This window comes from Ostrea edulis, chromosome 7 (genome assembly GCF_947568905.1).
Source record: "Ostrea edulis chromosome 7, xbOstEdul1.1, whole genome shotgun sequence".
Taxonomy (NCBI): Eukaryota; Metazoa; Mollusca; class Bivalvia; order Ostreida; family Ostreidae; genus Ostrea; species Ostrea edulis.
The window spans coordinates 13865262-13937350 of NC_079170.1; the positions used below are offsets into that span (position 1 = coordinate 13865262).

Genomic DNA, 72089 nt, shown 5'->3' on the forward strand with positions numbered 1-72089 from the left:
TTTGAAATATTTTATGCCTGACAATTTGTTTTAAATAACTATTGAAAAAGACTCCAAATAAATTTATGTTCCAGTCATTAAATCATTGACTTTGCAAAATCTTATGACGTCAAAGGAGTGTGGAACTACGTTAATTGCATCCATTCTCAATTATTCGGAATTAGATATATATTATCGTCTATATCATTAATGCAGGTTTTCCTATTTGAAAATATGAGACTTTTAATCAATAGAGATGTTTGCAGTTTTTTCATAGAGTGTGCGAAATTCAGAAATTCTCTTCGTGTTTTCCTCATTCGAAAAATTAATCGACTCGGTGGCCATATAGCATACCAACTTCTGCCCATCGACGTTGAAAGTCGGAGACTACCTGTGAGAAACGATGGGATTCCCCGATGTGATTATAAAATATGCTAACGAAAGTTGTGGATTTCAACCATGGATGCTTTATGTAGCTACGGTGACTGTTACCTTTAGTGGTACATGCATTTCTTCATGTGCATCACCATGCCAACCAGGTGCCTTAAAGTTCAACCATTTTCCACTATTAGGAATTCTATCATCGTTTATTGCAGTCCTATTTTAAATATTTCGCTCTTTAGATAATCACAAATCTCTGGTGTCTTTTTTTCATAAAGCATACGGCATTCTTAATTGTTTCGTCGACTATTTCTGTAACATATGAACATCAAAGTTGATAGTCTGAGACTACCTATAAAAAACGATGGAATTCCCCGGTATGATTATGAAATTTGCCACGAGAATTTGTGGATCCAAACCATGAATGCTTTAGGAAGCTACGATGATTATTACTTTTAGTGGTGAATGGATTTTGAACGACACTGGGCAAGTGTTTCTCGGTGGGTTTGACATGTTTATAGAGAGTAGGAAACATTGTTCTGTTATAATATCCAGTAGGGGTATTTTTGAAGGAAATGCTAATTTTGCTTGAGGTATACAAGACAATTTTGTCATCCATCAGAAAGATTTACAACAAAAAATAAGGAAATCACCAGGTGAACGTTAGATGGAGGTCCTGAACCCAAGCACTTGTAATACAAATAGGATGATTAAACGAGACATTTAAAACATTGCGTGGGCGTGCACACCTTCATGTTGAACGCAAGCACAGCACAAAAGTAACAGAATAATATGGCTAACATTTGATGCAGATCATCCATTTATACAAAGTTAAACCTGAAATGGAACCGGCATTACATGGAATTGAAATGCATGCATAATTGCATAATCACATTACCTCTCTAGCTTTGGTCATGGCATGATCTAAGAAATCATTGACTTAGGTACTGAGGTCTAAATGTAAAACATCTGTAAAAAGTACCGTCTCCAAAGAAGAAGAGCTTCACTTAGGACAAAAATGTACACATTACCAAGAAAATTCATTATCTTTGTCACGATTGACGATTGATTGATTGATATTGTTTAACGTCCCTCTCGAGAATATTTCACTCAGAGGGAGACGTCGCCATTACCGGTGAAGGGCTGCAACATTTAGGACTATGCTTGGTGCTTATGGCATTTGAGCAAGGAGATACCTACATCGTGCCACAACTGTTGTGAGACTGGACCTCAGTTTTTGCGTTCTCACCTGAAGGACCGGCGCATTTAGTCGCCTCTTACGACATACAAAGGGGTACTGAGGATCCATTCTAACCCGGATACCCACGGGATGTCACGATTGAAATTGTCATTAACTGAGATAGCATAATTAAACATGCTTATAAGATTGACATAAGTTGGTGTAAAAATGAACTCGATGAAGTTCAAAAATAATAAAACCTTAACATTCTCTCTATCCTTTTCTTCAATAATTTATAATTACCACGAGGTAAAAACTCAGCGAAGTAATATACACTGCGTAACGCATTTGATTTTAATAAAACATCAATTGAAATGCAGGATAAAAGGTAGATGTATCTCTCGGTAATTATAATTTATCAAAGAAAAAGACATAAAAATGTTTAGGTTTTTAAAATTTTGATATGTGTAAACACTTCATTGAATCCATTTTCGTTGAAATGTTGATCCCATGTTGAATATATGATATGTATGAATATGGTATGTGTATGTTTAATGATCCAATCAAAGTTGATAGCAATATAGATAATACATTTTTCGTAAGATGTAAATTTCCGTACCATGTGAAGCTCTTGTTGTATAGAGATGACATTTATTACAGGTAAAAGGTATCATGCATTTAGACCTCACTGTATACGTCAATGCGTTCCGTAATTATGACATGAATACAGCTAGAGGAAAATTGTGATCCTGCAATCATTCATGTACGTGTATTACAATATCATATAATTCCGGTTCCATTTCGGGCATTAACTTTGTTTATACATGTATATATACTCTACATCAAATGCTAATCTTGTTATTCTGATACTTTTGTGCTGGACCTGCGGTCAAAATGAAAATGTGCAAGCCCACCCCTGATTTAAACTCCTCGTTATACCAGCCGATAATTTTCATAGGTGTTTGGGTTTAGGACCCACCACCAACCCACCCCGATAACTTACAGTGTACAAGAGTTGATTTAATTATTTTTTGTTGAAAATTTCTGATGAATGACAACAATGTTTTGCATGTCCTAAACAAAATAAGTCCTTTTTCAAAAATACTCGCATTGGATATAATACCAGAAGACAGTTTCTAACTCGCATTTTGTTGTCGGCAAAAATGTCAAACTCGATCGGAAACCCTTGCCCAGAGTCGTCGAAAATGGATAGTTGAAAGTATGAGCTAAGTACTGTAGTTGTCTTATTATATTGTGACATTAAAATTGCCCCTAATGTATATAGGCATTTGGAATAAAGCCGGGTGGGCATATACAACGATTTAGCGCAAGTGTAAAATATTAGAAATTCTACCAGTGCTTGACAATGCAGATACTGTTTGGGGTGGTTGTAGTTAAGGGATCTGAAAGTCTTGGAAAACAGGAATGAGTTGCGACTCATTTATGAATAAACTTTATGGTGAACGTGGATGGGAGCCATTATACATGTACATTATACGTGTCTACTTCTGTTAGAAAGTTTTGACTGTTTGGACTTGTAGAAAGCGGGTTGAAATTTGAGAAACCCAGTAATTTTTATAGTTTGTATTGGAGATTTGCAGTAAGTGTAAGTGACTTGCAGTTTTGTTTTGTTAACTAGTATATGTTAACATCCTCGTGGGTTGAATCATTGGTACAGTAATTTTGTGCACTCGGTCAGCAGACGCGTCGCGTCAGTGACGATGGCGGATCAAACGTGCAAGGCGATGGTGATAGGACATTCATATGTGCGCCGTTTGGATGTTTATTTGCAACGCCACAACATAATGAACTTACCTTTGGACAACGACAAATTCCAAGTTTCATTACGGGGAAAGGGAGGTTTATGTCTTAGACATATTCGTTTCAATGCAAAAATTCTGCACTTTGACACAACCCCCGATATATGTTTCATGCAGATCGGTGAAAATGACATATCGCCCCGTAGCGAACCAGGGAAAATCTCAGAGGACATTTTTTCGCTGGCTTGTTAGTTGGCGTAAAAAAAAAAGTTATCGTTGGCCAGTTGTTGCGTCGGCTGCCATATGCGTCCTGTCCACAGTTTAACGAGATGGTACAGTCCGTGAACCACTTGCTGAAAGAAAAGTTATCGGACGTACAAGGGATTGTGTTTTGGCCACACCGTGGATTCTGGGAGTCCCTGTCATACATTGGCCCAGATGGAGTACACCTGCTATGTACTCAAGCCTATGATCATCCCATGAGGAAGTTTCTGCGGAGTATATGCAACGCCATAATTATTAACGCCAAAGATCTCAGGCCAGTATAAACACATCAAAAATTAAATGCAAATTTGAGAGTTATTTTAGGCCTTGCCTATGTAGGCCATGGATGTTATTGGTGTCTGAAACACTTTAAGAAAGCATTCTTCAATATCTTCAAAGAAACATTGGGTATAATGTTTATTTACATAATTACAAAGAAGTCGGTATACTGTCGCATTATTATTAGGAAACATTCCGTATAATGTTTACATATTACCAAGAAGCATTCACTATAATGTTTCATTATTGCAAGGAAACATTCAGTATAATGTTTTCAGAATTACCAAGAAGCATTCAGTATACGGTTTATATAATTACCAGGAAGCATTCAGTATAATGTTTCATTATTGCAAGGAAACATTCAGTATAATGTTTACATAATTACCAGGAAGCATTCAGTATAATGTTTCATTATCATGATTATTGCAAGGAAACATTCAGTATAATGTTTACATACTTACCAAGAAGCATTCACTATAATGTTGCATTATTGCAAGGAAACATTCAGTATAATGTTTACACACTTACCAAGAAGCACTCACTATAATGTTGCATTATTGCAAGGAAACATTCAGTATAATGTTTTCATAATTACCAAGAAGCATTCAGTATAGGTTTACATAATTACCAGGAAGCATTCAGTATAATGTTTCATTATTGCAAGGAAACGTTTAGTATAATGTTTACATACTTACCAAGAAGCATTCATATAATGTTGCATTATTGCAAGGAAACATTCAGTATAATGTTTACATACTTACCAAGAAGCATTCACTATAATGTTGCATTATTGCAAGGAAACATTCAGTATAATGTTTACACACTTACCAAGAAGCATTCACTATAATGTTGCATTATTGCAAGGAAACATTCAGTATAATGTTTACACACTTACCAAGAAGCACTCACTATAATGTTGCATTATTGCAAGGAAACATTCAGTATAATGTTTTCATAATTACCAAGAAGCATTCAGTATAGGTTTACATAATTACCAGGAAGCATTCAGTATAATGTTTCATTATTGCAAGGAAACGTTTAGTATAATGTTTACATACTTACCAAGAAGCATTCATATAATGTTGCATTATTGCAAGGAAACATTCAGTATGTTTTCATAATTACCAAGAAGCATTCAGTATAGGTTTACATAATTACCAGGAAGCATTCAGTATAATGTTTCATTATTGCAAGGAAACATTCAGTATAATGTTTTCATAATTACCAAGAAGCATTAAGTATAATGTTTCATTATTGCAAGGAAACATTCAGTATAATGTTTACATACTTACCAAGAAGCATTCACTATAATGTTGCATTATTGCAAGGAAACATTCAGTATAGTCTTTTCATAATTACCAAGAAGCATTCAGTATAATGTTTACATAATTACCAGGAACCATTCAGTATAATGTGTCATTATTGCACGGAAACATTTAGTGTGTGGTTGCAGAGTTATATATAACTTTATATCTGTCTATATTTTAAAGTAGCAGCGAGGCAGAGTGCAAGACCTGTGCTATAGAGATACATTAAATGCAATGTCGATTACACTGAGAGGCATTTTAGTATGATATTCCATTGTTATCAATTAACATGAGTATGATTTAAAATTAGGGAAAGGTTAGCGGTATGCCACTACTATTATGAAACAGGTTAGAAAAGTGTTGCATATTTCCCTGACACCTACTTATGGTACTATATTTATATTCTTTGATAACTAAAAACAGCCTCCAGATTTGGCATTTAGTTTCTTTCTATTTAAAGTTATATTATCTATATATTATTGTGCCTAGAGGTGTTCTTTGGGCTATTGAATTTCAGTCAAATTCAGTTATCATGAACAATAGCCCTTGTTGCGATGTACAAGTCCATTTATTATACAGGCGAACTGTTTATATCTATGCTGGATGTCTTGTGGTATACTGTTTGGTGTTTACAGTAGTATTAGTTTGCCAACTTTCTCACTCATCAAGTTTGTTGGAAGTTGACAAGCCCCCTTTTTCCTTGATGCCCAGATTTACTGTGGTTATTCATGTTTTAGCAAACATGCCAAATGGCAAAGCCACTTCAAGGAAGCGACCAGCTTCACCCCGGCCCGCTCCAAAGAAGTCCAGCCGTCACAGTGTAGCACCACACAACCCGTCTGTGGAACAAGAAGCTGCAGAGTTGACACCCACCATAGACTACGAAAAACTGGCGAGACACATCGTCCAGGAGCAGGCACGGGCCCAAAATGCAAACGTTCCCCCAGAACAGACGTCTCCCAATTCACGGCACCAAATGGATGGGACTTGCGAGGACATACCCACCACTTCCAACCAAGTCATTTCGAGTGACAATGTCACCACCATCCTTGACGCAGTATTTCAGGGTGAGTCGGCACGCAATCCCGCACCCATTACAATCAGTGATAACATACCCTTAGGGGCTACAGTCCCTATGAAAACCAAGTGCAAAATCTGGGACAATGAATTTATTGACCTCAGAACACTACTGCCCAATTATACAGATGATCCCCTTTCAATCACCATAAAGGCAGGGAAAATTGATGTAGAGCAGAGCCACAAATAAAAATCTCCGCTCTCCATCAATCAGTGGATTGATGCTTTTATAACATGTATGTCCACATACCTTCAGAGATATCCAGCGGAGGCATGTAATCTCCTAAAATACTGTGCATACATCAGGGAGATTGGCAGATTGCATGTTGACGAGGCATGGCGGGGATATGACGAACCTTTTCGCAAGTTAAGAGAATCCTCCGTACTTCCATGGCAACAGCCAGTACCGGAACTGAGGCTGCGGGTTGCTGCCATGGGACCAAAATTCTCAGATAAGTCCCATCCCCCATATGCTAAGAAGTCTAATTTTCGTCCCCAAAAGGTGTGTTTCGCCTACAACCGGGGTGATAAATGTTCAGTCTCCCCATGTAAATATGCCCATGTGTGTCAGGAATGTGGCAATAGACATCCCCGAACAAAGTGTTTTGCTAAACCCAAGCCCCAGCCACACCAACCATCCCGTACCTCTTCCAACCCCAGTAAAACCAGCAATACTACGTAAGGAGCTACTAGGTTATGATTCAAATAAATCACAATACTTAGCTGAGGGATTTTGTAGAGGGTTTAGGTTAGGTTGTGTAAGCGCACCCTTGGGATCTTCACCACAGAATCATAAGTCAACTAGGGACCACGTGGAGGCCATTAATGAGTACATATTGAAAGGAATACAAGCACAACGAATAGCAGGCCCCTTTGATGATCCACCTTTAACAAATTTTGTTACATCACCATTAGGCATTGTTCCCAAATCAGAAGCAGGTAAATATAGAGTCATTCATGACTTATCATTCCCCGAAGGTCAGTCAGTTTATACATACATTCCTCGTGAAAATTCCGGAGTTCAATATGATACGATAGACAAAGTTATTTCACTAGAACAATATTTTGGGCGGGGGGGGGGATTTATGGCAAAATCTGACATTAAGGATGCTTTCCGCATAGTGCCCATACATCCATCAGATATCATCTTCTTGGGTTTACCTGGAAAAGTAAATATTATTAAGACCCGCTGCCTCCCCATGGGAGCCAGTAGCTCATGTAAAATATTTGAGGAGTTAAGTCACGCTCTGGTTTGGATCATGCTCAACAAATATCATGCATCCGGGATATCCCATATCCTTGATGATTTCTTTTTCATTTCATCCAATGTCGAAAAATGTCGGGAGGACTTATCACGGTTCCTTTTTTTGTGTAACCAGGTTAATATACCTATCAATATGGCCAAAACTGTTGCCCCTACAACACAGTTAATTATATATGGCATCGAAGTTGATTCTCTCGCCATGGAGTGTAGGTTGCCCCAGGTGAAAATTATAAAAATTAGCAACAAGCTCAGTGATTTCTGTCATCGGAAGAAGGTACACCTATGTGAATTACAATCCCTTATAGGCCTGTTAAATTTTGCTTGTACAGTGATAGTGCCAGGTAGGGCTTTCTTCCGACGCCTTATCGATTTAACTTGCAATATCTCATAACCCTTCCATTTTCTTCATCTCACCAAAGGGGCGCGTGCTGACCTAAGTATGTGGTTCCAGTTCATCTCACACTTCAATGGAAAATCAGTTTTCCTCCCTCAACAATGGGACTCCTCTGATTACATAAGTCTGTACACGGATGCGTCAGGGTCAATTGGCTTTGCGGCAGTGCTGGGAGTACACTGGTTTGCGCAATCTTGGTTGAAAGAACTTGATCATTTCCAGATTGCAATTAAGGAACTCTTTCCCATTGTCTTGGCTTTATAAATATGGGGAGGACAACTACAAAATAGAAGGATTATTTTTCTAACCGACAACATGGCAATAGTACAAATCATTTACAAACAATCTAGCAAAGACGAAACTATCATGAGACTTATCAGGAGGCTTGTGCTTGCTTGCCTTTACAACAATATTCACTTCAAAGCCAAACATATTAAGGGAAAATTGAATGTAATTGCAGACAAGCTATCTCGTTTTCAATTCCAGGCAGCTCGGCAGCTAGCACCGTATCTGGAGGAATGTCAGACACCCATTCCACACTCTCTTCTACACATTTAGCACATGGGGCACGGATGCTTTTATCTGCATCCTTATGATAGCTCACTATATTCGCATCCCTACACCCTCTCTTTGATCACTTCACCTCTCCTGAATCAGCTCATTCGTTGGTGAAGTTCAAATACTTTATGCAGGTCAGTGTTTAACTGCTGCATCAAGTTGTTGGCTTATTTCACTCATTGGCTGTACCCGGTATCTTTCTATGCAGGCCCATTTTTCACCATATTATAACTTTTACCAAAAATGCCAGTGTTCTACTTCCCAAAAAATGGGGTTTACCATGCAAGTCAGTGTTTAAATGTCACAATTATGAGGTCATTATGCAGGTCAGTGTTTAACCGCTACAACAACGGGGGTTACCATGCAGGTCAGTGTTTAACTGCTGCAACAATGGGGTCACCATGCAGGTCAGTGTTAACTGCTGCAACAATGGGGTCACCATGCAGGTCAGTGTTAACTGCTGCAACAATGGGGTCACCATGCAGGTCAATGTTTAACTGTTACAATGATGTAGTCATCATCTAGGTCAGTTTTTAATTGCTGCAACAACGTGGTTACCATGCAGGTCAGTGTTTAACTGCTGCAACAACGGGGTTACCATGCAGGTCAGTGTTTAACTGCTGCGGAAAACCCCCAATCCATTTCCCTTCCCACTTTAAAGTACCTGTTTTAGGCATATTTGCGTGCTGACTCACCAACAGGGTCCAACCGAAATATCCATTAATTACCTCCGTTATGGTTGAATTGTAGTTATGTTTTTCAGAACTTATGTATAAATGTTTTGAATTTGTTACACAATTTACAAGACAGCTCACCTTGGATGGCTCTGAATATGATTAGTTAATCATATCTTTCGCCCCTTTTTGTTCGCCATCTTTTTGCTTGTTGTACACTTTGGAACAAGTTTCCAAGGTCTGTATTTTAACTAGTCATTGTTTGTTATTTGTGATAATCATGTATGGGGAACATCAGGACAGATGTGTTGAAATCCTATGTAATTACATTATATGTATCTACTGATTTTCCCCTGTTTGAACTGGTTAGTACCATATTTATTTGTGAAATTATCTATATGGGGGAAATCAGAAATGATGGGTTGACATATTGTGCAAGAATATGACAGTGTTCGTGGATCGCTGATTTCCCCCCTTTTTTGTATGAACCTTTATCTTCGTCATTTGTTGTCTAAAATAAATGACATATTTCATTCTCATACAGTTTTACAGTGTTGATTTTTAAAGCAAAAACAAGCTTCGGTGAGCTGTCCTCTTGAAAAGGAAATAGTATGAGACATACATGTATATTATTTGGACAGATAACCATTGCAATGCTGTATAACATGTTTCATAGTTACACTCTATTTTTAAGATTGGTTATTATATTTTCTATCAGTTTTCAAATTCATCTTGGTATTCCCTTGTCACAATTATGGACGTTATTCAAAAGTATTTAGAAGAAAACAGTTCTCTTTCTTTTTTTTCATGAAACTTATAATATTTTCTAGATGCATGTATCAAAGGATAAATTGGACGGAAAACTTCATCAATGCGCGTACAAAAGAATGATAAGTTTCATCTCCTATCATTGAAATATGTATTTTAAGTAGAAAAAACAAGTGGTATCTCTCATCAAAAAGTCTTAATTAAAGTTTTTGAAATGGTGCGTAGGAATACATGTACGTACCATTGAAAACAACAAAACTGGCTGTCCATTCAGGCTATGTAGAGTTATTGTGCAAACTTGAATGGTTTAACGGCTTAATTAAAGATACAATGGTTGAAAGTTGTATTAGATATTAGATATAAAGGAAGATAATATGCGGTGACTGAATGTATGCTGCATTGTGTTGGACCCAGTTCCATTTCAATAATTAAGAACATTAAAAGCATATTTTTACACTCATTCTAAAAATCGCTTCAATAATGGTAAATTCTTTATGTACATTTCTTTTTTTCATTGATGACCAGGACAATGGAAATGGAGAAAATCGTAAGTAGCACTATCAGGATATAGTCGGTCCGCGAATTCATTTATGTCGAAGCATTATGATCTTAAATTTAACGAATATCACGTCAAAATGATAATGTAAAGATGAAGATTAATAAAAATTCTTGACTTTTGGTAACTGCTTAATTGATTAAGGATACTAAATTCTATTAATTTTATTTATAAGAATAAAAATTTAGTTTTTCTTTCCGTCATTTTCTAAGAATTGTTGTTTGTACACTGTAGCAAGTGTTATTGATACAGAGAATAAGCTGTGTCTGACGTATCGCTATAAACTTTTATCACTGAATTACTGTATTAAGAAATGTAATTAGTTCGCTCTTTTTTTCAACAATAATTGTTTAAGGTGTGAATGATGGAACTTATATAAGTATAGGAAAACTGTCCCAGCTTGTATAATGAAAAGGGGAAGATAATGCGTATTTATCAAACTCATAAATCCTATGTAGGATACAAATTTAAGAGTAGGGTTAACACGGATACCTTAACACATTTGAGGCGAGATCAGGTGCCTATAAGAAGTACATATCCCCTGTTGACCGGTTTCCACACTCCGTGAGTGCTAACATTTGGTTAGATAAGCGGATTGATCCGCAGTAAACATTAGTATGTAAAGAATGACCCCACAACAGGTATGAAACACATAGTGTAACATTCGACCCTGTGACACTCGGTATTTGTAAATTAAATCGTTATAACGACCATTGATTTTGCGAATAAGACTGATGACCCCTGTAAAATCAACCTATTTATCTGTAGCTTGTCTCCATTTAAAACCTCACCATACACAAAACGTATTGTTGCATATCGAATCAATTATAAAATGGTTTGCAAAAATCACTCCCACTATTCCCTTTTATCCATCATATTCTAAACAAATTAGGTAGTTCATATATATTTCCTATATTTCTATCAAAGCTCGAAATAAAGGACACCACAGAGTCGTCCACTTCTGCTTCATACTTTGATATTTTATTGAAAGTAGACATTAACGGCAAACTGACAACTCAACTGTATGACAAACGGGATGATTTCAGCTTCTCCATCGTCAACTTTCCAGGTTTATGTAGCAATATTCCATTATCACCTGCATATGGTGTTTATATATCTCAACTGATTCGATATGCAAGAGGTTGTTCTGCGTATAGTTAGTTTTTGAATCGAGGTAAGCTGCTGAAAACAAGTTGATGGTACAGGGGTTTCAACAGTTCCGATTGAAGTCAGCATTTCGCAAATTCTATGGTCGTTATAACGATCTAGTTCGTCAATACAACCTATCATTAGGTCAAATGCTGTCTGACGTGTTTCATACCGATTGTTAAGCCGTTCTTGGCACACTGATTTTGACTGCGGATAACTCCGTTTACCTAAACAGGATATAGGGCTCACGGCGGGTATGACTGGTCGACAAGGGATACTTACCTATCCTAGGCACCTGATCCCACCTCTGGTATGTCCAGGGGTCCGTGGTTGCCCAACTATCTATTTTGTATTGCTTGAAGGAGTTATGAGATTGATCACTGTTCGTTATCTTCACCTTTCATTAGTGACAAAGGTTTCATGAATACATGTTTTTGTGTCAAGTTAACTAGTCACCTGCCTAACACAGTCTTTCTATCAAGAAAGCAATACTATGAAGGGGTATATTGATTGACTGGTTGTTTTACGTCCCGCCGAGAAATTTTCATTTATATTGAGCAGTAACCAGCTGTAGACGAAGTACAAATATCAGAATTGTATACCTATTCTTAGCCTTTGGTGTCGTATCAGTAATAGTTCGTTAATATGTCAACGCCTGCCACGACACGAACCTCCGTTTTTATGGTCATATCCGAAAGTCTCGTGATTTTTACTTCTAAATACCGAGCGTTTGGCAAGGGAGTAATAATTACCTATGTTAACGTCTTAGGTTTGGCACGAGTCGAGCTCGAACTCGCTGTTTCCGGCTACGAAGCGAAAAATTTACCACTGCGCTACCGCGATTGGTTGAAGCAGAAAAAGTTCATGATTGATAAGACTTTGGTTAATGTAAATAAAATATTTGTTTATCAAACTACGTTGAGTAGTGAACGTCACAAAGAAATTTGATTTGTTGTTTTTTATCAGTTCTTCTATGAGTTTAAGCTATTGATATAAGACTGATATTCTATACTACTAAAGGAATAAGATTAATTCTCCGATTTTTCTTCTAAATTAGTTACTTCCCTTAATGATCATCATATTATAAGTTACATGACAATATCCTTTTTTCGAATGATTATCTGAAAAATTCATAAGATTAACAAATAATTAATTCAAACCGCATACCCTCCTCCAATTTCGGCTGTGAAATGGTAAAAAAATACAGTGCAGACGCGGATCAAAGAAAAAGTTTTATTTCAACAAGCAAATTTAGAATAATATGACATCGTAATATCTTTACCTTATCCAAGATATTCAAATTCCCAAGAAAGCATGGAATGCTATTTTCTTGTTCTAGGGACAGGGGTGGTTGCGTTTGTACAAAGTTAAAGACCAATTTGAAATGTGTGTTTTTCTCTTTAATTAACTTACATGTATAATGGATTTTTTTGACATACTGGGTATACTTCAACGAGAGAGAGAGAGAGAGAGAGAGAGAGAGAGAGAGGGTGGGGGGAGAAAGAGAGAGAGAGATGACGAGCTGTGATCAATCGAAAAACTCAATATCTGTTCTTGATTTTTGCAATATCCATGCTTTTCTGTAAATATGATTATAAAATATCTCTCTCAAAACAAGTTATGGTACCATTGTACGTAAAATTATTTGATTTAGTATTTGATACTGGAACTGTGCAAGGAGCATGGTTAGTAAGGAATATAAAAACCAATTTTTAAGAAAAAGGATATTGATACTGATCCACAAAATGATCGCCCTATCACACTATTCAGTTGTCTAGGAAAAGTTTTTACATCTGTTTTGTGTAGAAAATTGACGTACAGGTGTGCTGATAATATTATTCTCATCAAGGAAAATCAGACTGATTTAAGGGCACAATACTTTACTGCTGATAACATGTTTGTACTATTCTCCCTGATTGAATTGTCATTACTTAAGAAAAAGAAATGATCATATTGTGCTTTTATTGACTTTAAGGTTGCATTTGATAACGTATGGCGGATGGGATTATGGCAAAAAAACTTGTGAATTATAACTTAACAGTAAAATGCCTGAATGGCATCGTTAACTTGAATAATGGTTGTAAAGCTACAATTTTACACAATAATATTTCTTAAAAATATTTTCCTTGTCAAAATGGGGTTCGATAGAGTGAAAATTTGTCTCCCCTTTTTTGCATTAGATCTTAACGCTTTAGAAGGATTTTTTGATATCATTGGTTTTAGCAACTAATCTGTTGAAATTGAACAAAAATTGGACTGTTTTTAAGGCTTATAATAGTGTTGTGTGCAGATGATACAGTAATGATGTCTGAAACTAAAGATGACCTCCAATACCAACTGAATTGTTTTGAAAAATACTGCGAAGAGTGGAAGTTGCAAGTGAATGTGTATCAGACTAAAATTATCATTTTCGGCAAAGGTAGACAATCCTCAAATATAATATTTCTGTACAATAATAATGAAATCGAAATTGTCTAAGAATTCAAATACTTACGAGTTATTTTTTCAAGAACTGGTTCTTTTTTACAACACCAGAAAATATGTTGAGCGAAGAGCAACCAGAGTTATGTATGTCATCATTAAAAAAAAACCAAGAGCATTGAATTTATATGTCGATTGTCAACTTAATATGTTTGATAAAATGGTTGTTCCAATACTTCTTTATAGGTGTGAATTATGGGTTTTGAAAATATAGACATCATTGAGAGACTGCATCTAAAATTGTGTAAACTTATATTGAATCTTAGGAAAACTACCCCGAATTATATGATTTATGGTGAACTTACCAGATTTCCCATTGTGTACACATGTTGAAATTAGAATGATTAAGTTCTGGGTAAAAATGTTGAATGATAGAGACACAAAGTCGTCTAATATTTTGCACAGTTGTTTATATAACTCAACAATAGACAATGTTGATTTCAAATGGGTTAGATACATACAGACAATTTTACAAGAATATGGTTTGAATTATATCTGGATTTTATAATTTAAAAAAATAATGCTGATTAGTGTTATTAAACAAACTCTGAATGATCAATCTCAACAGAAATGGGTTTCTGAATGTAATACATGAAAAAAAAGACGTGCTTTATAATTTATTTACAAATAGTATTTTACGTCGAGGTGTTATCTACAAGGCAATGTACCGAGAAATATTATTCTTACATTAGCAAGATTGAGAACAAGTAATCAGAGATTACCTATTGAGACAGGAATATTGAGTGGTGTGTCCAGAAATCATAGAATTTGTACTTTATTTGAAAATGATGTTGGGGATGAGTTTCATTACATCATACCGCCGTAAAATGGCTGAAATACTGCCAACACGGCGTAAAACCATAATCAATCAATCATTACATCATGACTTGTTCAGCTCTTATTGGTAGTAGAAAATTTTATTTACCTTCTAAATATACAAACAGACCAAATATCATGACATTCTTTAACTTGTTTTCATGTAAAAAAAAAAAAAAAAAAAAAAGGTATCTTTTATGAGTAATCTCTTCAAATCCATGAATGTAATTCACTGATGCAATGAATGAAAGAATATGCAGTTTATACTTTATACACTCTTTCATTCATTGAATTCTTTGTTTAACATTGTGTGTATATGTTCATCTTCTCTATGTAATTTTGTTCAGCATGAGAATAAATTGAATTGAATTGCATTGAGCAAGTGATTCGTCATATGAATTAGTTAATTGGTTAGATGAGTTCAGGAAGCATCTTTCAGTTTTACTGATATTCTTGTTTATTGTAACAAAAAAAAATTTAAAAAAGAGAAATCGGAGACAATTTCTAAAACTTAGACCGCTCTCTCCCATATACATAGGAATAATATAAATACATGTATTTCATGATATGTATCGCGATTATATAAGATCAAAATTGATTACCAATACACTAGGAATTATTCATTATGGGACAAAATATCTAGTAACATTTTAAATATTACATGACACATGTACTTCGATGTGCATTACTAGATTCTACATTAAATCAATATCCAGAACAAATTATCTCACTTACTTTATTCAGTTTATTACTAATGAATTTAGACGGTTGTTCCATAACATATTGCAGAAATGATGACAGTTATCTCCTTCTGAAACTTTTGATATCGATCTCTAAAAATTGAGACGTTTACATTTAGTTTTAAGTGACTATCTGTGTATCGGTCATATATTACACAAACAAGAACAAGCAAACAATGACATATGTATGTGTACATGTCCCAGAACGCAGATGTAAATATCAACAACGACATCCCATACAAAAGGAATTTGAGTAAATTCAAATAAATGTTCTTACATTGCTTTTGAAACATAGACATATAATGAAATCCCTTATTACTTTCTCCACAGTGTTTACCCGTCTGTCTGGTTCGCCATTTATTATCACCTTGAAAACAGATGTCGGCAAGCACGTTTATACAGCAATGAGCGTTGCCAATGACGTCACACTTTGAGTGAAAAATTCTGGAAAGGACGTCAAACAAACAATAACTACCAGAGAAACACTAGAACTCTGACGAAGTTGTGTAAGAATTTGGCCTGCTAACCATGACAAATGGCTTAGAATCACATTTCATAATTTGCCTGAAAATGATCTCTAGATTGTATGTGTTCTGCAACTGCATTCTATCTTCAAAATGTGTATTACTTTTCTCATAGGGAGTCGTTGAAGTTTGACGTACACAAATGTGAAACGTTAATCCTCAGTAACCAGTATCACCAGACAAAAGAGAGTCAATAATCAATTATCCAATTTTGTGTCTGCTGTGTATTAATGAATAAAAGAAATTAAGCCCAAGTGTTTTGAAGATAAAATGAAATGCATCATTAGACTAAAGTCTAGCTACAGTCTATACTTCGGATATATTAAAATTCAAGGGAAAGGCCGGACTCCTTCATTATATCTAAAGTTTAATATAACAAATGTAGAACTACATATATAACATAACTGCAGGATTTATTTTTACTTCAATATAACAGATTGTTCAATATAAGCAACTTCAATAATTGCGGAGTGGACAGCTATCTATGTATCTATTGCATGTATACTAAGTCATCATTTATAAGGCATTTTGAAAAGAACAAATTTAAACATAACGAAAACAAATGATAAGAAAAAAGATTAAAATTAATAAGGTAAAGTGGTTATAAAGATTTCCGTTTTTATATGTCATGCTTTCATACCCTAGTAATTACATGTACCTGTGTGAGACAGTAGGTAGAGGGACATACCGACATGTTGAGATTTCCGTTCACACATGCGCATTGGACACCAGCCGTAAAGCTGTATCCTTAAATACAACTGATCCTTAGAGGAATTAGACTCCAGTCTTTGGCACTCTGATTTTCCTTTTAGTTCTTACAGGTTTATTGTTATTTCGGATTTCCAATATGTCAGCTTGTGCACTACTGAAGAGACATTATTAGTCGAAATGCACATCTGGTGCATCAAACTTGGTACCATATAAGGTTTACATACTTTGTTACAGGTAAAAGTCTATAATAAGGAAGACCTTGTACGGGCGATATTGATATGTTAAATCACAATTTTAAACATTCGATTTTATTCACGGGGAGAATGTTGATATTAGTTCATGTAAAACATATATTCAGGTGTCTATGTTCGCCCAATTCTCTATTTTGTATTGCTAATACGAGTTAATAGATTGACTACAGTTCGTTATCTGAGACAGAAAGAAAGAGATTCATCTTCTAAGGTGACTTTTTAAACAAATAGAAATAGTGGGTCATCTACAGACTCAAACTCCTAATTTACAACTTTCAACTCTAAATATACTGACTGGGTGATATGAGTTAAATATGATTTACTGGTAATGAGATGGCTATGGACGTCAATTTAATTTCTCATCAGCTTCCCACACCACATTAGGTTGATAGAGAACAGTTGAATAAAGCATAAAGTTCAAAAAGATATTCTATGATATTGAAAACATGATGGTGAAAGAAAATAAGTTATTTAAGACAATTTGATATTATGGATATCATAAATTTAGAATTGAAATCGAACAACATGAACAAGATGCATGTAAAATAAATTATTTCCGTTTTTTTTTTAATTAATAAACAGTTACAAAACGGAAAGTAATTAATCTCGCACCCCCTCTCACCCGCCCCTCCCCTGCCCCCCCCCCCCCCCCCCCGCTCCCCTGCCCCTGCCCCCTCCATTATAGATCGGCCTCCCGAATGTCAATTACCTTTCGACACCGTTGACCCATGTACATATCACATTACCGTTTGTACTATGAATTTCCAAAATGTATACCAAGTTTTGTATTAAAGCAGCTGTATCTAGAAAACTGCTCAGAGTTGTCTTTACTTCACAAACAATGGGGGATTAAAAGCCCAATAAGTGTATGTATATCAAGTGTAATGAATATGTATCCATATAAGATGTCATTTTATGCGTATTTCTTTAGGTACTATGAGCATAATTTATTTTTGTATCGTATATAAATTTAATTATTGACTGAAATTTTATATATCTCTGACTGTACAAGCTTAAACGTAGAAACTAATTAAAAATCAACAACACAAGTTTACATTCGATACATATTGCGACAAAATATCAACCGTTTCTATGAGAGACGAATAAATCCTTCCATACATAAAATTTAGATCTAATGTTGTGCACATGTGTTTGTGAGTTTCATGGGACATTAGGAGTACTGTACTCTCTTTTTAACATTACTAGTTATCGTTCTTAGTAGTGGTAGCCTGAAAAATGAAAGTCGGTCATGGGGAAATAAATACAGCGGGTTGTATTGATCGTTTCAACAGAAATGTTAAACAAGATCTTTAAGATGGCGACATATCTTCCTCTCTACCATGAATTCTGTCGAAGATTATGACAGACGCTGAACAAAATGCGAAGAGCTTTGCAGCGTGTCGGAATGGATGAAAGCTAGAATGAGTATTAAAATCCCGCATCAAACACATCAAACCAAGAGTGTGTACAATCTACCAGTCTGTGTTTAATAAAGCAGACGTGATAACGAAATTGGATAGGTAGCATGATGAATGTGTGTTGGTTTTAGCTGACAAAGCATATAACAAAAGTGTCTTTATAAAGCTTATATTTACAACTGTATTCTAACACTTACTTGGCTTTAATTAGGAAATCTTACTTCGACTGCAAGTTTCCTTTTGAAGAGAATTGAAGTAATGTCAATTTTTGAGTATTTTTGATTTCTACAAAGGGAGAAGTAGGAAATTATTAAGCTACAGTGTTCTAAACATTACATTTTTGCACGTAAAATTTATTCAATTAAACTAGATCTGTCTGTTGGCGTTAACATAACAGCATTAATCAATTACATAAAATAGATATATTATCATGTCTTCTAACACTACAGATAAACAAAGTTCAATACTAGTAATGGAATAAATTATTACCTTTCTGCGCTTAATACACGAAAAATTTCAGGATGTCAACATTGAGAATTTAAAAGGACACATTAGGAGTAATGTCTATTTCTAAAATTTTACATAATTTTCAAGGTCTGGTCCTACCATTTAAAATAGATTTAGAAAAAAAAGGGGAGTTGGAGATCAAATTTTTGAATTAGTGGTAAAAATACTGAATTTTTATATATAAATTCGAGTAAATTAATAAGAGCTTTTTCAAGAATTGGTGTTTTGTTTGGAAAAAAAATATATCAACCAAGTTGATAGATTGCAACATTTGAACTAGTTCGAAGTTTCATCTACATGTATCATGAATTATAAAGCTGAAATATATGTAGGGAGTATAAGAATAAATGGTACATCGAAACAAAAACTGGGATTTTATTCAAATTTAGAACTTTTTGATTAAAGAGTCCTTCCGCCACAAAATATAGTCCCTGACAAAACCTTGAAAATTTTGAACTGACACCAAATTTTTCAACTGGATAAGGTTCAGCAATAGATGTGTAATATGTCTGCACCAATGGGATCAGTATTGAACCAGTGAATACTTATTTGTAGCATCCTGCGCAGTTGTTCTCAAAAGCTTCAGGAGCTGACTTCTTTAAAAGATTCATTTTTAAAAAAGTAATCCTTAATTTTTAAAAGCATTTAATATTAATAGAAAAATGAATATGAGTTAACGTAACTAGACTGGATTCCAAAACTTCAGAAATACCTTCCAAACATATGTATCTTGCTGGATCCAGTAAGTATTCGAGCAAGACCCTACCTTTTCTTTTCAGGGAAATATTAGTAAGACCATCTAATTTTTTTTCAATAACCACAGGGTTAATATCGCTCATTAGTATGCATTTTGTTGAAATCGTGGTCCTGGGGTTAGGGGGGGGGCGCAATAGTGGATCTAGTTTTTACATGGAAATAACCATGAAAAATCGTTAAAGATCTTTTCAATAACACCTGGGTCATAAACACTCGTATTGATATACAACAGTTCCAATGTAATTCAGACTGAAGGTTGAACAAACCATTAACCCGGATGGTTTAAAAACAGAAGTTCAAACGTCAAATGAGATTACACATACAAATTGTTAGAAATAAAGAATAACGTCACATTAAACAGTAAAAATACATCTAAAGGTCCTAAATACAGAGAACCTCGATCTTTCAAATGTGGCCAGAATTTCATATCTATCATAAAGTATGTCGTAAACTTTGACAGACGACGGGTTGAATATGAAAAAGAACTTGACTTTTTGACATCATATATTTGTCGAAATGCGCATCTGGTGCATCAAAATTGGTACCGTATAAGTTTTACATTATGACCCCTGGGTCGAGGCCTCTGCTGGTGGACTGATAGTCCGCGAGGGTCTTTACAGCCCAGTAGCTAAGTACTTGTTATTAGCTTGGAAATACGGATGTATATTTAATTGCTGTTATAAAATTTAGAAATTCATTTCAAAATTAAGGATTATCTCCCTCATGCATAGCTCTTATCCTTAGAGGAATTTGACTCCACTTTTTTTGGCACACTGTTTTTCTCTTTAATAGCTCTAAAACTTCATTGTCATTTCGGATTTCAAACATTTCGGTTGAGCATCACTGAAGAGACATTATTTGTCGAAATGAGCATCTGGTGCATCAAAATTGGTACCGTATAAATTTTACATATAGCTGCTTCTTCAACAAAATGAAAAAAAGAAATATTGGTATCTATTGATCAGTCATCAAAAATCATTTTGTTAAGCACCACTCTGGTTCCAAGCACAAAGACTCTGAAGTGGAAATACTATTCTCGAACTAAAAGACACCACAGAGTCGTCCATGTCTGTTTCATACTTGGATACTTTATTTGAAGTAGATATTAATAGCAAATTAACAATTCAACTTTATGACGAACAGGGTGATTTCAGTTTCTTCATCGTCAACTTCTCATATTTATGTAGCAATATTCCATTATTACCTGCATATGACATTTATATATCTCAACTGATTCGATACCGAAGAGCTTGTTCTGCGTATAGTTAGTTTTTAAATCGAAGCAAGCTATGGACAAACAAATTGTTGGTGCAGGGTTTCCAACTGACAAACAAGTTTATGTTACACGAGTTTAATAAATAGCATTTAAAGTCGTCATTTTGGAAATTGTATGATCGTTACAATGAATACCAGTACAACCAAGCAATGGGTCAAATGCCGTCTTGTTTCATGCCAATTGTTAGGTCGTTCTTAGCACACTGATTCTCATTACAGATTGCTCGATTTACCTGATAATGGTATAGGTCTCACGGCAGGTGTGACTGATCGACAGGGATGTTTTCTCTTCCTAGGCACCAGATCAAACTTCTGGTATATAGATGAGTCCGTGTTTGCCTAACTATATTCTGTATTCCTTATTGAAGTTAAGAGATTGATCAGTATTCGTTACATTCTCTGTTCATCAAGTTTATCTAAGTAAAATGCAGTCATTTTGTTTTTGGTAGGTAGCCATTTGTAACAGGAACTACTGCCATCTAATCCGACCACTTCTCCACTTATCATAATATCAGCGTTGGAAGTTAAACTGATAATAAGTCGGTAATACTATATTTTAGTTAAGTATTGAGATAAATTCCATATAGTACTTTTTATATACAATCCCTTTTCGTTGCTTCTAGGAGATCGAACAAAAATGGTACATAACGTAAATCTGTATGACAGATTACATACATGCATCAGCTGGATATGAAAATGAAATACGGCAGTTACATGTATGCATGCATACATAAAGTGCCTTCAATTTATTTAAAACCAAAAGTACCACAATGAGAGTTGTCACTCAGTGACTCTCTGACTTGGTAGAGGTCATAAGAGTTGTCATTGATTTGCATAAAACTAGGTGAACACATAAAATGTGTTTGTAGTTTTTTTTCCCTGGTTATATTTGGAAAGGTTATACATAGACGGCATGAACATTGTTAAAAAGTTTTTGTGTAAATACTTTTAACTATACTGCATTTCAGGAGCATTCTATTTTAAGAACACATTTATTTCTATACTGTTACTAAATATAATATACAGAACAGGATAATTATTATACATTGTGCACCCTGTGGAGGTATTTATCTTTTAAACTAATACTGATAAAGCCTCTACGCCTCTTATTTCTGACGCAAAAGGAATTTAAAACATGATATACTGCTGACGTTTTGAAATGATAGTCCTTTCCTGTAGTTGAAAACGAAAGGATCATTGTACTTAAGCTATACGATTTGGAAACTTTTAAGGCATCATGTTTAACTTGAAATTGTAATTAATAGATTAACTACATTATGAGTTTTGTAGAATAATGTATTCATAATAATATTCTAAGTACTTCGTTACTAGCTTCAAAATAGGGATGTGTATTTAATTGCTGTGATAAATTTTAGAAATTCATTTCAAAATTAAGGATTATCTCCTTCATGTATAGCTCGTATCCTTAGACAAATTTGACTCCACCTTTTGCCACTCCGTTTTTCCCTTAAATAGCTCTTACAAGTTTATTGTTATTTCGGATTTTTAAACTTTCGGTTGAGCATCACTAAAGAGACATTATTTGTCGAAATGCGCATCTGGTGCATGAAAATTGGTACCGTAAAGCAAAACTTATACGGTACCAATTTTGATGCACCAGATGCTCATTTCGACAAACAATGTCTCTTCAGTGATGCTCAACCGAAATGTTTGAAATACGAAATAACTATGAAGTTTTAGAGCTAAATATAGCCAAAAACAGCGCGCCAAAAAAGTGGAGCCAAATTCGTCCAAGGATAAGAGCTATGCATGAAGGAGATAATCCTTAATTTTGAAATGAATTTCTAAATTTTATAACAGCAATTAAATATACATCCGTATTTTCAAGCTAGTAACGAAGTACTTAGCTACTGGGCTGTAGATACCCTCGGGGACTAACAGTCCACCAGCAGAGGCCTCGACCCAGGGGTCATAATGTAAAACTTATATGGTACCAATTTTGATGCACCAGATGCTCATTTCGACAAATAATGTCTCTTCAGTGATGCTCAACCGAAATGTTTGAAATCCTAAATAACTATGAAGTTTTAGAGCTAAATATAGCCAAAATCAGCGCGCCAAAAAAGTGGAGCCAAATTCGTCCAAGGATAAGAGCTATGCATGAAGGAGATAATCCTTAATTTTGAAATGAATTTCTAAATTTTATAACAGCAATCAAATATACATCTGTATTTTCAAACTAGTAACGAAGTACTTAGCTACTGGACTGTAGAGACCCTCGGGGACTAACAGTCCACCAGCAGAGGCCTCGACCCAGGGGTCATAATGTAAAACTTATACGGTACCAATTTTGATGCACCAGATGCTCATTTCGACAAATAATGTCTCTTCAATGATGCTCAACCGAAATGTTTGAAATCCTAAATAACTATGAAGTTTTAGAGCTAAAATAGCCAAAAACAGCGTGCCAAAAAAGTGGAGCCAAATTCGTTCTAAGATAAGAGCTATGCATGAGGGAAATAATCCTTAATTTTGGAATGTATTTCTAAATTTTATAACAGCAAAAATACCGTATAAGTTTTACATTATGATTGGGTCAAGTATTGGCTAATGTGTTTAATACCGATTGTAAGGCCGTTCTTGGGACACTGATTTTGACAACGGATTACTCAGTTTACCCGATCAAGATATAAGGCTCACGGCGGATGTGCAGGTCGACAAGGTATGCTTTCTCCTCCTAGGCACCTCGTTCCACCTCTGGTATATCCAGGGGTATATGTTTGCCTAGCTATCTATTCTGTATTGCTTATAGGAGTTAAGGGATTGATCATTCTTATCTTTACCTTTCATTCAAACGTCTGTAAGTTTTCTCATAGGTACCTGAGATCAGATCTCCACCAATAAGCTAGATGAGTTGAGGTCAGCAATGTATTAGTATATTCAAAGTGTCCAAATCACTCAATGTAATTTCTATTTCAAAAACACTTTCACTTGATATCATAACAGAACAAGGTTTCCAACTTCCGTATTAACATGGCGTCTGCAAAAATGTCAAAATCCTGCCTGTTGTTGTTTAAAGTGTATTCACCACTAAACGTAACAGTCATTATATCTTCCTAAAATGCCCATGGTTTAAATGCATAATCATTTTGTGGGACATATGACAATCTAGATTTTCAACAAGAGGTTGGTATGCTAGAGCAACAATCGCCGAGTCAATGAATTTTAAGAAAGTGGAAATACCGACAAGAATTTATGGATGTTGCATGCTGTATGAAGAACTAGAGAATAGCGATGATTAAAAGGGCCCAGATTTTCAAATAGGAAAAACTGTAATAACTAGTGATCCTAATTGTTCGCGAACAATTAGAGGGATTCCAACCTTTACCTGTTTTCAGTAGTTTTCAATAGTTCAATCGTCGCTAAAAGGAAAAAAAAAATATTTGGATAGAAAAGAAATTCAAATTTGCCGCCTTGGGTTATTGAGCGTTGGAGATTGAGGCATTGGTAACACACGATAGTACCGGTGAAATATTTGAAATAAAGGGTGTGGATGTTGGATAGCCGTCATATATCGGATAAAAGTGTATTAGGACTTGTCCAGGTGTTTGGGGTGACTTTGGACATGTTAGGTATGATATTTGGAGATGGAAAGAAACCGGCAGTGACATTTTCAGGGATTACACATGTATTGATGACACTCTGCTCATGCATCCTGTGCATGAGAGCCTGATTAGAAGATGGTATGACTTGCCCTCGATTTTACCGTGTGTGTTGTGGATTTTGGAATTTAATATACAGTTTGTGTTCTAATTCACGGAGACAATGTATTTCAGTCATTTCACCCAAGGTGGCATGCATATGGATTTAGACAGTGAACAAAATGGCGACCGGTGAAAGAAACAGTTTCTGAGTATAGGATCTGAACGGAGAATAGGACTACTGCATCCCATCTGACCATGCAGGTAAGTGTTTATTTGTTTACAATTACAGTCAGAATGGATTGTCAATGAGTTCAACTGTCGAGTAAAGTTGCATCCTCATTATCATAAAAAACAACAACAACCGAACTTAGTCTTTATGTTGATGCAGGCAGACAATATGATCTGACATATGTCTTTTCATGAATGCAAATGGAATTAATGTTTGATTTACAAAACAATCAAGAAATGGAGAAAATTGGTGTAGGTCAGATGTGTATGTGTAAGTCAGATTAAATAGAATCATGTTGTTGGGCATGAGACCTGTCAAAATAGTGTCAACAGCTGATAACAGACACTTGAAGGGTGGGGGATTTCTTCTTGTGGGACGACAGGCGTGATATGTGGGTTTGCCTTACTCGTGGAGAATCACCCCTTGCTCTGTGACCTTGCCCTTTGACTTTGACCCACTTTCAAGGTCAAACCTCCAAAACCCCATGCGAGAAAAAATGCTACCTTAAACTTTGACCTTGACCTCATGTTGATGGTAAGAGAGGTCATAGGCTCCATGCAAGTGGCCCTGTGTCTCTATCTACATCCATGGAAAGTTGTGGGCTCGAAATACGACGTCGGAGACTTTCGGGGGCGAAAACTGTGCTTAATGGTTTTGGGTTTCCTTCGGTCAACTTCTCGATGCAAGAGGGTTTTATCGTGAATTCGCCGGCGAAGGTCTCGCCTCTCCACGGCCTTCGGTCTAGTAGGAGTAGCGATAACGGGGTTTTCGACGTTAGTCGCCGACATTCACGGAATGGTCAAAGTTTTAGATTTGTAACTCATAAGATCGAGACCAATCCAGAAGTCCATGCTGACCCATATGATATTTCGATGCTATCTGAAACAGGAAAGAGTATACAAAGTGCCATTTTCTCGCCATTCTGGATGACCTTGACCTTTGACCTTGATTTATTGTTTCAAGGTCAAGGTCACCCAATCCGTTCCAGTGGGTTCGGTCTCTCTATGACGGATATTTGAGGAGTCATAGATTTTTAACGTAGAAATTGTAAAACATGAGGGGCATTAACTCCTATTAGAGCTCACTGAATCCCTTTGTTTAAGGTATGTATTGATTCTACTAATTGACTTCTATGCTTCAGCAAATGTTTCATTCTCCTATCATTTACGGTTAAAAAGTAGTTGGCGATAACACTGATTTCTGTGAAAGGTCCGATAACTCCGTAAGGGTTCAAAGTCCAATGACACAGGCTGAAATGTATTCGTTTCTCAAGAAGTCCTATATCATGAACTATAAAGTTTTCGATAAGTCTCAAGACGATTTCTTTTTGACGGCAGGAAAATAATAATAAACAGAACAAGAACAATAGGACTTTCCACAGAAAGGTGGAAAGCCCTAATTACACAAACAATAAGAACTATCATGTTCCAAATGGTTGAAAATGGATGAAATTGAAGACAAAGAGATTTTTTCTTGGACTGCCTGATTGACAAACTCTTCCTTTAAAAATGACGATGAAAAGGATGAAATAGGTTAAATTGAAATAACTGAGAACTTAGACGTACCAATTCATAATGCATAATGAAACGTTTTCAAAACATTCCAATTTCAAGAGTATACTGTAAAGGTAAATGGGCATAAAGAACTCTGGGATATCATGGGATAACTTGGAATAGATCTGCATTAATTGCTGACAAGACTTGTATTAACATTCGTGAAAATATATGATATTTTCGTTGCATTTCATATACCGATATAGAATCTAGATTAAATGTAAAACTGGTATACAAGACACCAAACACCGTGAATGGAAATCGGGCTTTGCTTGAAAGTATTTCTAAGAAGGAGTGTGGTCAAGGAATGATAAGAACATTGAAAATATTGGATTGGTGCAAAAGTTGCAATTCACAATATTTCATGAATTTAAATTGTCATGAATAAAAAAAGTAAAGCAACTGCAATAACTGGAATGAATATACATAACAGCTAATCAATATATTCTGATAATACTATGGGTATTGAGCATGTTGTTGTATATTGCTGACTCAGACTTTTCATTGAATATACAATTTACTTTCAAACAACGTGCATCGATACGCATTACATACCAACCAGTTAGTCAAAGGAAAAATCCCTTTGTCTTCATTTTTATCCTTTCTCCATTTGCAATTCTATTATCGTTCATAGCAGTCTTTCCTATTTGAATATTTATGCGCTTTTTAAGTCGTGATAATGAATTTATCTTTTAAAGAGTAAACAATATTCGGAAGTTTGCTACGGTTTCCCCTTTCTAAAACATCATCGACTTGACAATAATTTCCGTAGCATACCTACTCCCAGCAACTAAAGTTTAAAATCTACAAATACCTGTAAGAGACGATGAAATCTATGGATGGATTATCTTTGCCATAATAAACTGTGTATCAAACTAACAACTCAACTTTATGATAAACAGTATGTTTTGATACGTAAGAGCTTGTTCTGCGTTTGATCGGTTTTTAAATCGAGCCAGGCTACTGTCAAACATGTTGATGATGCAGGGCTTTCAACAGTCTTACTTGAAGTCAACATTTCGCAAATCATATGGTCGGTATAAAAATCTAGTTTGCCAATACAGCCTATCAATGGGTCAAATGCCGTCCAAGTTGTTTCACACCAATTGTGAGGCTGATCTTGGCACTCGAATTTTGACTAGGGATAACGTTTACCTGATCACAATGTAGGGTTAACTGTGAGTGTTAACGGTCGACAGGGAATACTTACTCTTCCTAGACACCTGATTCCACCTCCGGTATATTTAGGGGTCAGTGTTTGTCCAACGCTTTATTTTGCATTGCTTATAGGAGTCATGAGATTGATCACTGTTCGTTATCTTCTCCTTTAATCTAAATCACGGATGTTTCAGGAAGATTTTGTGATTGTTATTGTTAGGGGCAAGTGTATTCTAAATTACTCTGAACAGTGCTTCTTTGCGAGTATGACATATTTTTTTTCAGAAACAACATGTGAGAGTCACTCAGTTAAAAGACGTGTTCTGTTATTATATACAATGAGGGTATTTTTTAATAGGTTTAGCTTGTTTAGGATATCATGACATTGTTGTCATCAATCAGAAAGATTTTCAAAAAAAATAATTTAATCATATCGTGTAAGTTAATGGAGTGGATGGGTCCTGAACCTGATACATATAGTCTAGTAAAATGAGATATTCAAAACAGGAGGTAGGAATACACACTTCATTTTGAACGCAAGTACAGCACAAAAGTAACACCATAATAAGACTAAACTTTTACGTATATCATCCATTTATACAAAATTAATAGAACCAGAATTACATGAAATTGAAAAACATGCATACTTTCTTCCCAGCTTTGGCCATGACATGATAAAAGAACTAATTGAATTAGGTACTGGGGTCTAAGTGCACCACACCTGTTACCTGAAGTAAGTGTTGTCTCCATAAACAAAATGTACAAGTGGGACAAAAATGTACACCTTACAAAGAAAAAAGTATTATCTTTATAGCGACTGAAATTGCAATTAACTTTGAAAGCATCATTAAACAAATACATAAAATGCACATAAATTATATATATTCATCATGAGATCATCATTTCAAAGAAAAATGAATTCGATGAAGTGTTTTGATGTATCAAAATTACAAAACTTGAACGTTTTGAGAAGTACTTTAACAGTATGCAATCAATCAACAATATATCCTTTATTCAATAATTTATGATTACCATTAGGTACAGATAATATTTATTTTGTATTTCAATAAATATCTATCGATAAAAGGTGCACGTGAAGATAACGACATGTCACCTGTAATAAAGAACGGCAAGTGGGAGAAAAAGATACACCTTAAAAAGACAATATCTCATCTTTATTACGATTGAAATTGCAATCAACTTTGAAATCGCAATTAAACACACACATAAATTTTATATATTCATTATAAGACCAACATCTGGAGTAGAATGAATTCGATGAAATGTTTATACGTATCAAAAATAACAAAATCCAAACATGTTGTATATCCTTGTCTTTAATAATGCATAATTACCAAAGGTACAAATAAAATGGCTGAAATGTTACCAAATCGGCGTAAAACCGAAAACAATCAAATGAAAGTTGAAGATAACGAACAGTGATCAATTTCATAAATCCCAAATAGCATTCCTATTGCATTTCAATAGATAGTTATCAAGGTAAAGCGTCTTGCATAGTGACCATTGTTGTCTTGTATTTTAATGGACGTAATTAAATAATGTAGAGAATGTTCAGGTTTTATAATTTTTGATACGTATAAACATGGAATTCATTTTACTCCAAATATTGTTGTCATGATGAATACGCCCTTGTTTGAATGATTCATTTCCTCAGTCTAAATGTATCACAGACGCTTGAGTTCAGAATCCTCCAGATTAACCTACATGAGTTGATTAAAATATATCTGATGCATGTCAACAATGCCCTGCATACCCTAAAGGTCCAAAGAAAGTATTGTGCAAATTTTACAAATCTGTTTTGCACATGAGTCACAGGATTTCGCTATAACCGAATATAATACTAGCCTATGTTCTCAACTGTTGCTTTGAAGTTTTAGGTGTCTCACTATTGTTTTTATACATGTCCTTATCCCAGATTACATAATTACATGAATTTGTGTGAAAGAACTATTCATTATACATAATTATGATAGGCAAAGATAACGAAGAGTGATGAATCTCATAACTCCTATCAGAAATGAAAATAGATAGTTTGCCAAACACTGACCCCTGGACATACCAGAGGTGAGATCAGGTGCCTAGAAGGAGTAAGTATCTCCTGCCGACCGGTCACACCCATCGTGGGTCTTATATTCTCTGATTCCCTTTCGACTGGTTAAACTCACCGTGATCCCTATATCTTGACCAGGTAAACGGAGTCATCCGTAGTCAAAACTACTATGCCAAGAACGGACTAATGATTGATTAAATATTGTTAACGTCCCTGTCGAGAATATTTCATTCATATGGAGACGTCACCACTACCGATGAAGGGCTGCAAAATGTCGGCCTATGCTCGGCGCTTATGACCTTTGAGCAAGGAGGGATCTTTATCGTGCCACACCTGCTGTAACACGGGATCTCGGTTTTTGCGGTCTCATCCGAATGACCGTCCCATTTAGTTGCCTTCTACGACAAGTAATGGGTACTGAGGACCTATTGTAACCCGGATCGCCACGGGAACCAAGAACAGACTAACAATCAGTATGAAACATGTCAGACAGCATGTGACCGAGTGATAGTTTGTGTTGGCAAGCTAGATGGTTGTAATGACCTAAGAATTTGGGAAATGCTGACTTTCAACGAAACTGTTGGAACCCATGCGAGATAGGTGATAATGAAGTATTGTTACATAAATATAGGAAGTTGATGATGGAAAAGCTGAAATCATAAAGTTAAGTTGTTAGTTTGCCGTTAACATCTACTTTCAATAAAATATCTAAGTATGAAGCAGAAGTGAACGACTCTGTGGTGTCTTTTATTTCGAGTTCATGGGGATATATCCAATCAACATATGAATGAACGTTAGTATTGTTAATAGAGAAAACGTCGTCGATATATCTAAATGTGGGATCAGGTAACTAGGAGCCGTAAGCCCAATATCTTGATCAGGTAAACGGAGTTAAGCGTAATGTAACCTGTAATTAGCTGTTTTCAAACTTTTGTGTTGATGATGACGAGACGAGGATGACGATGATAATGATGAATTCAAAGAGCAAGCCAATATCCCAAACATTGAAAAAGAGATAAATCGGAAACAGACACCTTAGGTATTTGAAGAAAGAGAGAAGAAGGGTGAAAAAAGTTCTATTGTTTGAATTTTATAAGAAAAACTTAAGAAAAAGGAATACCTCTTTATGCATTGAGAATTGAAGATAAGCAAGGTTTTCATCTGGCAGTATTAGATGTGTGAAATAAGAAACATACTGCTACATTTGTTTAGAAAAAAAATGATTCCAGATTTCATAACTATGTAATGCTATCTGACCCATTTCATACTGATTGCTAAGGCGTACTTGGCAGGATGATTGTGGCTGCGAATTGCTTCGTTTTTCGGATCAGGATATAGGGCTCACGGGGGTTTGATCGGTCGACAGCGAATGCGTACTCCTCCTAGGCACCTGACCCCACCTCTGGTGTGTCCAGGGATCCGTGTTTGCTCAACTCTCTACTTTGTATTTCTATACGAAAGGCATAACTGTTTGTTATTTTCATCTTTTATTGATTGAAATTATATTTTTTTATATGGATTTAATAAAAATGACTTGAAGAATACTGGTCAATGAAATATACTTTGACATCTTAGGGAAAAGCACATATTTTCATAAATCCTAGAAATTTTATTTTCAAAAACAGAAGAAATGTGCACTGGATAATTTTCATAAACACAGTAAAAATCATTAAGATCTTTTTAAAAGTCACTAAATAAGCAGAGATGGATCATTTATTTCCAAAACAAATAATATTTTAGAAGTTTTTTTTAAAACAAATCAATTATTGTATCAGAGACTGCGATTAGTATACAAAGTGTGTGTTCTATAGATGCCGTGGACATTTCTCTTTTTTTTTTTTTTTTTTTTTTTTTTTTTTTTTGAAATTGGTAAAACACAAATGTTTGTTGATTTATTTGCTATCAAGGATAAAACATCATCACTTTTAAAACAGATACATTATTGAGTACAATTTAACATGTTCAATGTCAAAACAGAACATGTACATTCAATTTATTGAACTTAGTTTAAAAGATATCAATACGAAAGTGGACCTTTTGGGTTTTAATCTAATCGGGGTTTTTTAACATAAAAGAGTGTGAGCAGTTCAACACGTTAAACATCAGGTACCTTTCTTGAAAGGTTCATAATTTAGCATTTTTATTTCGTTTTTATTGTTGGTGTTGGGGAAATGCATTTTGTCGCACAGATATATGTTGTCCTTAGATTCAGTGTATTTGTTTCATGCAATAGTGAATTACTAGTGACGATTTTTCTGAGTTCCTTTTTTTTTTTTTTTTTTGGTATTTTCCTTAATGTCTGGTAGATCATACAATGGACAATCCTTCAATAAACCGACGGCAATATCCGACAAAACTAGGGTATCCGGATTGATAAATGGCATGCCTCCGTGTATAAATGTGCTCTGATGACGAACACGGAGATCTATGGATGTACACGTATTATCCCGGGAAACTACAAGCATAGGCACGATAAACGCTTGGAAGAAAGACCGTGATAATCATTGGGGATTCCTCTGTGAAACAACCGTGGAAAGACCGGCTAAAACCGTGATATTCTGTACGCTCCGTGATAACGACGGCACCGACCCGGATATTTTTCGGAAATTCACGGGTAGGTACATGTGCCATGCTTATCCCTAGAAAACCCGGTGTTTTACGTGTCTCTATCGTCATAAGATCGTGTTGACACCCGCATTACTACGTCACAAAACCCAAAGACGAAGACTTTTGCATCATGGTGGATGTGACTGGTCGATAGGGGATGCGTAGTCCTCCTCTGCACCTCATCACTGTTCGTTACCCTAGCCTTTCGTTTATCATTGTTTTTTTTTTTATCATAGTAATATCAAACCAGCACAAGTATTCAACATTTTATCGAACGCATGTATTTTTTGCTTAGAGTTTCTAGAAAATGGCATAGATACCGTGAGGCAAGAACCAAAAAATCATCAAAGATTAGAAAAATTCCATATCATGCAAAAATGCTTCTATCGTAATCCAAAATTGAAATCAAATTGTTTAAGCATGTCCGAAAATTGGTATTGAAATGTAATTATAAACTTTGACGAAATAGTTTCTCCATTGTTCAATCACACATACATTTGTGTTCAAGCAGATATTTTGATACACTCCCAGAGGGAATTCGATGTCCAATATGATGAATATATCGGGTGTTTTAAAGCAAATTAGGCACTACAAACGTTTATTCTAGTCGTTCTCAAACGTTTATAAAATACGACTAATCCTAGGCATACTAATCAAATGGGGTATTCAAACTACGTGTACAAAAACGAACCAATGTCCAAAGTTATCTGAACATCATGACCATGCATTTAGTTCCTCATATGTCGGAGAGTAGGAAAGATTGTTCTAACATTTCATACATTTTCATTAGAAATGAATATTAGCCTTTTCCTAGGGACTTTCACTTATTCAGTAACCGTTCAATAAAAATAACCACAATCATTAGTAATTGCTTGGGTGGCCTGGGCAACCAACAGAAACAGGGGATCAGATATTGATGCTGAAAGAGTGATGTAAATCCGTATTCGACTTAGGAAAGTTACTCTCTCTCTCTCTCTCTCTCTCTCTCTCTCCCTTTCTCTCTCAGAACAACATACAATCAGAACTCACCATCTTGTTTTCGGGTTTCGTTCACAAAGCGACACTAAATTGTCATTTGATATCAATTTAAGAAAAAAAGCCCGTATATGTTGCTATTTTAGCATTTTTCTGTTGGTCGCCCTGGTCATTCAAATATATCAAATTCAGAAATATCTAGAAAAAACATGTTATTTTCAACCATTCCCGAAAACAAAGCTACAATAATTTCCAAACGGTTACTATTTGGAAGGGTTGACTTATATCATGACAGGATACATGGCTTGGAAAATGAAGACAGTTTGAATGTGTCGAAAAAAATATAAATATGCTTGAAATTTACTTACCGTATTCCATCATCTATTGAACACAAGTAAAATTCCTTTGGGGTACTAATCATCAAAACCAGCCAGTATAAAATAGCTCCCACTGGATGAAAACGCTAGTTTCCGCAAAACTGAAACCATATGGAAACCTTGCGGAAACCTGACGTTGAGGTTTCCCATATGGTTTCCGCAGTGCGTAAACGATTATATAGTTTCCGCAAGTTTCCGTCAAGTTTCAGTCTGCGGAAACCTGAAGTTGAGGTTTCCCGTATGGTTTACGCCGTGCGTAAACGATTATATAGTTTCCGTCAAGTTTCAGTCTGCGGAAACTGTAGGCTTTGATTCCTAATGGTTTCCGCAATGCTGAAACTTAACAAAAATTCGGAGGTTTTTAAAGTAATAATTAAATATGCAATAAATAATTCAAATGCGAATTTAAAAAGCACACAAAAAACTTTAAAATGTAAGTGAGAGAAGAATAGTAAGCACTTTATATACATCATATTGTTATAAGAATTTTTTTCAGTTAAACAAAACAGATATGAAATGAGATACAGAAAACAAAGTATATTCCGTGTGTTGTTACGTTTGACAAGCTAGCATGCCTGTGTACTTCAGTTAATCCCTCCGTGTATTTCTTGTTAGTTCCATGTTAATTGCAAGGATTTTCCTCCGTCATGGGAACAATAGAGATAAATACACAAGGTAATATAAACTGGAAGAATAATGTCCAGCTTTGTCACCGCATATAAACAAAGATCGAAGTTCATTGTAATTAAAAATAAGTGCATATGTGGGGTTGGGGTTGAATTGAACATAAACCTTCAACTGGGACATTTATATACAGCCATGTATTTACGCAGATTTTACGTTGCATGTGCATTGCTAAGAATGTAGATTTTTTTATTTTCATAATTTCAAAACTATGAATACTATAAATTAAGATTTCAAACACTAATACTATAGTCAGGTGGTAGAATTAGACACATATGTCTGCGTGTGAAATACGTTAATTCGCACATGCAAGTAAGTACATGAAATATGCCAACTGGAATTTTTTTCGAATATGCTCAATTTATTGATTTAGCAATCAATATGTAATTTGCATACATGTATAATTATGCATGCATGTCAATGGGTGTTTTGATTTTATCATATGTTATAATAGTATCAAGGATATACAATGTGATTATAGGCATATGTTCTGAAAACTTATGTTGCCCTCTCTCTACATACAGTGTACATGTAGATTATGACATGTGTACATACATTATTAGTCACACTACATTTTAGGACATTATACATGTGTAATAATATTAATATTATTTGTTTAAAAACATTTCAATTCAAAGCTTAACTGAATCTGTCAGGTTTTCTAATATATCTTTGAAAAATACAAAATAATTTAACACAATACGAATCATCGTCTCATAAAACATATGGTGTCAACGGTTTGAGTTTTATCAAGTCCATAAAAATGACCGAAGAAATCCTTCCTAGCCTTTGCGAATTTCGGACAGAAGAAAAAAATAATGGTATGCATCTTATACTTATAATATTCACATGAACATAACGAGGTTGCAGTAATAGATCATTGTTCATAGTACACAATTATGACAAAATCTAATACCTAGATGTACCACCATAAGTGGTAATTTAGCTTGCCGCTTTATTTATTATTATAATTTGAGATTGAATGAGCATTTCTAATACCAATAGAAAGGCAGTTGACCTGTAAGGATGTAATGCTTCCTTCATTTTATCGACATCAAACGAATATTTTACGCCTATGGAATCGACTCGTTACAATGCCGGACGACAGGCTTACAAAAAAAAAATTTCATGTGGGATATGGAATAATCACACAACATAAATTGGTCAAATACAGTCAAATTCCTTTTTGAATCTCTTGATATGACAGTAGATTTCCTAAATCGTATGGTCTGTAACGTGAACACAGTGGAAGAAAAACTTCGTCTGGATTTTATGAATGGCTGGAATGAAGAGGTCCATAACGTTCCAAAACTTAGAACCTACCGACCGTAAAAATATGAGTGATTTTCAAACAAAGAAATATGTAATAATGGATATTCCAAAAAGTCATCGTTCTATACTTGCCTAGTTCAGATGTGGTGTCTTACCTATAAGAATTGAAACAGGACGGTATAAGGGGGAGACGTTATCGGATAGACTGTGTACTTTATGTTCTTCAGATAGTGTAGAAGATGAATGTCACATTTTACTTCATTGTTTCTCTTATTCAAATCTTAGAGTAATCTTTTTTACCAGTATCGGATTTAACCCCACTGTGATCAATGTGTCAGATTTAGACAAAACAAAATTTCTATTATTAAATTTCCCAAGACAAACTGCAAAATTCCTGTTCTCCGCATACACCTACAGACAGTCTATCATATACCATAATAGTATAAGTCATGTGTAATACATGTACCACTGTATTTATTATTTAATGTGTGTGTGTGTGTGTGGGGTGGGGGGTGGGGGTTCTGTTAAAAGTGACATATAGGCCCGATGGGCCGGGTGTTTAAATTCCTAAATTCCTATTATTCTGTTTAATATATAACACATTTCACTATAATAAATAATTTACTTACTTACTTACTTACATTCCTAGATGTATTTGTGTTCGATTACCTCGCATGCTTGTAACATTTGGGCACTAAACTGTATGCGAATATTTGTCGCATATAGTACTTGTTCACAAAATTCAGGACTAGTTAATTTTGGAATCAGCATATCTTATATTTTATAATATGAATTTAATGCAGTGCAGTTTGAAACCATGCAAAGTTTCACACATTAGAAATGAATTCAGCATTCTAATACAAACATGCACTGATGAACACTTCTCAATTTAAGTTCCTGAGAGTACATATTGTAACCTGAAAGTCTATTTACTGTTATTTAGAAGTTTGAATCTAAACCTACAACATTTGCAAAATCTGCATCTACTCAACAATACAATTCGGTGTGCATTATTTCGACAATAAGTTCTATGGGGATGTATTCTACACAACTCGATCAAGAACTCGGGTATTGGTAGTAAATTAAAGCAAATTTAATTAGATAATATCTTCACCATCTCTATATTATTATAACCCTAAAACATATATATCCATGCACTTTGGAAGTGATATCATACAAATGAACATGATATAAGCATACAATAATCGTGCAAACTTAGAAGCTCTCAAATGTGTACTGTTGATTTTAAAAAAAATTATTTACGAATTTTTCACTTCATGCATATATCACTGTTGCATGATACATATGGGAAATAGGTTACATGGATATTTTCACACATATTCATTTTGAAATACGAACTCAATAACATAAGGTATACTGTCTACATTTCATATTCATCTTATTCTTTTGTGTAAGCATATATATGATGTAAACTTCTTTTTCAGAGAGAGAGAGAGAGCGAGAGAGAGAGAGAGAGAGAGAGAGAGAGAGAGAGAGAGAGAGAGAGAGAGAGAGAGAGAGAGAGAGCTACATAAGTATTATTTTCTTGGTAACATATTTTGATAACTATAATACATGTACATGTAGATCTAGATATAATTTACAATGTATCTATTGATCAAACCAAACAACACACAAAAAGAAAAGAAAGAAAAAAGAAACACAATCGTATTTGATGAAAAAGTACCTATAGACCTACATGTATATACTGATCATGCATATGAGTTTTCACATATTCTCTGCCAGTGAATTTCATAATCATCATGTCTACAGTTTCTTAGCAGCAAGTACTTCTCAACCACAATTCTGTTCGTAACTATTTTTCTAATCGCAGATATATGTACTTGCGGACTATTTTGATATTTACAAGAAAATATATATTGTTTTACTACAAGCAAATCAAATTTTGAATGTCTAACTGTTGATTTTTATTATACATTTGTAGAATCAATATTTTATTTTTACTGACATGCATCCCGACTGAGATATTAATTATAGAAAAAGAAACTTAAGCAATTACTTGAATTTAGTATGTAGTTCCTGTGTTTCATCTATCATCTAAGGATTTCAACGGTTTAGTTCAGTAAAAATTGAGACTCCAGTAGTTAAGAAACCACTTTAAATGAAAGTAGATGGCTGAGGGGCACACGTACATGTACATGTGTTTACAAATATTCTTGACAATTGCGAGGAGAAATTAATGTGTTGCTAAGAAAAAAGCAGTTCATTCTTCAAAACATTTCCATGTATTTGGTTATCTCACATGCAGAATGTCCAGTCTTGTATATACCATTGCTTTATAGCTCATATTGTGAGAACAGAGAAAAGTCGGGCAGAAGAGGGGCACCTTATAATACCCCATAAAGATGCAGAAGAAAGTTTGTGTGACTGTATGCTGCACCGGTATTGAGTTTATTTCATGATTTTTAGACCTCTAATAAACGTAAACTTTTCATTATAATACAACATAAAGCACACTACAGATTATTTACATTTAAAATTGTAAACAAAGGGCGGCCATTTTGAACTTAGAGTCGCAGGGACGCTATTTAAAAAAATCCTATGATATAGAAAAACGATGCAGAAATTTAACACATGCATGATTTTTTAAATTCAGACGTTTGTGACACAATTTACACACAAAATAAATTATATATCTATAAAAGTATGTTTTCCCATAAATCCTCTCCTGATCGCTGATTGGTTGTAATATTCGGCGGGCAAAATTGATTGTTATTTGTGAGAGAAAACCTAGCGTGACTCAAATGGAACCATGTCATGTTTTGATTGAATGGAAGATCCAAAGATTTTTCTGAGAATAGGAGACGTCTACTGTTGTTGGGCATCATTCAGGTATGTCTTTTAGAGGGTATTGAGTAAAAATTTCTGGAACTTTTTAAAACAATCTTCCATTATGCATCCTCACTGAATATTTTAGTATGAGTCTGTCCATACCCAATACTGGCAATTGCCGTCTCATTTAAACGATTTTTGACGGGATATCATGTTTTATTATATACCCATCAATGTATCGTTCGTTGATACTGTGGATTTCACAGCGTGTGATCCGGTTTTCCGGATCACCACACTGTGGTTTTCTGATTCCGTATCAGTATCCTCTGAAACTGATGCCGTCACAATGACGTCACAATGCAACAACGCAACGTTATTTGTGGAAAATGTTGACCGCGTCACAAACGAACCTGCGTATACAAATGTCTGTGTTTTTGATCATTTGGATTACATTTATTATCTAATAAATGTGGATTTAAAATGCACAAGGGGGTATATAATAAATTTATCATTACTACAGTAACTTGATCCGAAGAGTTGGATCACGTCTCGTTGACAGGCGCGGATCATCAGATCAAACTCGACGCTTCGTGTCTCGTGTGATCTGATGATCTGCGCCTGTCAACTCGACGTGATCCGACTCTTCGGATCAAGTTACTGTAGTAATAATATATATTTATTATATACCCATCAATGTATCGTTCGTTGATACTGTGGATTTTACAGCGTGTGATCCGGTTTTCCGGATCACCACACTGTGGTTTTCTGATTCCGTATCAGTATCCTCTGAAACTGATGCCGTCACAATGACGTCACAATGCATCAACGCAACGTTATTTGCGGAAAATGTTGACCGCGTCACAAACGAAACTGCGTACACAAAACATAATTTCATGGTATGTCTGTGTTTTTGATAATTTGGATTGCATTTAGTATCTTATAAATGTGAATTTAAAAGGCAGAAGGGGGTATATAATAAATGTATCATTACTACAGTAACTTGATCCGGAGAGTCGGATCACGTCTCGTTGACAGGCGCGGATCATCAGATCAAACTCGACGCTTCGCGTCTCGTGTGATCTGATGATCCACGCCTGTCAACTCGACGTGATCCGACTCTTCGGATCAAGTTACTGTAGTAATAATATATATATTTCTGACTATACAAATTTTCATTTTCTCATAAAAGAGCAATGATATTTAATATTCATTTCATAATCACAACAGACCACATCAAAACATGCTTGATATTCACCTTTTAGAATTTTGAATACAAAAAAAAATATTAAAAAATATCCTGTCCCGATTCGGAAACAGGACGTTATCTAACCTATTCTTTCTCTCTATAAATCATTATAGGTATTTCCGGTGTTGACTTGAAACGTTTTTATTCACGATGTTGCGGATTCATCATTGCATTTGCATGGGGTAGTGCATATGTTGTGTGTGGCCTTCTAAACGATAAATCTATGGATTAAAGGATGAACAGGTCGATGCAGGAATATTCATTCTAATGATAAGGAAATACGAAATGCAAGGACAAACTCCAAGCATTCAGTATGCCTTAGATCTATACAATGGTGGAATGTTCCAGTAAGTGGTGAAAGGTTTTACATTTAACGTTTGATTTTGTGTTGTGATTACAAGGTCCTTATATAGATCTAGTTTATGTGAAATTTGAAATGGTTTTGCATTGTAGTCTTTGAGAAATTTAGTGGGGGGGGGGGGGTGTTTATTACGTATAATACTGTATACAGTGATGTATGTAGGGACCAAATGATATTACGACTATTGCATATTAGCCATACAAATATCTACAAACTATTTCCAGTTAACCATCGGAATTTTTTAGTCCTAGAAATAGTTTCTATTCTCAATTATGGTGCAGCATCAAATTAAAGATGAGAAGTAAATCCTGTGCCAATCCCTCAGCATTAGAAGTGAAAGGCACAGGTGTTTTAGGCATGATGTTAAAACCAAAGGCCCCATATCACGGTAGGTATTGGCACGATAACGAACCCTCACTGCTACACAACTAAGTTAAGGCTAATCCCTCCAAAAGTCTCAGTGCTGTACATAAATCTACCTTCAAGTTGAGCAATGCACTTCACACCATACAATGTCACAATGAAAAAGTAAGGCACAACGCACAGGGCTATATATTCATATCATTGGGAAAATGTTGCAATATTTTAGCTGTATTGACCAAGGCTATCAAGTTCTAAGCTGTATACAAATTTGTTTAAAATTTTCTGTCATATGATATATTTTTCTCTTTGGTATTGTAGCAATTTCAAATTTTCAGTATAGAACATGTGCAAAGATATTATTCATATGATTGATTGATTGATTGATGTTTTCCGCCACACTCAACAATTTTTCAGTTATATGGTGGCGCCCAGTTTTTATTGGTGGAAGAGAGAACCCAGATACAATGTACCTGGGAAGAGACCATCAACCTTCCGAAAGTAAACTGGGAAACTTTCTCACTTAACGGCATGAGTGGGATTGGAACCCTCGCCAACAGAGGTGAGAGGCCGCGTGATTTTGAGCTCGATGCTCTAACCACTCGGCCACGGAGGCCCCTTATTATTCATATGATATTATGACGTTGAAATCACCCGTAATTTATACATATAGTTTGTATTAATCCGAAATATTTGACGTTTTCCTGGCTTTTGATATTTACTGTGCCAGGAAAATGTCAGAACCAGCACCATTACGTAAACTGGAATCGTTTTATTGATTAATTATGAGTTTAACATTGAATTCGACTCCAAAGTATTTAAAATCGGCCCGAGAATGCCGCCTCCAAAAGGAGGCGGTGAATTTCCAGTTTACGTAATGGAGCCGGTTCTGACGTTTTCCTGGCACGGTAAATATCAGGGGTTTTAATTTTTTTTTCCTCGATTACTTTTTACTAAAACAACATTTTTTGACTAAAGAAAGTAAATTTAAAAGTTTTCAATTTCAAAATGTACATATCCTCCATTTTCATCCTCATCAAATTTTTCTGGTGTAGCATTCCTTCTTAATTGACACCCATCTGTTGACAAAAATAACTTTTGTCATCAATGTCTTTTCTCATAAAAATACAATCCACCACCCAACCTACATTTTTTGGTGACCCTGGATATTAATTAATCTACTCACTTGCTATTGTCTAACTATACTGATGAATTTAGGTACTCGAATGCATTGAGTTAGACCACTAGAAAGGTAGTAGTTCTGAACTCTAACACATAAACTGGTGTATATAGTCATAATGATCTTGGTGGCCTCTAGTCAAATAATGTGTCCTGTATTATATAATTTTCTTTGAAATTGTCAGATGTCTGCTAGTTTTTTATGTAATCATGTGCATATAGATAAACACATATATGCATTTATAAACAATGTCACATGTACACAAAATAAATCTAATTAAAATTACTGTACCAAAAACACTACCAGCAATAAAATTTGCTATTTTAGAATCCTGAAGTGATCTTGTACATGTAAATGCATGCAGTGGTGGATTCAGGATTTGTTAAAGGGGGGATAGGGCTCCAGGGTTTTGAGGCATTTTAGGTAACTTGTAAGGTTTATTCTAGTTATAAATACATCTACAACATAATAGAATTATTATATGATAATAAGTAATGGATTTGCTTATCTTCATGTGCTTGTGTGTATATATATATATATTATGTCAAATCTTATACCACTATTTCTTTTATTAGCTCACCTGAACTGAAAGCTCAAGTGAGCTTTTCTGATCGACTGTTGTCCTTCATCTGTCCATCTGTAAACTCTTTACATTTTTACATCCTTGGGTGAAGGGCTTTCAAGTTTGTTCAAATGAAGGGTCATGTCCCCTTCAAAGGGGAAATAATCACAAAAATGCAAAAAATAGGGTGGGGTCATTTAAAAATCTTCTCAAGAACCACTTGGCCAGAAGAGCTGAAATTTACATGAAAGCTTCCTGACTTAGTGCAGATTTAAATTTGTTAAAATCATGGCCCCATGGGGGGGGGGGGGGGGGGGGTAAGATGAGGCAACATTAGGGGATTGAAATTTTACATACAAATATATAGGGAAAATCTTCTTAATAATTACTGGGCCAGGAAAGTGGGAATTTACATCAAGGCTGTCTGGCACAGATTCAAGTTTGTAAAAATCATTGTCCCCGGGGGTAAGATGGAGCCACAGTAGGGGATCAAAATCTTGCATACAAATATATAGGGAAAATCATTAAAAATCACTTGCCAGGGAAGTTTACATTTACATGAAAACTTCATGACATAGTGCAGATTCAATTTTGTAAAAATCAGGGCCCCTGGGAGTAGGTTGGGGCCACAATAGTGATCAAAGTTTTACATGCGAATAGGAAAAATCTTAAAATATGAGCCAAGGTGACTTAGGTGAGCTATGTGGCCCAATGGCCTCTTATTTATTTTTGGTCTCAATGTGTGTGCGTTTTTATATCAGCCACTGGCAAAGTGAAGACAAAATTGAGCAAAGTAACGATGTGTCTACTCAGTCTTGATATACCATATGTTACATAGGATTAATTTTTGTTTACTGTTTTTTTTAGAACTAGATGAGCAGAAGATGCATTCCATGACTGACTCCCCATATGATATGAAAGAGAGCCCATGAGAATGGAACCAACTTTCAGTGTTACAATGGATGAACACTCCTCCTGTCACAAGTCCATCTTGATTCAGTAAAGTGGTAGTCTATTTATCTAGGAAGCAACAAGACGGATCTGGACAAGGACCATATTGACTCAAGTTTTGGTGTCAGAAGACCATTTTGATTAAACATGTTAAAAGCACCACAGAAGTAAGAAGCTAGGATACCAGTTTTATGTGAGCATACCATTTAAGGATTCATTACTGAACAGTTGAAGGATAGTCACTATGACAAGAAAATGGAACAATTGTAATGAGCATTGGGGTCCATGTATTTAGAGCTTTCCATTTTTCTGTTGAAAGTCATATTGATATTGTTCTGTTTATTATTTTTTCTTACCATCAAAATGCTATCACTCTTTAAGACATATTGAAACACTTTATAGCTCACCTGAACCGAAGGTTCAAGTGAGCTTTTCTGATCACATTTTGTCCGTCGTCCATCTGTAAACTTTTCACATTTTCGACTTCTTCTCCAGAAGCACTGGGCCAATTTCAACCAAACTTGGCCAAAAGCATCCTTGGGTGAAGGGCTTTCCAGTTTGTTCAAATGAAGGGTCATGTCCCTTTCAAACGGGAGATAATACAAAAAATGCAAAAATAGGGTGGGGTCATTTAAAAATCTTCTTCTCATGAACCACTGGGCCAGAAGAGCTGAAATTTACCTGAAAGCTTCCTGACATATCGCAGATTCACGTTTGTTCAAATCATGGCCCCCGGGGATAGGATGGGGCCACAAGGGGGGATCAAAGTTTTACATACAAATATATAGGGAAAAACTTTAAAAATCTTCTTCTCAAGAACCACTAAGCCAGAAAAGCTGAGATTTACATGAAAGCTTCCTGACATAATGCAGATTCAAGTTTGTTCAAATCATGGGCCCCGGGGGTTGAATGGGGCCACAATAGGGGATCAAAGTTTTACATACAAATATATAGGAAAAATCTTTAAAAATCTTCTTCTCAAGAACCACTGAGCCAGAAAAGCTGATTTTTACATGAAAACTTTCTGACATAGTGCAGATTCAACTTTGTTCAAATCATGGGCCCCAGGGGTTGGATGGGGCCACAATTGGGAATCAAAGTTTTACATATAAATATATAGTTAAAATCTTCTTCTCAATAACCACTGAGTCAGAAAAGCTGATATTTACAAGAAAACTTTCTGACATGGTGCAGATTCAAGTTTGTTCAAATCATGGCCCCCGGGGGTAAGATGGGGCCACAAGTCGGGGAGGGTCAAAGTTTTACATACAAATATAGGAAAAATCTTTAAAAATCTTCTTCTCAAGAACCATTGGGCCAAAGAAGTTGACATTTACATGAAGGCTTTCTGACGTAGTGTAGATTCAAGTTTGCAAAAATTGTAGCCTCCAGGGGTAGTTGGGGCCATAATTGGAACTAAGGTTTTACATGCAAATATATATGGAAAGTCTTCAAATATGGGCCAAGGTGACTCAGGTGAGCGATGTGGCCCATGGGCCTCTTGTTAGTTCATAATACAATGCTTTTTGAGAAATAATCAGATATCAACCTACATACTTGAATTTTGAATCTGATCCTTGTTTTTATTACTTTTCTCTAACTTTAAATTCTATGAACATCAAACATTTGCTAAACACTGACTTGCTTTAAAAAAAACTGTTATTGCTATTCTTAGTTACTAAATCGAAAGATACAGAGACACAAAACATTTACTCATGAATTCACTTAAAAAAAAATCCAGTGAGAGATCAATCAAAGGGATCTGAAGACCCTTAAACCTGGTTATTGTCCTTGAATGTCTGCATTTTTTTTGTTTGAGCGCTAGCTTTTCTCAAATACAGTAGATGTTTTGTGACCTTGAATTCTTGTCAACTCCAGTTACCATCCCATTAATTTTATGTTTTGACTTGAATATCTTTGATACTATTACATATACTCAGTTTAGGTTTTCTTAATTCTGGTTCTTACTCTTTTGACCTTGAATTTAGGGTCAAAGGTCAAGGCCATACATATATTTTCTAATGTTTGCATTTTTCAAACAAATTGAGCATTTTAAATCAAAGTCACCTCTCTTTTACAAAGCACTATGATACGATTTCTTAGAGGTTGTGTTTAGTCCCCTACCGACAAAATGGAAAGGGACTTTAGGTTTGCACTCCGTCCGTCTGTCTGTCAGATCAGTTTTAAGCACTTTTTGCTCTGTTCTTACAGATATACATTTGATATTTAGTACATTGCTTTGCCATAACAAGTTACAAATCTAGTTTGAATTTTATCTCAGTCCGTTGTACATCAAACTTGGTGCTCAAGTACATTGTAAGGAGTAAGTGACCTCCATTGATTTTGATGTAGCATGGTCAAAGATCAAGTGTCAAACTGGACACAGGAATACACCTTCTACTCAATATCTTGAAAATCGTTTGTTTGACAGACATCAAACTTAGTACACCGGTACATCCTAAAATGAAGATGACCCTTAGTGATTTTGAGGTGACATGGTCAAAGGTCAAACTGGACATAGGAAGATACTGACCACTCAATATCTTGAGAACTCTTTGCTTGACAGACATCAAACTTGGTACATTGGTACATCTTAAGAAGTAGATGACCTGTAGTGATTTCGAAATCACATGGTCAAAGGTCAAACTGGAAATAGGAAGATACTGACCACTCAATATCTTGAGAACCCTTTGCTTGACAGACATCAAACTTGCTACACTGGTACATCTTAAGATAAATGACCCTTAGTGATTTTGAGGTCACATGGTCAAAGGTCAAACTGGACATAGACAATACTGACCACTCAATATCTTGAGAACCCTTTGCTTGACATACATCAAACTTGGCACACTGGTAAAGCATAAGGAGAAGATGACCCCTAATGATTTTAAGGTCAAAGGTCAAGGGTTAAACTGTACATAGTAATATATTGTCTCCTATACTTTAAGAATTATTTGATTGATTGACACTAAACTTGGTACACTGGCAAAGCATAATGAGTAGATGACCCATATTGATTTTTAGGTCACATGGTCAATCCACTCCTGACATAGGAAGATATTGTCTTCTCAATATTTTTAATTGGTGATACTACTATAAAATTATATGATGCATGTGTATAACCCTTTTCAATTTTGCACCATGGGGGCATATATGTTTTACAAACATCTCTTGTTTGGATTTGAATTAATAGTTTTGAAATTTTTGGATTCTGTACTCATTGATGTTTGGGGAACATCTTTAAAGATCCCAATTGAGAATTATATAACAATTTATTTTCATAGAAATTAGGTTTGTGTAAAGGACAGTCAGATATAATATGAAATTTACTGTATAAAAAGAAGTGTTAGTACACATGATGTGTTAAACAAGATACTGAGTGCTAGAATGACATTTCTTTGGATTCTATGTAGAAGTATCCTATATACGAATATTGCTAGTATAAGTTCACCATAAGTATTGTTATAATTCATTGCACATCTTTTTACAGAAACTAAAGAGTCGAAAGGCCCAGCTGGAGAGAAATTCCCATTTCTCGACCAAGGACAAAAAAAAAAAAAAAAGATTAAAAAGGTGCTGACTAAGGAGGCAACGTCTCCAGAAGTAACGGATGATGAGGAAGCCACCCAGAGGAAGGTCTTACCATTTATATGGGAGTCATCCCTGCTGCGTAATGTTAAGTGCGACCTGGACAGAGAGTATGCTGAATCTTTGCAACTTCAATCAAATAGACAAAAAGCCAAGGCCATTAGAAGTAGAACGGAAATGACTATGACCCCACCACCTAGGAGCATTCAAGAGTGGGCCGTTTCCTCTACTTATAAATGATGCTATTACTGTTAATAGTTATATTTAATTTCCTCATTTCTAGCTCACCTGAGCCAAAGGCTCAAGGTCACAATTAATACTTTTATACCATTATAACCAGTTTTATGAAATTTTAATAATGCTGTTGAAGGAGAATTGCAATTTTTTGGATGTTTATAATTGACACTGTTTAAGTATGTCTAGCATCTTAAAAAGTGAGATGACCTATATATTTCATTTCATAATTTATTAATTTTAACTTAAATTGAAATAAATGCATTTTTGATACTTTTATCAGAGAATATTGCAAGCATGGAGTTACCTTGATATATTTATACAGATTTGTTCTGCTTTAGTACTAGTGTATCAGTATTATTACATCAAGTTCATTTGTGTGAATATTATAATATTTAAGAATGAATAAAACTGTCAAATTGTGGCTTGTATTCTCTGTACAGTAGAAGGTCTTTGAGCATCAAGTTGGAAACTTGATATCAAATGCATGTATGCAGAAACCATTTGCATATCAGTAGCTTATACATGCGGAAACTTGATGTAAACTTTGTGGAAACTTGACGTAAACCATATATAAACCAATATAGTTTATGTATGCGTAAACGTATGATAAACCATATATGGATGTTGATGGTTTACGCCTGCGGAAACTGATGATAAACCATATGTATGTCAGTGGTTTATGGCTGCGTAAACTCGCGGAAACTTGAGGTTTCAGCAAGTTTCCGTTGTGGAAACCATATGGATTCGTGGACACCCTAAGTTTCCGGAGTGCAGAATCTTGCTGAAACTTGAAGTTTCCAAGCGGAAACTTGGCAGAAACCTTATGTATACCTAAGTTTCCGCAGTGTTTCCGCAGTGTTTCAGCCTTGTGGAAACTGCATTTTTCATCATAATGAAGATAAATACTGATAATTTTGACTAAAGGATGAAAAGTACAGAAGGGTTATAAGTTAACCAGAAGCAACAAACACTTTAATTACTTGTGTGATACATGTACTAAGAAACTTGCTGAATTCTTCTCTTAGCACCGAATCTCAAGAAGATTTGACCAACATATTTCAGTTTACAAAGTATCTAAAGATATCAAAGCACAAGAAAAGTCGATATGAGTGACCACAATTTTATACAAAATCTAGAACATTTAAAGCCGGAATCCTATTTTGCAACCTTTACATATCATAGCGGATTCCCCTCAATGTACCCCACTCCCGGTTACGTTCCGTTCCGTTTCGTTTCGCAAAATACCTATCGGGCTCCATATTTAAAGAGCGACTGTAAGTTAGACAGCAGCTGCTGATCATATCTGATCATTACTAGATTTCGTCTATACTGCTAACTGATAATTGTGCTGGGTCTCTGACCAACAAAATGAAAGACATAACTCTATGCATTCGCTGTTTACTGTACTTTATTTTGTGTATTTTGTCAAAAGCAGACATCATATCCAAACACTACAAGATGGAACCTTCACTTCACAACAGAGTGTCGAATATCAGCCTCGTGACAAAATATCATTCGGAATCCCTCATTGAGTGTTCCGCTAAATGTAGCGAACTTTGTGCATGTTTTGGCTTTAATACCCAACTAAGGAAGTGCCGTATCCATGGATCATGTGATATATCTAATATGACCGAAGATGAAACAGGATGGATGTATTTTCTCCCTGATGGTATGTTGTCTTACAACCCTCAATTTTGATTTTGGTAGATGAACTGTAAAAATTAGATTCATATAAAATGATCCAGAGACACGGACAATATGTAATGTCAACTTTTTAGAAGAACACGTTTCTTCCTCAGAATAAAGAAGCTACATTTCGTAATTTAATGAATAAACAACAGTACATTCTTTTTAGGATAACTGACTAAATCTAGTGTCTACAATCAACTACATTATTTTGACTAAGGACGATTCCGTTCACCTGATCAATATATAGGGCTTACATATAGGGTGTGACAGGTCAACAGGGGATGCTTACTCCTCCTAGGCACCTAATCCCACCTCTGGTGTATCCAGGGGTCCGTGTTTGCCCAGCTATCTATTTTGTATTGCTTATAGGAATTATGAGATTGATCACTGTTCGTTATCTTCACCTTTCATTCAACAGAAATGTCATTTCCTGCTATGATTTTGAATTGCTTACGCGGGTATGTTAAGGCAGGTCATGCTCCGATTATGCACGTAAACTGCATAATTTTTGCAATCTGTCCTACACAGAAAATGGGAGCTCCTAACTCTTAAAAAACTATTTTGGTTGTTTACATGAGAACATTTTGCATCAGAAGAACATGGCAAACCTGCGCTTCCATATGAGGTCATTGCATGACTGTTATACATATATCACGGATGTTCCTTAATAGAAATTGGAAAAGTAGCACACTACCCCTGGATCTAAATATTGATCTAACTGGCGATAATGACGGTAAAACAGCCATAATATATCAGAATTACTAATAGAATCCTACCACTTTTAGCAAGAAATAATTAATGAACATTTAAACACGAAACCATCTAGCCCATGTTTTACATTTTGCACTGATATTATGCAGGTTTCTTAAAGATTTTTTTAACAGACGATTCTATCAGTAATTGCCATGTACATTAGTTTATGACCTTTCACATGGTGTATAAAAAGTCTCTAAAAGTATGTGGAGTAGTGTGCTAATTTTGCGGTTTTATTTCAGTGTGTGACAGAAGAAAATCGGATCGACATGCTAAATGGAATGTTTTCCCCGTTAATGAAAATTGTCAATGAATGCCATCAACATACCTTCATAATATAAATACATTCTCAGCGTTTCACATATATATTCCATATATCCCATGTTTATATATTTCAAATACTCCACATTTTGTTGATATTTGCACGGTACACATAAACAAATCCCTTGCATGTATCAACGTCACTCGGTGTGTAGTCATAACGTCATCAGTTTACTTTCATATTGATCAGACAGAACTTGCACGAATGCAGTATAACGTTGTAAATTTCTTTGGATCTTAAAAGCTGCATGGTTTATTTTAAGCATAAATAAAACTTACACAAAAAATAAAATAGGAATTTAATATATACTCAGTGATATACTTATTTCAATTATGACGTCACATTGTTTCGCAGATTTTATCCCAGTAAAGATTTCCATAACCTGCCTTAACGTAGACGCGCTCCTAGACATCTGATCCTACCTCTGGTATATCCAGAGATTCGTGTTTGCCCAACTCTCTATTTTGTATTGCTTATTAGAGTTATGAGATTGATCAATGTTTGTTATCTGCAACTTTCATGATAAAAGACCGAACTTCATCAAGCACATCCGATCAGACGGGTATACTATATGAACTTGCAATGCACGGTCTACAAATATTATTTAAGTATTATATCAATTGAAGAAGATCAAGACGTGATTTACCTGGTCTCAGTTGAAAGGTCAAAGTTAAGGGCATATTGTATTTTGTAATACTTGGTTACAAAGTCCTCTTCTTCCAGTCTCGACGTCAATTTTATTACAGCCATTACTTATGTTCGAGCGATGCAAGATTTATAATAAATAAAATCCTTTCCATGAAAGATAGACAAGTGAACAACGCTTGATAGGGAGTCACTAATATAAGTATGGTAAGGGTCCCATTAAAATTTGAAACTCACTTTGTGTACTACGTTTTTGGAACATGACCCTATTCACTATCTACATCATACTTTTTGTAATTGAAGCATTTGAATTGAGTTCTGTCGTTTTCTAACGGAAAACATTTCTTCGTACTTACTTAACATTAAACAATTTTGTTTCCTACTAATGGTTAATGTAGTAGGTAGTTGCAATTTGGCGGAATGGTAATAAGAATGATGTTTACAATAATTATTGATCATTTAAAGAATATAATTTTTGTCTTCGTAAATTGAAGGAATTTCAATAGGTTAAATGCCTTTTGAAAATTTGAATGCAAATATGTTCTTTATCATAATAAGGTGCACTTGATGGGAATGAAGATACTAATTCAGACCACAATCGAATGTAGCTATTTGTTTTAAAAAACGTCCGTGATATTTTGATGCATTATATTTCCCAGAGCCATCAGTGGGAGACCGCTGTTCCTCTAACGTTAAATGTCCAGATAACGCTGGTTGTGACAGAGGGACGTGTGTGTGTAGTGGAACGTATCTAGCCAGTGGAAAAGTTTGTCACAATGGTTTGTAGTATTCATATTATTACCTGTGCAGTGGCGGAATTGAAGGGAGGTGTTACAGGGGTTGCAGCACACCTTGGTTGGACTTTTTGTTGAAGAAGAATGTCATTTTGCCCTTTTGAAGTGTCCAACTCACCCAGGCCTCATTCTTGATAAACTAGGGTTACACGTTTGATTTCTTTCTGCACCCGTCACTTACCCGTACATCCAACATGTCTAGCTCTATGTATGTCATAATTTTCTCATATCTTTCATAATGTATTCATACGCCATGTAACGCCTTGTTACATTCAAATTATCCTCTCAGTTACTACACAGCGGGGTAAGGTGTCCCGAGTAAAATAACAAGTAATAACAGCATATTCATATTAAAGTAAAATTCTTCCAAGCGTCGCATATCTTTAGTAAAAATCGTTTTTCAATACATAAACAAACATCGTATCGCGTGGGGAAATCCTTCACTTAACTGTTACGTCGTCATACAAGTGATGTAGAGCTATTTTTATCCGCTAGACTTTTAGTTGTTTATTACTTCGGCACAGGTGAAAGATGCACTCAAATCATTTGCAGTTTGGGCTTGATATGTCGACATTGATACGGACCGGTACGATGTCCGCTCAAATATAGCAATTTCCATAATCTCAACTCAAAGTTTGGGCATTTTCCACATTCACATCCAAATCTTATCTAAAAGAGGCAAAATATTATACCTTCCGTATCAAAATCCTAAATCTGCAACTAGTTACCTTTAAGAATATGCATTGATCGTCATCTTTCACCTGCGCCGAATCGATATGTACATGCGTTGGTTTTCTTTCTTCCAAATGACTAATACACATTGGGGGCAATTTCAAGGTCACAAAGTAATATAAAAGATTACTTTACAGTCTTTCGTGCACACTATATATAAAAATGAGACTTATATATTATCAGGGAAAACTGAAAAAAAAAATCATCTGACAAACAGATTTCAACATATACAGCTTGAACACTAGATAACGGCAGTAAATTGCGAAAAAATATTATGATATTTTCCCCACGATACAACTATAGACCTGTACGTCGTGACGTACTTTTATATTGTGACGTCATATAGTGTGAAGTGCACCGAGGTACATTTTTAAAACTTTGCTCCGGACACCTTAACCCTGCTGTGTAATCATAAATTAATGCTTGGAATATCTTCATTTAGATAGTTTGTATCAGACACTATGCACATTGTCCCACCTCTGGTGTGTCTAGGGGTCCGTGTTTTTCCAACTATCTATTTTGTATTGCTTATAGGAGTTATGAGATTGATCACTGTTCGTTATCTTCACCTTTCATTCGTAGTGACGTAAAATTATTGAAGCAAATCAAAACCTAAGATAAACGAATTGTTTTATATATTTAATCTCAAAATCATTATGACAGGGATTCTCAATTGTCACAATATATGTAACTCTCTTATGTTACAGTAACGAACTTAGCACTTGGAAAGCCAGTTTCTGGAAGTTCCTTATTACAAAGGTACAATGTAGCATGGGAATATGCTATCGATGGACGAACGCATTCCAATCTATTATTTCACACCGGTTATGAACTTTACCCGTGGTTGACTGTGACACTGGGAGGACTAAGCATCGTGAAGAGCATGACACTCTATAACAGGAACGATGAAAACGGTAAGCTCGTATTAGTACAGAGTGCTTTTTATAACTTTAATTGTTTTTTTTTTTGTTTTTTTTTTTTTCATTCAAACATCTTTATTACAGTGATGAAAGTACACGTCTTTTTGGGTAGAAAAACACAATAGTTACACACGTTACCATTCATCTCGGTACATTTTACATGAAAGGTGCAGATAGCGAACAGTGATGATTCTCATACCTCATACAGGTGACGATACGTCCAAATTTTTTCATATATTTAGTACACCTTCTAAATGACCTATCATTTCTATTTAGGTCATTGGCTGCATAACGTTGAAACCAGGGTTGGGATCACCACTTACTGGGCTCAGATGTCCACTTGTGGAACGTTCGTGGGACCTAGTGTGACGGGAGGAGTTCATGTCATCAAGTGTGGGAAACTCTTGTATGGAATGTTCGTCACCGTGAAAATTGTCAAACCAAACTACATAACAGGCAACTTCCACGCCAGTGGCGGAAAAAATTCTATGGTGTTGGAGGAAGTTGTTATCGCTGGAATCGTGGCGTGAGACTGTGAAATCAACTGGATCGATCCCACCACCGTCCAAAATTCTATCAAAGTCTTAGAATAATTACATACATGTAAATGAAAAACAAAATTTTACAAAAATCCTACAAATACTTGGATGTTGTTACAATTGATGTAAAAGTACCCATTTATACAAACTTTCATGCATATTTGGTAAAATATTTACCTCATTTGATAGGGGGTTTTGTTTGGCATATAACGATTGGGCAAACACGAACTCTTGGATATGTCTATTTGATATATCCCTGTGAGCTCGAAAAAAGGAAACCACAGAGTCGTTCACTTCTGTTTCATACTTAGATATTTTAGCGAAAGTAAACATTAACGGCAAACTGACAACTCAACTGTATGACAAACGGGATGAGTTCAGCTTCTCCATCGTCAACTTCCCATATTTATGTAGCAATATTCCATTATCACCTGCACATATATCAACTGATTCAATATGCAAGAGCTTGTTCTGCCTATAGTCAGTTTTTGAATCGAGGTAAGCTACTGACAAACACGTTAATGGTACAGGGGTTTCAAAAGTCTCGATTGAAGTCAGCATTTCGCAAATCCTATGGTCGTTATAACTATCGAGTTCGTCAATACAACCTATCATTGGGTCAAATGCTGTCTGACGTGTTTCATACCGATTGTTAAGCCGTTCTTGGCACACTGATTTTGACTGCGGATAACTCCGTTTACCGGATCAGGATATAGGGCTCACGGTGGGTGTGACCGGTCAACAGGGGATATTTACTCCTCCTAGGCTCCTGATCCCATCTCTGGTGTGTCCAGGGGTCCGTGTTTGCCAAACTATCTATTTTGTATTGCTTGTAGGAGTTATGAGATTGATCATTGTTCGTTATCTTCACCTTTCATATACCATAAGTAGCATCAGTCGGTATCTTTATTTGTTTTCCATCACTACTTTAACTTTGATATAATTTCTTGCGACGTTTTCAATAAAAAGAATTCATAATTGATATAGAATTAGGTGACCAAAAACTACGGTCAATATTGATTTTCAATCTTTTAAGTCTACTATTTAATCATTGTGATAAGTTTGAAACGTATTTAATATAGATTTAGACTTTCATATTCTCTACAAGGGTAGTTGATGGTGAAAGAATGGCACTTATACGAATATTGCGAGGTTGAATACTACAGCGGACCTTCACTTGAAATGTAAAAAAAACTTTCGACATGACACAAGTTCTTACAATTTTTTGAACGCATAACTGTAGCACTATACAGACAGGTTTTGGTTTCTTTATTTGTTGTTTCAAAATCCATTCGAGCTAAAGGAAGGTAGTTATTTTTCAAAGGAAGACAGCAATGTATTATTGGCGTCTGTTTGTCTGACTTTCCGTTGTGGCTTTCGTTATGACTTGATTTATTAAACATTTCTTAAGAATAAATCATTTCATATTTCATGAAAATGGTAGTTAACCATTAAAATTCCATCGCATGACCGTACGGTCGGTGAAAATGTAGGCGGATCCTATTCTAAACAGATGTTATTTACCTGGAGTGGCTAGAGCCTACCAAGGTGTTAATTGCTATATCCCATGGCACTCAGAGAAATACACAAAGACAGCACGCGTTAAAAATATACTTGTCCGTGCTTGAGGAATAAAAATATATACGTCTTCAATTCATAAAGAATACATGTATAAAAATATGACATATTCTATTTTATTTCACGTATATATTAGTTTGAGGACGTTATAGCCATTGGAATTTGTTATAAAATTATCTTCAATAACGTTACACTGTCAAAGAGTAGATAAAGTGTCTCCAGATGTCCTCACAGTACTGGATTGTTCTTTGTCCAAGGATTTTCTTCGTTTTCCCGGTCGGATTTTGATAAGTTCCAGTGGACTGTCTGTCAACATTCTCGTTCCAGTTACAAATGGCTGATCATGTTCCCATGTTGTCCATCTACATTCGGCAATCACTCTCTGACTTGACGAACTACACAGTTTGGCATGATTTCCTGCTTTGTTTTTCGTAAGTCTGCCACACAAACTGCTTTCGTCTCAAATCCATTTGTGTGGCTCTGAATTTTCCCCCCTGATATTGCTCGTCGTTCCGGTTCCTCGATGACAAAGCATTGTCCAGAATTTTTTATAATTTTTTTTTCTGCCATGACTGTTTTTTCGGGATGCCGGTTTTGGTCGATCGGGCAACCAAGATTGTCTGTTGTTCTTTGACGTAACACATGGCCGACAGAGGCAATCCGGGCATTCTATCAATGATGCTAGAGGAGGAATGATAGGATTAAGAAGGTGCATGGAGGCTGATGTTGCTTCGGAAATCTCTTCTTTTTCCGGATCCCATTCCCAATCGTTATGAGCAAATAAAGCACGAATTAACGCTAGTTTCTCCTCTGAAAGTTGCAGTTATCTTATATGACATTTTGGTCGGGATACAATATGGCTATGACTGATTTATTTTTAATGTACAAATACGTAGCTCGGGTAATTATCGTCTCATAATTAAAAAAAATCAGAGAAGTTATCTTTGTGGTAGATGAAACGGGCTGATACGCGTGCCGTTAATTGCTATCAACACATTCCGGTCTCGTATACCCAGTTGACTCGCTGGGTTAAAGCTGTCAATCAGGGCCTGAGCAATTGTCTATTATATGATTGACAAGCAGTATGTTTTTTATCCTTGTCCAGGTAGTTTTTAAGGGAGGTGGCTTAGAATTGGGTCTTTAAGCTTGAGGTAAAAACTGTTGGTGGCCTGATATTACACTGTATGAAATAACTGTATGCTGTGGTTCTGATAACGCACAAATTGCAAATAATTTTCGTTTTATATCAGAATTTAGTGTCCTATGTAATAGGAAGAAACGAGATCGAGCCTGCTCCTACCATAGCTGTGTCAAACACATGACGGAAACATTGGCCAAACGTTCGGCATTTAGATGTGAGAATCACAGGTCTTTTTGATGTGACCTTCAAAAGAAGGGCTCCGTTTCGCAGTAGGCGTTATTACGTAAAAACCCTCAATGTTACATTTTTGAGTGCTAAACATAGGTCTTGATTTTTGGTGATTCATTTACAACTGGTGGCGTCCTAGTATGAGCGACATATTCTTGAAGAAACATAAAACAAACGACCAAATTGGAAACCCCTAGGCCGTGTATATTATTGAAGACTAGAAGTTCATGATATCACGTCAATTCAACTTCAAATGCGTTTTGCTTGTATGCTGTTTTTATGTCCTATTCGGAATTTTTCACTCGTATTCAGATGTCACTAGCTTTTGTGATGTACCATAAAGGTTGACCTCTGCATGGCACTTAAAACCGTAGGATTCAAGGTACATTATCATGACAACGCCTACCGTGACACGGAAGTTCCGTTTGTGAGGTCATATCACAAAGACCATGACTACCGGACACTTGGCGAAAGAACAAACAGTGATTGGTTTATGTTGAAACGTAAAAAAAAATATTTCCTGCGTTTGTTTTTGTGATAACTTATGCATTAATGTATATTTTTCATTGTACGTTTTAATGTATAAAACTAATACTACATATGTACATATCTATTTTATATTTCGTACATCTTCATACCACAGACACCGGCTGCGATAGGTCAGTGATAGACCGTTTGTCTTGTAACCAGGATATCATGATTTCGAGCTCCACAAGTCATAGACAGTAAGTACTCGGGCACGTCGCCAAACGCTCAATATTCATCTCCTAATTTGAACTGTCATATTCAGAACTGAGAATCGCGGTCCCCTAGTTTGAATATAACTTTATAATCTCCGAAAATTGCAAAGGAGCATATAGTCGCTGTCATGTGTGTTCGTCCGTCCGAGCTCATCTCTTCTAAGCCGTTCGTGAGAAATTCATGATTAGTCACACATGCTTCTTGAGACAAGAACTTTTGTACAAAGGTCTCTGAAGGTCATTATGAAAAAGCCAGGTTCACTCACAATATTTAAAAGTTCTTTATTTCAACAATTTTGATATAAAAGTCCCCCTCTCCTAAACGTTTTAATAGAAATTGATCATAATAGATCAGAAATATTCTTTGGGAAGGGAACCTTTGGACCAAGGTTATTACGGAAAGGTCAATTTCACTCAGAACATATCCCTTGCGTAAATCCTTATTGATGCAGGTTTTGGACAGATATTAAACATTTATGACATAAAAATGTAACAGTCAAATCGTTTTTAGACAAAAGTCACTCGTGGTCATTTTGAAATGGTCAAAGTAATTATTCTGCCGCTCACTTCGATAAATGACAAGTTTCAGCAGATAGATAACGGTTTATTACAATCCGTAAAAGCTACAAACAAGAAACAAATAAACATTTAAAGTCTGATCTTAAAACAAACTGAAAGTACACACACGTGAATACACAGTTGTAAACATTGGTAACTTATCGAATGAATTATGCAATAAAATTACTTAAACTGATGAAACGTGATATTTGCACTAAATTACTTACACTGTAAGGGCCGTAAAGTGCAGCTAGTATGACAAAAACAGGCGACAATGCCTACTAGAATTTGGCGCTAGATTTCCGGATTATGAAAACACATACACTGTCATGAACAAATATTGTGAGGAAGTTTACGGATAAAAACGGATCTGACAGAAACGGAAAGCGTTCCAACACAGTAATTTAGAATATGTAACTTATATAAGAACAAAAATTAAATGTATTTTCATGATATATCGCACTAAATGGCTTTCAGTCAAAGATCGCTCAAGGTCAATTTGCAAAGGTTAAGTTGACTCAGACAGAATGCCTTGTATATCAAACAAACCTTCATTTCAACAATATTTCAACCGCCATTGATATTTTGGACCAACGGCTTTCGAAAAATAACTTTTCAGAGGCAAAGGTCACCCAATATATATATAAACACTTTGTAGAAATATTTCGTGTTACCGGTCTTCTTCAGTCGTGTTTATCTCTCATAGCAATGTAACGTACAACTTCATACACGAAAGTACTATGACGTCACAGTAAGTATTATAAACGTCAAAGTTGATATTGTTCGAAAAACATTTGAGAAAGGTTGATTGATTGATTCAATATTGTTTTACGTCCCTCTCGAGAATATTTCACTCATATGGAGACGTCACCACTACCGGTGAAGGGATGCAAAATTTAGGCCTATCCTCGGCGCTTATGGCCATTGAGCAGGGAGGGATCTTTATCGTGCCACACCTGCTGTGACACGGGACCTCGGTTTTTGCGGTCTCATCCGAAGGTCCGCCCCATTTAGTAGCCTCTTACGATAAGCAAGGGGGTACTGAGGACCTATTCTTACCCGGATCCCCACGGGACCATTTGAGATAGGTAAGAGTCTAATAATAAAATGAACAATTCTCACCCGACCTCGTGAACACATCCTAAAATATGACTATGCGTACAATTAGATATTTGGTATAAGTAATGAAACAGAATTTTAGAAATGTCTGTTCATAAAGCAGTCAAATACTGGCCTAAGTGAATACAATCTATAATTTACTTCCAAAAATAGACTATATATATATATATATAGCGTGTGACAGTGTGGCGAGAATTCCATCGTCATCGAAAGCAAGTTTTTTGACTTGCCTAGATTGTCGAGCGGTCTAGCATGCTGCTAGGAGACTTGGATCCGCAGGTCGTGAGTTCAACCTCGGGTAGGGGCGGAAGTGGGTATCCAAATAAAGGGAAATTTTCTGTGCTTTATATATATATATCTTGCCGAGGAGACGTCAAACGTGAGCGCTCAGGAAAGGTGCCAGTTTGCTGATATCATTTCCATAAAGTATTTTTAAAAAATTGATGATATGAACTCCAAGCTGTCTTTACGAAAGCCCAGAAGGTTCATTCGAGATTCGAAATTCAAAATACGAGATTCGAAATTCAGAATACGAGATTCGAATTTCGAAATTGAAAATACAAATTAACCAATCAAAATGTAGTTCACAATAGATTAAAGGGTAGAGAGTACATGCATATAAACTTAAAATATGACAGAAAGCTTAATCTTCCAATATGTTTACCAAACAACGAAACATTACTTTTAAAACTATACATGTTATGATGTATGCTTAGCATGCAGACAGGTCCGTAGCTGTGGGTGTTTGGGTCAAGTACCTATCTATTATGTATAAGCAATAGAGGAAATTCGAACCATGAATAGATATTTCTCTCCGATCTTTGTTCTTTTTACATTTTTTAGGATCCAGGAAGCTTAACTACATGTGTCATTATGACAGGAAAATAATCTATCCACGTTTTAAAAATTATCTTATCCCACTGATTCATATTATGGGCAATCTTTTGACATTATAAATCATGTCATTATAATATTATGCAAACGGGCCTGTAGAATGTCAGGTTCGTAGAAAGCGGGGAGGGGGTCGAATGCACCTCATATTGTACACTTTAATTGAAATGGAATCTAAGGTTATATGGATAAAATCAACTGATGACAACCCGTAGCAATGTATTCTGATTTCAGACTAATCTATAGATTTATCCGCTTACCAGTTTTTGTGCTTGAATGATCATATTCTTATAATTTATTTTACATGCAGATAACTGTACATGTTTGAGTTAACAATGACACAGGTGCATGGGTTCAGCCCCTCTCCCTGTCACCATCACCCGAATAGCCTACTTGAGTTGACTTAATTATTTTTGTTCAAAATTTCTCTGATGCATGTCACAATGTCTTGCCTACCCAAAAAGGCTAAAATAACTCAAAATAAGCCTTTTCATTGAATACTCTTAATACCCAGTGATGGTATAAATATAAAAAGGACTTATTTTGATTTATTTTAGACTTTTTGGGTATGTAAGACATTGTTGATATTCATTAAAGAGATGTTCAACAAACATACTTACAACTCATGTAGCTCATTCGAACGGGGGGGGGGGGGGGACCCAAGCACCTGTGAACTACATGTATGAAGGAAAAATTATAATGTAATTACCGATATCAGTGGCGGATTTAGAGGGGGCGCAGCCGACGCCCCCCGCTCCTAAAATTTTCAAATTTAAGGTAAATCGCGGTATTTTGTTTCGGAAAATGTACAAAACGATACAAGAAGCAATAATTTCTTCCACTCCAGGAAAAATAAACGACAAAATCCTTTGATTTCTTGAATTACTTAATTTTTTCCAAAAAGCCTTAAAATTTGGGTCATTTTATTAATTTCACCTTATTAAAATAATAGAAAATAGTACAAATGACTTAATAGGAGAAATGTTTCAAGCCCCATAAAATCTGTAAAATCCAGGAGCTTCGCCTTGAACCCACTGCCTCATCAAGTGGTGCCCCTCCGTAACCACGATTCCTGGATCCGCCCCTGAATATTGATTATCGAGTGTTTAACCAGACCCGTAGCCGGCCAGCAATTTCAAAAAGGGGGAGTGGAAAACTAACTGGGAACAAACCACCCATTTTAGTGTTTGACCAAATATCCACAGGCACCTGGAGTATCGACACTACTACCAACACCCATCCCCCCTTTTTCCGATTTTGTTTTTGCGGCTATAATTTCTCTGAAATGTGAGGATTCCTTGTCTATCAGATCCCAATTTCGATTCATATAATCGTTTCACGCTTTTTGTAAGCTTTAGAGATTGGCCTTCTATTGGTATAACAAATTGTATTCTATTATACCGGTAGAAGGCCAATCTCGAAAGCTTACAAAAAAGTGTGAAACGATTATATATAAATCGAAATAGGGATGGGATTGACAAGGAATCCACACATTTCGGTGAATTTATCGCCGCAGAAAAAAATCAGAATGGGGGGTGTTGGTATGGTAGTAGTGTCCATACTTCAGATGCCTGTACAAATATCTTCCTCACCCGTTCATTTTTTATATGCGCCTGGGTGTAAATATGAGGAAATTCGAACCATGAATATTTAAACCCCTTAAGATTTGGGTCATTTTATTAATTTCACCTTATTAAAATGATAGAAAATAGTACACATGACCTAATAGGAGAAATATTTATCTCCCATCTATGTTGTCTCTTTTCGATTTTTTTTTTATGTTTCAGGAAGCTTAACTACTTACGTCATTAGTCATTACCACAGAATTTATCCACGTTTTAAAAAAAATAGCCTGTCCCATTGATTCATATTTGTACATGTATGTTGTATGTTCAAGTATGTATACATAATCTCAGAAACCGGTAATTTTGTCCGTAATAGTAATCGTAGGGTTTTATACTATATCATCCCCTAATAAATATTAGGAAGTGATATAGTATAGACCCCTACTACTATTATATTACAGACAAAATTACCAGTTTCTGTGGTACGTAGGCTGATGTATTATGAATCAGTGCATAATATAATTTTTAAAACTTGGATAGATTAGTATTCTGCCGTTACCACACACGTAGTTAAGCTTCCTGGAGCCTAAAAAAGTGTAAAAAGATACAACATAGATCCGAGATTAAATATATATATTCATGGTTCAAATTTCCTCCATTGTTTATATGCTAGCGGAAAAAAGAAATTGCATTATTTAATATATGAAAAAATAAGGAAAAATAACAATGATCAAATTTTATTTTTTGTAATACTGTTAACAAATGTATTCGTTACGTTTAATAATCCATTAATGTTAACGTTGAATAACGTCAATTTCAGCACACTCGAAAGACACTGGTATTCGAACTTGAATTAACAAAGTTAATAACGCATGTTACCACCATTTACATTCACGCATGCTTGACAACGGCGCCTCATTGATGTCACTAAAGTGTTCAGAAATGCTTGAGAGATGTTGTTCCAGATGTTGGTTAAAGCCTGACCTAAATCAGCCAATGTCACTGGCTGATTTGGTAAAGGGCGTTCCATTTTATCCCAGACGTGTTCGAACAAAGAAGTCCCTGACTACACGTGCAACATGTGGCCTTACGTTATCTTACTGAAGAGTGATGTGATTTCAATGTCTCTGTATGAAGGGTATCACATGGCGTTGGATAATTTCGTCTCGACGGCGTACGTCGGTAAGATTTTCATTGACAATTTGTAGAGGGGTCCTTCCACGTGCTGTTATTCCACCCCACACCATAACGCTACCTCCACCGAATTGTCGACGTTGCACAAAACAAGCGTCCTGGTACCGCTCCCTAACGCGACGATACACTCTACAACGGCTGTCACTGCTATCCAAATGAAATCTGGATTCATCAGTGAACAGAATATTGGCCCAGTCCCGTATTCTGAATCGCAGATGTCGTCTGCACCACACTAGTCTAGCGATACGATGACGTTGAAGCAGTATTGGGTGCACCGCTGGACGTCTTGGTCTGATGTTGTGCTCGAGTAGACGATTACGCACAGTTCTTGGACTGATTGGTCGAAATCCAGGAATGCTACGAGCAGTAAAACTTGTTGTCTGGAAACGATTTCTCAGGTGCACAGGTCTAATGGGGTAGTCTTCTCGACGTGACGTCACACGAGGATGCCTAGAACGTGGTCGATCTCGAGTATTACCAGATTGTTGGAAACGTCTCCATTATGACTGGATGGTGTCCCGATGAACTCCAAAGTGTCTTGCTACGATATGTTGTACCATTCCAGCTTGAAGCATCCCAACAGTACGATTACGTTGGTTTTCGCTGAGTCGTGGCACGACAGAAGGGTAAATTTTGTCAAAAATAAAGTGCTTTCTTTAACGAATAGTGTCCAAACAAACCTTTTACACTTCTTACTCCAAACAGTATTGGCCAATAAAACTCGTGCGTACGAACACTTCAATAAACAACATGTGTTCACTAACAATGAAAATGTCGGTGCATCTTAGTCGGGTACTATCCGATATTGTTCAAAAACATCACCTTTATTGATTGTTTAGATTTTATAAATATAAACAATGAATATAGAAAAACTATACTACATTTTGTAATACACATTTTCGTTTTTCAGCTAGTATACATACATAGATACAAAGTATAACACATGAAAGTTCGAAAGTTTATTTCCATTGGGGTCTTTTGATGCACGGATGTTTGCGCTAGGGGATCATTTATGTGGGAGGAAACCGGAGTACCCAGAGGAAACCCACGTGTCCGAGCGGGCGACCACGATACCCTCTCACATACAACCACTGCCGATCACGAGGATCCAACACGGGTCGCAGCGGTGAGAAGCGAGAGCACTACCTCTGCGCTACCCGGACACCCGGGTAGCGCAGACACTTGATAGATCACTTATTACACCTCGTCTTGATTAGGGAAATGCACTTCTTTATAATATTAATTCAGCATCCTTGCAGATATTACAGAAAGTTCAAAACACTGCTGCCAGGCTAAAGACACGTTCACAGAAACATGAGCATATTACACCAATTCTCAAATTGCTTCACTGGTTACCTGTGACATATCGAGCGAAATATTAAATCCTATTGTATATTTTCAAGGCCCTATATGGATTAAGTCCAGAATACATCCAGGAACTAGATTAAGTCTACCACTCAAAACGAACACTTCGCTCTGCGGATTCGTTATACCTTCTAGAGCCACGCACTCTTACTAAACTGTATGGCGAAGGACAGTTTTATGTTTCTTCTTCAACTCTATGGAACTGCCTCCCGTTGTTTCTTTGTGTCCACGGCCCATTGACTGTTTATAAAAACAAACTTAAAACATATCTTTTACTTAATTTGCTTTTAATCTGTAATTGGGTATTTATCTATACAGTTATTTAAAAAAACCTCTGTTTTAGTATCATTTATGCCTTTTTTATGACGTTTTATCAATAATCAATAGGCGTTTTCATTCATATGTCGATTCCGTATATCCCAGAAAACTCGAGATAAAAGATACCCCATTATCACAGAAATGTATTTGATGTTTGTCTTGTTTGACGTGTTTCATATCAATTGTTAGACCGTTCTTGGCACACTGATTTTGAATACGGAGAACTCCGTATACCTGAGCAGGAAGTGCTCATGGCGGGAGTGACAAACAAACAATTATAACACCCAACTTTACGTTTAACCCTAGGATCTAAACGATACATGTGATAATCAATTGATTAATATATAAAGCACTAAATAATCACAACTAGGTACTGAAAATTTTCACCCCAGCCCGGGGTCGAACCAGCGACCTATGTCACCCACCGCCTAGCAAGACTGTCAAACCAGTGCGTAAGTCCACTCGGCCACAACGACTTCCCTGAAAAAGAAAGTTTTGTTATGCTCCTAAAGCGCTACTTATACACACTGATGCAATCTCACACAGTCGCTGTGTCATTCAGTGTTAAAGATATTTTATAAGGATAGTCTTGCTAGGCGGTGGGTGCCGTAGGTCGCTGGTTCGACCCCGGGCTGGGGTGAAAATTTTCAGTACCTAGTTGTGATTATTTAGTGCTTTATATATTAATCAATTGATTATCACATGTATCGTTTAGATCCTAGGGTTAAACGTAAAGTTGGGTGTTATAATTGTTTGTTTGTGCTTTATATATATATATATATATATATATATATATATATATATATGTATATATATATATATGTATATATATATATATATATATATATATATATATATATATATATATATATATATATATAAAGCACTGAAGAACCAACAACATTCAGTATCGAAAACTGTCGGATCTATATTAAATAGATACAATGGTCAGGGAAAATAATTATATAAAGCACTAGAATGACCAACGACATGAACAATTGGAATTGTCAAATTTTCGGGACAACCTGTCCCTTCGTCAGGACGTGAAAGGATTACATTATGGAGAAAACACAAATATAATTAACAATAAGCACTAAAGCTACACTATAAAACTAGCTATCACTTTTCCAGCGGATTACATGTTGCAGGCTTTGTTATTAACTCAAAAAAGAATAGCAATCAGGGTGTCTGGTCACCGTGGTATCAGTCGGTAAAGTGTGAAATTAATTAATGGAAGAACTAACTTGGCCGATCAAAAGGTGAAACAGTTAATTCGTACACCGTGGTATTCTCCCCTAGATCAAACTATTGAAAATCTAAATTTCAGATAATAGTAAATGAAATTGGCGTAACGTCTAAGCTATTGGTTACTTGTAAAAAACTAAAAATGGAACTTGTTGATGATGAGTGCCAACGACGTTGGCAGTGTTGGTACTGCTATGCATCCAGTTGGTGAAGCAAGGCGATGTATCGTTGGTAATATGAGGCGGTACGCAGATATCTTAAGAGAAATAAAGTTATGAGAAATAAACCGTTGTCGTGTATCAGAGGGAGAATAACATCGTTATATCAGGAATAGGTTTAGCCAATGTTCATTCTGGCAAAGTCAATAATTTTGTTCATGCCGTTAGGACGGGATGACTTTAGTCTGTGCATCCAGAATTTTTCTTTTTTCTTTCTATCTGTGGAGCTCCAGGTTTGGTTGTGATCAATAACCACGACAATCATGTCTTCCCATTTGTGGCCATCTAGGTTGAAATGTTCTCCAACAGGCTCAGTGATTCTTTTGCTTTTGATGGTCGACCGGTGGTTATTAATACGTTTGCTTCTGGCATGCTTTGCAGCTTATGAGGTATATGCAGTTGTTTGTGTGACAGGACGTGTTTCCGAAGATTTTGTAGTTACGTCCAGTTACAGAGCTTCTGAAAGTGTCAGTATCCTCGATATGCTTGCACAGAAGGCACCTTTTGTCAGAACAAGTTCTAAAGCCCCCGTTTGGCAGTGGGTTGTCCAGTCTTGCTCATCGATTGCCGATTGCACTGGGACAGCCCTATAGTCTCTTCTGATCCTACACTCAGAAACTTTTCCTTGAAACCCCGGCCGCCATTTTGTTTGGGGTAATTTGTCACTCAGCCTAAATCCGTATGCATGCCTCCTTGGGTGAAATGACTGAAAGACATTGTCTCCGTGAATTAGAACACATAGGATGAGCAATTACAAACTGTATATTCAATTCCACAATCCACAACACACACGGTAAAATCCAGTGCATCTTCACAACATCAACATGAGGCTTGTAGACTTCCAGCATACACGAGCAGCTACAATCTCTGAAAATATCACATCCGGTTTCTTTGCACCTCCAAATATCATATCTAACAGGTCCAAAGTCACCCCAAACACCTGCACAAGTCCTATTACACTTTTACCTGATATGTGCATATGTGCTGGCTACCCAACACCCACACCCCCTTTCTCCCTAAAATTTGACGGGTACTTAATGCGAAACCAAGCATTGAACACACATTTCAACACTCAAATTTAGGCGGCAAATTTGAATTTCTTTTCTAGCCAAATCAGTTTTTTTTTGGGCCTCATTTGACCTACTGAAGAATGGATCAAGATCAAAGGTCAAGAAACAAATCCAGAAAAGATGGAAAGACCTCTAATTGTTCGCGAACAATTAGGATTACTAGTTATTAGGTCTTTCCACCTTTCTGTAGAAAGACCTTTTGATATTGTTCTGTTTTTGATTATTAGGTCTTTCCACCTTTCTGTGGAAAGACCTTTTGATATTGTTCTGTTTATTAGGTCTTTCCACCTTTCTGTGGAAAGACTTTTTGATATTGTTCTGTTTATTATTATTATTTGTCTTTTCTTTCCGCCGCGAGAAGCTTTTGACGTCTTAAAACTTATCGAAAATCAATGTAGACCATCCTTTTCGCCATCTCAAAACATGCTCAGATTTGACCCTGCGTCACTGAACTTTGACCTTTAACGAACTTAGAGGACTTTACACGAAAAACCCTTGTTATCGGAGCATCCGACCTTTTCCAGAAGATAGAGGTGACTTGGTCCAATTGACATGGGAATTCAACCAAAGGATTCGAGGACCCTTTCAGGAAGTTAGTACCCCTCATGTTTTACGGTTTCTGCGTAAGAAATTGTCGACTCCTAAAGTATTCGTCGTAGAGACACCGAACCCACTGGAACGGGTTAGGTGACCTTGAAAAAAAGTCAAAGGTCAAGGTCATCCCAAAAAACCAGAAAATGGCACTTTTTATACCCTCTTTCCTACTTCAGATAGCAGTGAAATACCATATGGGTCGGCATGGAATTCTGGACTGGTCTGGGTATTACAAATTACAACTCTGAACTTTGACCCCTCTGCGAATGTCGGCGACTTAACGTCGAAAACCCCGTTATCGCTACTCCTACTAGACCGCAAGTCGTGGAGACGCGATACCTTCGCCGACGAATTCACGATAAAACCCTCTTGCATCGAGAAGTTGACCGAGGGAAATCGAAAACCCTGGAGCACGGTTCCGGCCCCTAAAGTCTCTGACGTCGTCATCGGAGCCCATAACTTTTTCACGGATGTAGATAGAGACGCGAGACCACTTAAACGAAGCCCTGTGACCTCTCTTACCTTCAAAATGAGGTCAAGGTCAAGGTCAAACTTTCTCTCCATGGGTTGTTGAGGTTTGACCTTGAAAGTGGGTCAAGGTCAAAGGTCAAGGTCACACATCCAGGGGCCAGTCTCCACGAGTAAGGCAAACCCACACATCACGCCTGTCGTCCCCAAGGAAGAAATCCCCCACCCTTCAAGTGATCAGCTGTTTAAATACACTATTTTGACCGGTCTCATGCCATGCAACAATTACACGATTCTAGCTAATCTGACCTACACCTACACATCTGACCTACACCAATTTCTTCCATTTCTTGACTGTCTTGTAAATCAAACATGAATTCCATTTACATTCATGAAAAGACATGGGCCAGATTCAATTGTCTGCCTGCATCAACATCAAGACTAAGTTGTTTTTTTTATAATGATGATGCAATTTTACTTGACAGTTGAACTCATCGACATTCCATCTTGACTGTCATTGTAAACCAATAAACAGTTACCTGCAGGGTCAGATGGGATGCAGTATTCCTATTCTCCGTTCAGATCCTACACTCAGAAACTTTTCCTTGAAACCCCGGCCGCCATTTTGTTTGGGGTAATTTGTCACTCAGCCTAAATCCGTATGCATGCCTCCTTGGGTGAAATGACTGAAAGACATTGTCTCCGTGAATTAGAACACATAGGATGAGCAATTACAAACTGTATATTCAATTCCACAATCCACAACACACATGGTAAAATCCAGTGCATCTTCACAACATCAACATGAGGCTTGTAGACTCCCAGCACGCACGAACAGTTACAATCTCTGAAAATATCACATCCGGTTTCTTTGCACCTCCAAATATCATATCTAACAGGTCCAAAGTCACCCCAAACACCTGCACAAGTCCTATTACACTTTTACCTGATATGTGCCGGCTATGCAACACTCGCACCCCTTTTTTTCAAATATTTGAAACCAAGGCCTTAATCTCCCACACTACAACACTCAAGGCGGCAAATTGGAATTTCTTTTCAAGCCAAATCAATTTTTTTTTGGGCCTCATTTGACCTACTGAAGAATGGATCAAGATCAAAGGTCAAGAAACAAATCCAGAAAAGGTGGAAAGACCTCTAATTGTTCGCGAACAATTAGGATTACTAGTTAGGTCTTTCCACCTTTCTGTGGAAAGACCTTTTGATATTGTTCTGTTTTTTATTATTATTATTTGTCTTCTTTTCTTTCCGCCGCGAGAAGCTCTTGACGTTTTAAGACTTATCGAAAAACAATGTAGACCATCATATTTGACATCTCGAAACATGCTCAGATCTCACCCTGCGTATTTGATCTTTGACCCCTAACGAACTTATGGGACTTTACGCGAAAAACCCTTGTTATCGGTTCACCTCGAAAACCGTAAATGATAAGAGCATGAAACTTTCACTAAATTCTTTAGTCGATCAAGCTGAAGCGTTGTAATGTTTACTTTTAAGTTTTCGGTGATCCCTAAAGGGAGTTAATGGCCCTGAAAGTTTCCGATTTTTACGGAAAAATTCAAAACTCCTAAAATATAAGTCGTAGAAAGACGGAACCAACTGGAATGGAATACTTGACCTTTGACCTTGAAACTCAGGTCAAGGGTCAAGGTCATCTGGAAACTGTGAAAATAAGCACTTTTCATACAGTCTAAAGCATAGAAAGTACAGATAAAGTGTTGTATGCACAAGTAGTCACAAACCAACTTATTCCAACGCATTGCATTACGACTCTGAACTTTGACCTATCTTCAATTTACAGCGACTTGCGTAAAAACCATTGTTATCACATCAGTATGGAAACCGCAAATTGTACGAACACGAAATGTTCACTAAACTTATTGCGTGATCAATTGTAAAAAATGACTTCCTGTTTTTGATGGTTTCTCGATCCGTAACGGGAATTAATGCCCTTGAAAGTTTTCGATTTCGCGTAGAAATTTACAACTCCTAAAGTATTTGTCCTAGGAAGACAGGACCAACTGAAGTGACATCCCTGACCTTTGACCTTGTAAATTAGGTCAAGGTCAAAGTTGAAGGTCATTTAAAAACTTTGAAAATAAGCAATTTTCATACAGTCTAAAGCATATAAAGTACAGCTAAGGTATAATATGCACAAGTAGTCAAGAACCAACTTAAGTCAACGCATTGCATTACGACTCTGAACTTCGACCTTTCTTCGATTTACAGCCACTTGCGTGAAAACCATTGTTATCACTACAGTATGAAAACCGTAAATGGTACGAACACGAAATGTTCACTAAATTTATTGCCTGATCAATTGTAAAAGATGACTCCCTGTTTTTGATGGTTTCTCCATCCGTAACGGGAATTAATGCCCTTGAAAGTTTTCGATTTCGCGTAGAAATTTACAACTCCTAAAGTATTTGTCCTAGGAAGACAGGACCAATTGAAATGACATTCCTGACCTTCGACTTTGAAAATTAGGTCAAGGTTCGTAAGATATGTCCGATTTCCATTTTTCAAAAAATCATCTTGTCCGGGGGTAATCTCAAAAAACGACTAAAGAGGAACAAATGAGACTTTCAGGTATTATAGATCTCTCGATTGTATAGTGCATGCACAGTAATTTGTTTTTCCTTATTACTTCCGGTCGTAACCGGAAGTGATTGAAAGAATCACTAATTTCAAACTTTTTCTTTGAAATTGAAACCTACACTAGTTTATTAAGTCTCTTTCAAAGTATTCGAAGAATGTTGACCCCGTCGGTAGTCAAAACAGCTGCTTCCGGTTTCTCGATAAAATACTCTTATACCTTTCATCTTTGTGCCCCCCATAAATCGCGTTTATATTTCAAGTGTTTGATATGATTTTCAAATGTCTTAAGAACAGTATCAACATCTAGAGTTTAGATAATTTTATTTTTCAAAATTCACTTCCGGTCGGTAGTAAGCCACTACTTTTTCTTTCTTTAGTCTGCTTCTTTATCTTTATAACTCTTTCAAATAGAGACGTGAAACTTTCATTGAATATAGACAATAGAGAGTCGCTGTGGTTTATGGAAAAACACATCTGAATATTACTTCCGGCCGTCACCGGAAGTTACGAGAAATGGATGAAAACTTCATTAGCACACCTCTCATGTCTTGAAAAGGCACATTCTCTGATATATTTGAATGATTCTCGTAAGAACAGAAAGCTGTGTACCGGAAGTGTTCAAACGGAAGACCTACTCATTACTAGTAATGAGTGTCTATTTATTATTATTATTATTATCATTATTTTCCCTTTCGTCTCCGAGACGGTTGGATGGATTTTCATGAAACTTTCACAGATTATGGAGAACGATGGTACCTCGAGGCAATATTATGCATGTAGATTTAAATCAGTTTAAGAATATTATCATTTAGTCTTTAAAAACCTCTTTAATATGCCGTTAGCAGAAGGGTTATAAGAAAGAAATCAAACGCAATCTAGAGCATTTCAAATCATCCGTGAAGGCGACTAATTGTTTCAAAATAATCATTTGATATTCATTGCCCCTAGATGCTTGAAAACACGATGAATTGATCTCATTTAAAGTACACTTTTATGAAATGTTACATTTGTTAAATGTTGACTTTTAGTATGATAAATAATATCTACTCAGAGATTCCAAGAAATGTTGGGTAACAGACTAGAACCTCTGAATTCTTAATGAACACCAATAAAAATAAATGGACTCGTTTGAAGTACCTTAAAAAGTGGACAGGAATGAAACTGAAATGAAAAAAAAATGTCGTATTACCATTATATATTGATATTAATTAGTGTTTCCTCTCCTGGCAGTCCCACGATACCGCTAACGTAATTCCAGAAACAACGCAGATACAACACCTGCTCTCATTCTATGATCTATAAATTATGTCAGCTAAATATTTTTTTATTCACTGCAATTCGCTGTATGGAACCGGGAAAAAAAAATGTCTACAATTACCACAGACAAATTCCTCTCTTGCATATTACATGTAAAAAAAAAAAAAAAAAAAAAAATAGAATCCACCACTGCTACTTGCTTGGTCATAAATTAAAGCCATTTTTATGTTCCCCAAACAAAGTTTGGGAACATATTGTTTTTACTCTGTTTCTTCTTCTTCTTCTTATTATTATTAAGGTCTTCCGTTACCAACGGAAGACCTTCTAGTGATTGTACTGTTTATTAAGGTCTTCCGTTACCAACGGAAGACCTTCTAGTGATTCTATTGTTTATTATTAGGTCTTTCCACCTTTCTGTGGAAAGACCTTTTGATATTGTTCTGTTTTTTATTATTATTATTATTATTAGGTCTTTCCACCTTTCTGTGGAAAGACCTTTTAATATTGTTCTGTTTATTAGGTCTGTCCACCTTTCTGTGGAAAGACCTTTTGATATTGTTTTGTTTATTATTATTATTTGTCTTCTTTTCTT

The 72089-nt window shown here is 35.9% G+C and overlaps 1 protein-coding gene and 1 long non-coding RNA gene across 8 annotated transcripts; both read left to right on the top strand.

Annotated features, from left to right (window-relative positions):
- Nucleotides 1-39805: 39805 nt before the first annotated feature.
- LOC125655937 (uncharacterized) lies at nt 39806-47359 on the top strand. Of its 7 annotated transcripts, none has more exons than XR_008796649.1 (4): nt 39824-40046; nt 40838-40982; nt 43030-43306; nt 46604-47359. It is a non-coding gene; the product is annotated as an uncharacterized LOC125655937 (long non-coding RNA). The 7 variants fall into 7 exon arrangements; XR_008796653.1 differs by lacking the exon at nt 40838-40982 and adding an exon at nt 41928-42023 and having other exon boundaries at nt 40026-40046; XR_008796650.1 differs by lacking the exon at nt 39824-40046 and adding an exon at nt 40335-40448.
- Nucleotides 47360-52579: 5220 nt separating this feature from the next.
- LOC125656707 (uncharacterized) lies at nt 52580-54689 on the top strand (the record flags this gene model as incomplete). The annotated part of the gene is made up of 2 exons (XM_048887300.2): nt 52580-52787; nt 53070-54689. Coding segments are annotated over 2 exons (462 nt in total), but the record flags the coding sequence as incomplete, so codon positions are not given.
- Between the last annotated feature and the right edge of the window lie 17400 nt (nt 54690-72089).